Source organism: Magnolia sinica, chromosome 6 (assembly GCF_029962835.1).
Source record: "Magnolia sinica isolate HGM2019 chromosome 6, MsV1, whole genome shotgun sequence".
Lineage (NCBI taxonomy): Eukaryota > Viridiplantae > Streptophyta > Magnoliopsida > Magnoliales > Magnoliaceae > Magnolia > Magnolia sinica.
In genome coordinates, this window is record NC_080578.1 from 73,749,952 (window position 1) to 73,822,040 (window position 72,089).

Here is a 72,089-nt window from a genome sequence, read left to right on the forward strand (position 1 = left end):
GGAGACAAGCACCTCCTCAGCCAGCTCAGGCTAGATTCTATGCGGCTCAGCAGGACCCGCAGACCTCTGAAGGAGTCGTTAAGGGTATACTTCCTGTCTCTTCGTGCATCGCTCGAGTATTATTTGATTCCGGTGCTTCGCACTCATTTATGTCTGAGGATTTTTGTCGATCAACTGGATTGCCGACAAAGTCTGCTCGAGAGGGGTTGACCGTATCGATGCCCTTGGGGAGGACTACAGTGTTGGGTCGTTTCTGTTCATCTTGCCTGGTTCTGGTCGGTGATATCTTGTTGCCCGCCGATTTATTTGTACTACCGATGTCAGATTTCGACGTCATCCTAGGCATGGATTGGCTTGCCGAGTACCATGCAGTGTTGGACTGTTCCGCGAGGACTGTCACATTCTTTATACTGGCTTGCCACAGTTCCAGTTCATTGCTGAGCCTAAAGGAGAGCCGTTATATTGTTTGATGTCCTGTGCAGTCAAGGAGCCCGTTGCCTTGTGTATCGATCAGTTGCCGGTAGTTTATGATTTTTCTGATGTGTTCCAGGAGATTCCGGGATTGCCACCGCGCTGTCATATTGAGTTCCAGATTGATCTTGTGCCTGGTACCGCGCCTATCTCGAAGGCCCCGTACCATATGGCACCAATGGAGTTGCGAGAGCTGCAGTGGTAGTTAGATGACTTGCGTGAGTTGGGATTCATTCGTCCGAGCAGTTCTCCGTGGGGAGCGCTAGTACTCTTTGTCAGGAAGAAGGAGACTCGTTGAGGCTCTGCGTGGACTACCGTGAGCTCAACCGGGTCACGATTAAGAACAAGTACCCGCTCCCAAGGATAGATGATTTGTTTGATCAGCTGCAGGGTGAACAGTTCTTTTTGAAGATTGACCTGCGTTCCGGTTATCATCATATTCGATTTCGAGAGGAGGATACCCCGAAGACGGCTTTCAGGACACGTTATGGTCATTTTGAGTTTCAGGTCATGTCCTTCGGACTGACCAATGCACCTGCAATCTTCATGCAGTTGATGAATGGGGTCTTCAGTCCATAGCTTGATCAGTTTGTTGTGGTCTTCATCGACGACATTCTGATATATTCGAAGACACGTGAGGAGCATATGCAGCATTTGGAGATCGATTTGCAGACCCTCTGTGCCCACCAGCTGTATGCGAAGCTGGAGAAGTGTGCGTTTTGGCAGGAGGAGGTGAAATTTCTCGGTCACGTGGTGACGAGGGAGGGTGTTGCAGTGGACCCCTTGAAGGTTGAGGCAGTGCGTCAGTGGGGTCAGCCCACGACTACGTCCAAGATCCGCAGTTTCCTTAGTTTAGCAGGATACTATCGACGTTTCATTGAGGGCTTCTTCCGTATTGCAGCCCCATTGACCAGGTTGACTCGGAAGGGCATAGATTTTGTTTGGACTGACGCATGTGAGCAGGCATTCGTGGAGCTGAAGGACCGTCTGACGTCTGCTCCTGTCCTCACTCTTCCCTTTGGGAGTGATGAATTTGTTGTATTTACCGATGCCTCATGTATTAGTTTAGGCGTTGTCCTGATGCAGCACGACAGACCTGAGGCTTTGCATCCCGTCAGCTCAAGGTCCATTAGCTGAACTACCGCACACATGATTTAGAGCTGGTAGCAGTCATCTTCGCCAGATCACTATGGGGTCAGGTTTGAGCTCTTCTCTGACCACAAGAGCTTAAGTATCTATTCTCTCAGTCTGAGCTGAACATGAGGCAGAGACGCTGGATGGAGCTTCTGATAGACTGATTTTGACCTCCAGTACCACCCAAGCAAGGCGAATGTGGTGGCGGATGCCCTCAGCCGTCAGCCACGAGGCCTGGTGGCACATATGATGATTTAAGAGTAGAGGATGCTCGAGGATATAGTAGAGTACGACTTCGACTTTGGTTTGCAGTCTTCTATCGTTCAGTTATCAAGCCTGTCGATTCAACCCTCTCTTATCGCAAAGGTGATCGAGGCTCAGCAGGCAGATGAGTTGTTACAAGATTATCGAGCAGAGGTAGCATCTGAGAGTTAGATAGATTGACAGATTGGTTCTAATGGTAGACTTCGCTTTAGAGGCCGATTATGTGTCCCGGATATTCCTGAGTTGCGCAGAGATCTTATGACCGAGGCACATCGATCACGGTTTTCTATCCACCCTGACTCGACGAAGATGTATCGTGATATGAGGAGACAATATTTTTGGGTGGGGATGAAGTGCCAGATCACCAGTTTTGTGGTCGAGTGTGACACGTGCCAGCGTATTAAGGCCGATCATTAAAGACCCCCTGGTCTATTGCAGCCGTTAAGCGTCCCATCGTAGAAGTGGGAGCATGTATCTACCGATTTTATCATGGGTTTACCGAGGACTCAGCGTGATCATGATGTCATTTAGGTTGTCGTGGACTGTCTGACGAAGTCGGTACATTTCCTTGCGATTCATGCGACTTGGCCTTTGGACCAGCTTGCAAGGTTATTCATTGAGGAGATTGTGAGACTGCACAGCGTTCTAGTCTCAATCATTTCTGATCGAAACCCGAGGTTCACATCTCAGTTTTGGAGGAGCTTTCAGAGAGCGATGGGCACTGATTTGCAGTCAGGACCGCGTATCACCTGCAGACCGATGGCCAGACCGAGAGGGTCAATCAGGTCCTTAAGGATATGCTTCGGGCCTGTTTGATTGACTTCGAGGGTAGCTGGGATGAGCATCTGCGATTAGCTGAGTTCGCATACAACAACAGCTATCAGGCGACCATTGGCATGATTCTTTTTGAGGCATTATATGGCAGACCATGCAGATCTCTGAGTTATTGGACCGAGGTTGGAGAGCGGCGTCTTCTAGGTCCCGAGCTTGTGCAGCATACGTCAGAGGTTATCGATATCATCCATTAGAGTTTTGCTGATCGTCGCATCGTCCCTTGGAGTTTGATGTAGGGGATCACGTTTATCTCAAGGTCTCGCCCAAGAAGGGCGTAGTTTGATTTGGAACGAATGGTAAGCTTGCCCCGAAATTCATAGGACCTTTCGAGATCACTGAGCGCATTGGCGCCATGGCCTATCGGCTTGCCTTACCATCTTAGTTGTCTGGCGTCCACAACGTTTTCTACGTCTCTATGTTGAGGAAGTGTGGGTCAGACGTAGTTCCGGTTATCGATTGACAGCCGTTGGAGGTTCGTGAGGACGCTTCTGACATTGAACAACAAGTTCATATCCTTGATCGGAAGGAGCAGATCATCCGCACTAAGGTCATTCCCTTGGTGAAGGTTCAGTGGGGTCACCATTCTATTTATGAGGTATCTTGGGAGCGCGAGGTGGAGATTCGAGAGTGCTATCCCCATCTCTTTGATGATTGATTGTATGATGTATCTTGTATGTTGTATCTGATTTTATATGACGATGCCTTGTCTCCTCTTTTATTATGAGTTATGATTACTTGCTATGATTGTGTAAATTTCGAGGATGAAATTTTTATTTGGAGGGGAGAGTTGTAAGACCCGTATCCTAGTCCGTACCGTTCCATAGGCTTTCATGGTCCTTCCGGTCGAATTATGGCAATCCTCGACCCATATCTGAGGTTTGCGTATGATCCTAAGCCGAGTCCTGCATACCGAAGCCGGCTCGAATCGAAACCTATACCTTGGCGACGACGCGGTCGCCGCGGTTCCAACGCCGTGACTCGCGCACTAATTCGACACCCAGGTCAGAAGATATGGGCTCGCGTGCAATTCAAAGAAAACGCCACGTGTTGCGAATTTTAAGGGAATCTCTACAACATGTCCCATCAATCAATCAATCACTCATGTCAAGTACAAGTCAAGTACAAGCCATACCCAAGTACAAGCAACCCATCTCTCCCATTCCCAAAGTCAACTCTCTCTCTCTCTCACCACCCATCCCTTTCTTACAACACATCACTGCACCCATTCCTTTCTTACAACCCATCACCCATCCTTATCATCTCATGACTTCTCTCTTTCCCTCATTTCTAAAAAAAAAAATCTCCCAAGCATCCCACGTCCAACCTCTCTTCTCTCCCAAACAACAACAACAAGTGTAGCCCACTCTCTCGTCTCTCATCCACACCATCAAAACCCCATTAACCACCATCAAAAGTGTAGGCAAGGAGCTAAGGAGGCTAAGGGACTAAGAAGAAGGCCTAGAGATGGGTGATCGACCGTTAAATTTCTTTTTTTTAGGACCACATGTGATGGGACCCGTTTGAAGCATACACTGTAAGAAATGGAGGGCTCATAGCGGCGGGGTCCCTCCTCTTCATCACGATCTCTCTCGTCTCTTCTTTTCTCTCTCTCTCTCTTTCATTTTGAGTTGATTTGGCCGTGTGGCCCACCGGGATGGACCCCACCATGAAGTATATCTTTATCCATGCCATCCACCTTCATGTGGGACCCGCCTGATGGATGTGCTAGACCTACACCATCCAACCCATGTGGGAGGAAAAAAACACAAAGATCAGGTGGTCTAAACAGGTGGGCCACGTCCATGTGGGACCCACCATAATGCTGTGTTTATCCATGCCGTCCAGCATCCCTGGACGCTGGACGTAGGGGTGGCTAATATGGAGTGCGTGTACTGACATGGGTGTGTATTGACAAGCTAACAAAAAAATAATATAAACATAATATAAAATAATATATTTGAGCTTTTGGGGTGAGCCGCTCATGCCCCACCTTAATGTATGGAGTTGATCCACGCTGTCCATCCCATTCCCCAGCTCATTTTAGGCGTTGAGTCGAAAAATGAAGTCAATCCGATTACCTGGCGGGCCATAATATAGAAAATAGTGGTTCTTACCGTTAAAATGCACTTTGAAGCTTTTATACGCCAAAATACCTTGGATATTGGGCTCATTTAGCCTGTAATGAGCCGCAGGATCCAATGGCTGGAGTGGATCTTCCCGATGCAGGCCCCACCTAGGAAAAACCTTAAAATCCTTTTTTTTTCAAAAAAAATATACAGAGGGCAGCAGCAGGTGCTGCTGCCTCTGACCGACCACAGGACGCGCAATCGGTCCTGCTGCGTTAGGCGTACACGAACTAGGGGCCGTGGGTCCCTGTTGTGGGCCCCACCATGATATGTGTCATCATTAACACTGGTGCATTTGGTGGGCCCCTTTTTAAACGGTGGGCCCCCTTAAATCGGCCATATGTGGTAGCCAAGTGGACCACACTGCAACAGTGATGATTGAACGTGTACCATTGAAACCCTCTCTCCCAGAGGTTTTAGATCAATATAAAATTTATTTATTTATTTTATTGGGTTTGTGTGACCTTATCTACGGTTTGGATGAGAAATAAATGTTAGGGTGGGCCCCACGTGGGACCCACCTCTGATGGGATTGGATTGGCGGGTGTGCCACACACTAGCCATATGGCTGCTGTGATGTGGCAGGTTATGTGGAGCCCACTGTGATGTAATCCAACCGTCCATCCTCTTTGCAGCGATCTGGCCATCCATCTGCTGGACGGTCAATGGCCTCACCTTGATGGGTGTGTTCCATCCAAGCAGTCCATCTATCTGTCGTACTAGTGGGCCCCACTTTGAAGTATGTGTAATATTCCAACCGTCTAGATGGCTGGATGGTGGACTGTTTCAATAATAATAATAAAATAATGAAGCTAAATCAGTTTTGGTGGGCCACGTGTGTGGACCCCACCTTGATGTTTATGATTCATCCAAGCCGTCTATACATTTGGTGAGCTCTTCCTTGAGCTTGAGAGGAAAAATAAGACAAATGTAGTATCGTGTGGACCACACTGTAGAAACAGTGATGTTGATGCCTACCATTGAAACCCCTTTGGGTTACAGGAGTTTTAAATCTATATATTATTTGTGTTTTCTCCTCCCTGTACAGGTCCTTGTGACCTTATAAACAGTTTGGATGGGAAATAAATGCTATGGTGGGCCTTCTAAATTTTTAACTGTGGGAATCATTACCACCACTGTCATTTGTGGTATGGTCCAGATGATCTTTTGAATATGATTCATTTTTTTGTATGCTCTATAATGATCATGGATGAATGGTGCATTGGACTTAGCCCATGCAACTCGGCCCATTCGAATTGGCCCATTTGATCTAGCCCATTTGACTAAGCCCGTTGTTGAGGCCCACTTTGATATATATGAGACCCATGGTATGAGGCCCATTTGACGTATTGGAGGCCCATGGGTTGAGGCCCAATAGGATGAACATAAGGCCCATTATAATGTGTTTTCACCGTGGTTTATGTGATGATCTCGATGGCGGGCTACGCCTTGGGAGCAATGATGGTTTGACGTCCACATTGTATGGATAATGTTGGTTAAATGTCCACATTATCACTCTCCCTAGGGCCCATTGATAAGCCCATACTTGTAATGTGTAGGCCGTCTAGGCCCATCTTCGTTATGAACAGAGCCCAACACCACATAACTTGTTTAGTATAGATCCATGATTCATGATCATACACATCATATGTATGCTTGATCTGAGGAGTGACTGGTCATAGCATTTGCCTTCGGGCAGATTGTTTATGGGCTCCCTAATAGGCGGAGTTGCCCTTTATGAGCGCGCGGTACGCACAGGACTGTTGCATGACTGGTAGTGTGATTCATGCACTTCATATTTATATGACATGATTACTATATGCCCTAGTAACATCAGGGTTATGACCTTCACAGACACATCGTGGATAGCAGGATCGGATACCGAAAATATTGTTACTAAGCATTGGGGCGTCATAAATGTTCCTAGGTAAAAATTCCTAAACCCAATGGTTCCAGAGGATGACTCCAACATCGAGACTGAGTGGATATATGAGCGCACGAGGGCCGAATACCATGAGGCCGCGTCTCCCACTGTATCGTGGTCGGTTGGAAAGGGGTATGGCCTTACTCGCCTGAGAGTAAGGGGCAATACTAGGCTGAGTTTGACCAGCTCACCAATGGGTCTGCTCTCGATGTGCCGGATAGATATTGACAGACTATTGGTTAGGCGGATAGTGAGGTTTCTTACGCTCACTTGGACTGTGGGGCTAGGAGAGCGGTAGTGCCATTTAGAGTGTACTAAATCCTGGTGATTATCCAGAATGAGAATTGTACTGATATATGATGAGGATTGACATGCTTGAACTGCATCTCGCATCGCATGGTCTTGACATGGCCGATAGCATTCATATCTTGCACTGCATAGCTTTGGTATGACTGATTGCATTCATGTACTCATCAGCATAATTTCGCATTTTTCTGACCTTGCATTCTAAGCATGCTTATATTGCGCACACACTTATACTACCCACTAAGCTTTTTATAAGCTTATGCACGATTGATGTGTGCAAGTGACGCCAGGACGCAGCCTTAACCTTGTCACAGTTGGAGTGTGCAGCCAAACTTTTAGAGTTTCTGTTATTATTATTATCTTGTATTTTCCTTCATACGCATTGTATTCAAAGTTTTTGATCATAGTGGATTTTGTGATGGTGTTCTTATAGTAATTGTTCATGGGTTATGCTTATACTGAATCAAAATCATGCTTGAAATCCTCCTCGTAGGATCCCAGGATCGGAACCTGGTGTATAGATGCCGGGAGCCAAGAATGGGGTACTACGGAGGCTGTCGGTGCCGGATTCGGGGATCGAGAATTTTGTGAGCCCGGTTTCCGAGTTTGGGGTGTGACAGGTACCCTGTTGTTGGTAGAGAGAGAGAGAGAGAGAGAGAGAGAGAGAGAGAGAGAGAGAGAGAAGCTCGTGCGTGGCGAGTTGGGTATGTAAGACTCCTATTAGGTGAGCCACACATGATCATCGGTTTAGATGTGACTGTTGGATTATTCATATTGAGGGATTTAATGGGCCCCACTACAGTTGTGATAATTGTAAATAGGTTTGGGACATGACACATGAATAGTGGTCTATATATATGGTTATTAAGTCGGATATAGAAACTTACGATATGAAGACTTTAGAGGGGAGAAGTGTGATAGGTAAGTTTCTAACTCTCTTTCCTATAAATATATGCCCTGGTCTCTTCACCAACATAAAATAGAAAACCCTAGTCTTATTGAGAGGTTTTCTTAAGGGTGTGAGGTGCAGAAGATAAAAATTTTCGTTGGCTACATCGAGACATCGAGAATGTCTTCCCAATCAAGTATGTTTTAAGGTTATAATATTGAATTTCCATTATTAATGTATATATAATCCATCAATTTCGCAATACAAATATAATATGGCAATGAAGGAAAAAGGTAAGAAAGGGAAAAATGGATGGTTTAAGTTTTATATCTCTCTTTTATTTATTTATTTTTAATATAAAATAATATATAATATAATACATATTTGAGTTGAGCCGAGCTCGAGCTTAGCAAGTTCAAGACGAGTCAAGTTAAGCTATATCATGCTCGTGCTTGGCTCGTTTTCAAAACGAGCCGGGTTATGTGAAGCTGGGCTTGTCTCGAGTTGTAGTTCAAGTCAAGCTAAGCCGAGCTGGATCGAGGTACGCCGAGCTAGCTTTTTAAGCTTGCTTGGCTAGTGTACAACCTTGGTCCGCACTCGTCTTCGCACGACGCGTACCCACACCAGCTAGGTTGCTGGTGTGTGGTACACCAGCCAATCCGCTTCCCGGCCCATAGTTGTAAAGGAGCAGGTCCACCCCATCGCAGGTCCACCGTGCAATTTTGTCCAAGGCCTTTGAAAAGCCCTTGTTGTTTTCCCGCTATCGCTTTATCGATGTGAAAGGCAGGACGAGCTGAACCCCAAACACTCACACATGCAATGGAAAGAAACTCTCCTCATCCTCTCTCTCTCTCTCTCTCTCTCTCTCTCTTGCATGAACGATGGCTCTTTTCCTCGTATCTTTCTCTCCCATCTCCGTGTCATCTGTTCACCGTCCTTCTCCTCCTCGGCCTGGAAGCCAGCACCCGTGCTCTCGTCTCACCTCCGTCGCAGCATCTCTCAGCTCCTCCTCTCCTCATAATTCATCCACCTCTTCTTCTTCTACCCAAAGCATTCCCTCCTCTAATCAGAATCCCAGGCCCTTTGTCGGTCCTGCCGCTTCCCCATCTCCCGACACCCCCTTCAACTACGCCTTGGCGAATCCTAGCTCTAACCCTGTTGTAGGGATTGCTCGCGCCACGGAATCCACCATCGAGAGGGTAAAGGGCCTTTTCTCTATGTCCCACACATCCTGCGCCATGCTTAATTATCACAACCCCCAGCTTGCTGGCCCAGTGATCTGGACCATTCATCTGGTGGCATATGGGCTGCAGCGTGAAAATTTGTCTGATTGGGTGATATTGACCCTCTGATCAATGCCCTATAAACAGATTGTAAAATCGTATTTTGTAATTTTTCATTCAACATAACTGATCTTATGGTCTTGATCGTCCAATTCATATGATTTCTGGATCATCCCACCATGCCACATGTCCAATTTTAGTGGGAGATCTCTATAAAGCATATCCCTACTTAAGGTTCTGTTTTGACAGAAAATGTTGGAAATTATACAGATTAATATAATTTCTGTATAACATGGAAACTGAAAAATAAAATTAGCTTGAATAAGGACATGCTGAAGCACATCTTAAATGCTGTCCATAAAGCGTTATTTGCCCCTACTCAAGTGAATTGAGTATGCTGATAGGTTACAGGCAAACCGCTTCTAGGATACGACGAGCCTGATGTGGGTTTGCGTTTAGCAAACACGAAGGCCCACCTGTGGAACTCTGTTACACTCAATCTGGCAGAAATCCAATAAAAGAAAAATCCCAGAAGAAAGAAAGAGAAGAAAAAATGTGATTTAGACCAATGCACTGGTCAAGTCTTCAGCCACTGGTTCAGTCGAACCGTTATAGACCACACCGTTAGTCTGTTCTTCAAGCAAAGGTTCAACCCTTGCAGTCTTGATAGAATTACTGGAGAAGAGTGGAGGACTGTCTCAGTTTGTATGAGTCTGCTGGAGTGGCTTGAGAGATGGTTTGGAAACCCATCCAGTCCCTCCTTTTATAGGCTATAGTGGCTAGGGGTTATGGTCCAGGGAATTAAATCCCATGACCGTTTTCTAGCTGTTAGAGAAAACTAGCCGTTTTATGGCCGTTTTCTGACTATTGTGCATGGGCCATTAAGCTGCCGCATGCTGACTGTTGTGAGACAGCAGCTAGCCGTTTTCTAACTGTTGGGCTAGCCATGCAGCAGTTACTGCTGGACCTTACACTAATGGCACAGCTGTTACAGATCTGTTGCAACAACTCTTTTTTCAGCTCTCTATATATTCAGAGGGACTCTCATTCAGTCCTCTAGATTTCGTCTTTATCCAGCCATCTGCCTTAGCCACTTAGTCGCACCGCGACTTGCACACATCTCGCTCCAGTTTGCTCAAGGTCGCGAATGAGTGATCCTCTGTAACACGATGCAGACGTGCAAAGTGCAAAGTGCGCCACTAGTGCCTCTACAACTACACTGTCTCATATGCCCACGCCCTCGCACCGAGCCCGAGACCGAGACTGAGACCGAGCCCGAGCGCGAGAACGCGCGCGCGGGTGTTTCAGTGCTACGCACTGGAACACGCAAGGTCCATAGTCCTTGGACAAAGTAAGTAAATATTATAATACTCCACTGTTTTCATTTAAACCACAAAAACTTTTCTTCCCTTTCCCATGTGGGACTATTCTTAAAAACCCCCAAAAAGCTTTTTACAAAACTTTTTTATAGAATATATATATATATATATATTATATTTTATTTAAAATATATTTAAAAATCAATATTTTTTGCAATAATTCCCCACTTGATTTTAAAAATATATTTTCTCGGTTAAACATTTCTGCCAGAATAATCAGCTTATATGCATAAAGAAAGATATCTTTCGATTTTAATCTTTCCTTAGTGTAAGTATCTCAAAACTCTGTCGAAATGACTGGTAGCCGTAGCGTTGAACCAGTTATTCCTAGATAACAGAGTCGGAGAAACCACACACATATTCGCTATGTGTTTTGTTAGAGTTCCCACAATCTTGCTCAGCACAATTAATGGCCATGTACTTATCCTAATTCGTGAACGATCCTAAGAGAAAACTCCTAACTCTCATGAGAGACGGCACCATCTCTACGTTCATATAGGTGAAATCCTTCCAGTGTCTCCGTTACTATAAGACACTTGTCCTATAGACTGGATTTCATTAAGAGTTCTAAGACTCAACTCTTTTTCGTAATGCTCAACACTTATCTATTATGGATGAGGTTTTTTATATTTTAGTGCTGAAAAACTTTCCACATATCAGTGACTTGTTTTTACCCATTAATCCCAAAATTAGACTTTCTGACTTTAGGTTGGGTTACCATTACTGGTGGAACTTTGGTTGAAGAGTTTCAACCCCATCCCTCTAGATGTAGCCTTTACTACCTCTCTCGGTAGAGGTTTAGTAAAAGGGTCTGCCAGGTTATTGCTTGATTTCAATAGGAAATAGTAATGATTCCATCTCGAATCAATTGTCTGACATAATCATGTCCAAGACTGATATGTTTAGACTTACCATTATATGTGCCGCTATAGGCTCTAGCTAATGTGGCTTCACTATCACAATGTAGTGACACAGCCGATATAGGCTTTACACAGAAAAGGATTTCTAATAGAAGATCCCTTAGCCACTCAGCCTCTTTGCCTGTTGCAGCCAGGGCTATGAATTCAGACTCCATAGTCGAGTACATTATGCAAGTCTGTTTCTTGGATCCCCAAGATACAGCTGCACCTCCTAGGGTGAATACCCACCCTGTAGTAGACTTATTGTCCCCTGCACTCGATATCCAGCTCACATCGGTATATCCTTCCAATACGGCAGAAAAATCTAAATAAAATAGTCCTAAGTCTTTGGTTGCTTTTAAGTAACCAAGGACTCTACTGATTGCATTCCAGTATTCAGTACTGGGGTTACTAGTAAACCTACTAAGTTTACTCATAGCATATGCGATATCAGGTTTAGTGCATTGCATAACATACATAAGACTTCCTATAGCACTCACATATTCTAATTGTGCAACTGTTCTTCCAGTATTTTCTTTTAGCTTGATAGTTGGATCAAATGGGGTTTTTACTTCCTTAATATTTAGATGGTTAAACTTGTTTAGTATCTTCTCAATATAATGAGATTGACACAAAGCATAACCCCCACAATATTTTTTAACTTTGATACCTAAAACTGTATCAACTTGTCCAAGATCCTTCATTTTGAATACGGAAGATAGAAACCTTTTTGTTTCAGTCACACCTACCATTTTATTACTTATTATTAACATGTCATCAACATACAGATAAATAATAACGATACCACTACCATCTACTTTATAATATACGCATTTGTCAGCTACACTATGCATGAAACCATGAGATAGTATTTTGGAATCAAATTTCTCATGTCACTGTTTTGGTCATTGTTTTAATCCATACAAAGATTTGACTAATCTACATACTTTGTTTTCATTTCCTGGTAGAACAAATCATTCATGTTGTTCCATGTATACTTCCTCATTGAGGTCACCATTCAGGAATGTGGTCTTTACATCCATTTGGTGGATGTGAAGATGATGTATGGAAGCTAGCGCAAATAATATCCTAATGGATGTTATCCTAGCTACAGGAGAGTATGTGTCAAAGTAATTTATCCCTTCTTTTTGTCTAAAACCCTAAACTACTAGTCGAGCTTTAAAGATTTGGATAGTCCCATCAGTGTGATATTTCTTTCTAAATACCCACTTCCAACCTATGGGCCTAGAACCTGAAGGTAAGTTTACTAGTTCCCATGTTTGATTTGACAGTATGGATTCCATTTCATCGTTTATAGCTTTTTTTCAGAAAGCTGAGTCTCTAGAGGATACAGCCTCTTTATATGTTTTAGAATCATCTTCTATAGTCATCACTATGGGTATTTTTCTTTTAACATTTTCTCTATCTCTTTCTATAAGATGGAAAATGATGCGTTGTAAGTCTATGTAGTCATCTCCTAGACTCTTCTCTATTCTTGTCCTTTGAATCCTACGAGTTTCAACAGGAGCTTCCACTATCTGTGGAACTGTGTTATCTGGTTCTCTATTAGGAGTTTGGATTTCATTATCCTTCGGCTCCAAGGATAGTGAGTTCTCAAAAAACTCAACGTCTTTTGATTCTATGATTGTATTAGACTCTATGTCTAGTAGTCTATAAGCTTTACTATTTTGTGCATACCCTATGAAGGCGCACTTAATAGCTCTTGGTCCTAATTTAGTTTTTTTTTTTTTTGGATCAGGGGTTTTGCAATATGCAAGACACCCCCACACTTTTAGATATCCCATGTTACGTTTTCTACCTCTCCATGTTTCATATAGAGATATTTTATCTTTTTTAGACGGAATTCTGTTTAGAATATGACACGCTGCAAGCAGTGCCTCACCCTATAGACTTAGTGGCAACTTTGCTCTTATCAACATTGAGTTGACCATTTCTACTAATGTTTTATTCTTCCTTTCAGCTATTCCATTTTGTTGAGGTGTGTATGGCGCTGTACATTGATGTATTAGTCCATGTTCTTCACAGAAGTTATCAAATTCATTTGAGAAGTATTCTCCTCCTCTATCGCTACGGAGAATTTTTATCTTCTTATTTAGTTGATTCTCTACTTCTGTTTTATATATTTTAAACATGTTCAATGCTTTATCTTTGCTCTTTAACAGATAAACATGCACATATCTAGAGCAATCATCTATAAAGGTTATGAAGTACCGTTTACCTCCACGAGTAAGAATACCGTTTAACTCACAGATATCACTGTGCAAAAGATCCAATACTTGAGACGATCTTTCAACACTTGGAAAATGTTTCTTCGTCATTTTGGATTGTATGCACACTTCACATCTATCGGTTTCATTATCTGTGTATAAGATTAAACCATTCTTAGCCATGAACTTCAAGGTACTATACCTTATATGGGCTAGTCTATCATGCCATAGTCCAACGGATTCAACCATATACGTAGAAGTGCTACTTTTATTTAGAGAAAACTTGACCATTTCGTTACAAGCATATCCCTTTCCAATAAAATTCTTATTCTTAGACAGAAACAGTTTACCTGACTCGTACACCACCCTTATACCTGGTTTACCCAGAAGATTCCCAGAAACTAAGTTTCGCCTCATGTCTGGGACATGCAGTACATTAGTCAGAATCACTTTCTTCTCAGAGGTGAATATCAGTTCGACAGTTCCTTTGCCGATGACCTTTGATCGGACTTCATTACCCATTTGGACTTCTTGACCATCGGTCAATTCCTCATAGGTTTTGAAGGCTGATTTATCGTAGCACGCATGTACTGTAGCGGCAGTATCATACCACCAACCTGGAATTTTGCCTTAGATGGTATTCACCTCAGTGATCATAGCCACAATATCGCCTTTTTCTACTGCACTTGCCTCTTTTTTAGATTTGCGATATCGACATACTCGAGAATAGTGCCCGGCTTTCCCACAGACATGGCATGGGCCTTTGAACTTTCCGTTATTCTTTTGGGTGTTTTTCTTGAATTTCCCTTTATTGGGTTGAAGGGAATCGTCCTTCTCGGGATTCTTGTTAGTAGTATTCTCTATTGCATGTATCTTGGACGAGGCATTCCCGTTATCATTTTTCTGTCGCGGTTACGGGATTCTTCCTCAATTCTGAGGTGTTTCTGGATTTGTTCCAGTGTGTAGTCCTCAGTTTTATGCAACAACTTCTTTCTTTAGTCTTTCCACATCGGTGACAATTTAACGATTATAACCCCGACTTGGAATGATTCAGGAATATCAATTTTGATGGCTTTGATTTTGTTTACTATTAGTTGCAATTCTTGGATTTGGGGCAGCAACGGTTTGTTATCTACCATGTTGAAGTTAAAATACCTAGCGATGAGAAATTTGTTGGTTCCTTCTTCTTTTGCCTTGTATTTGAACTCCAGAGCGGCCCAGATCTCCTTTGCTGATGACGTCTGTTGGTACAGATCGTACAGGCGGTCGGAGAGAGCGTTCAGAATGTGTCCTCGACACAAGAGTTCGTCTTCAGCTCGTTTGGCGCAGGCAACCACCTGTTCAGGTGTGTCTGTGTCGGATGCTTCAGGTAGTGCTTGTAGATTTGGATCTAAAATGTAATAGATCTTCAGCGCCATCAGAAGAAATTTCAGCTTGTCTTGCCATCTCGTAAAATTGATTCCATTGAACCGATCGAGATGTATCAAGTCCTGATTCATCAACTTGATGGATGAAACATTGTCGGCTTCCATCAAATAACGCTTTAAGATTGTTGGAAATTATACAGATTAATATAATTTCTGTATATATGGAAACTGAAAAATAAAATTAGCTTGAATAAGGATAGGCTGAAACACGTCTGAAACGCTGTCCTTAAAGCTTTATTTGCTCCTACTCAAGTGAATTGAGTATGCTGATAGGTTACACGCAAACCGCTTCTAGGATACGACGAGCCTGGTGTGGGTCCGCGTTCAACAAACACGAAGGCCCACCTATTGAAACTCTGTTACACTCAATCTGGCAGAAATACAATAAAAGAAAAATCCCAGAAGAAAGAAAGAGAAGAAAAAATGTGATTTAGACCACTGCATTGGTCAAGTCTTCAGCCACTGGTTCAGTCGAACCGTTGTAGACCACATCGTTGGTCTGTTCTTCAAGCAAAGGTTCAACCCTTGCTGTCTTGCTGGAATTATTGGAGAGGAGTGGAGGACTGTCTCAGTTCGTATGAGTCTGCTGGAGTGGGTTGAGAGATAGTTTGGAAACCCATCCAGGCCCTCCTTTTATAGGCTATAGTAGTTGGGGGTTATGGTCCAGGGAATTAAATCCGATGACCGTTTTCTAGCTGTTGGAGAAAACTAGCCGTTTTATGGCCGTTTTCTGACTGTTGTGCATGGGCCATTAAGCTGCTGCATGCTGACTGTTGTGAGACAGCAGCTAGCCGTTTTCTAGCTGTTGGGCTAGCCATGCAGTAGTTACTGCTGGACCCTGCACTAATGGCACAGCTGTTACAGATTTGCTGCAACAGCTCTTTTTTCAGCTCTCTATATATTCAGAGGGACTCTCATTCACTCCTTTAGATTTCGTCTTTATCTAGCCATCCGCCTTAGCCACTTAGTCGTACCGCGGCTCGCATACGTCTCGCTCCGGTTCGCTCAAGATCGCGAAGGAGCGACCCTCTGCGACATGATGCGGACGTGCGAAGTGCAAAGTGTGCCACTAGCGCCTCTACAGCCACACTGCCTCACATGACCACGCCCTCGCACTGAGCCCGTGCCTGTGCCCGTGCCCGTGACCGTGATCGAGCCCGAGCCCGAGCGCGCGTGCACTGGAACATGCAAGGTCCATAGTCCTTGGACAAGGTAAGTAAATATTATAATACTCCACTGTTTTCATTTAAACTACAAAAACTTCTCTTCCCTTTCCCATGTGGGACTACTTTTAAAAATCCCCAAAAAGCTTTTTCCAAAACTTTTTTTATAATATATATATATATATATATATTATATTTTATTGAAAATATATTTAAAAATCAATATTTTTTGCAACAGAAATACACTCATCAGACCACTTGGATTTTTACACGAACCATCTATCATAAGGTCTATCAGAGGAATAGTCCTGAACACTTGGTGGTGCCGCATTTTTCTTTTTAGAAAAACATTGATATGGTTGTAGAAGGTTTATGCTTATAATACATGCACAATCACTATTTATGCAATGTCTCTATTATATATAAAGCCAATAGCTTTGGACATTTTTTCCCTTGCATTTAGCCATTATATAAGGATACTTGGTGGTGGAATGATGGTGTACAAAAACCTATTCATGAGAAGCATTGTTGTTTCAGAGCCTGTCAAGGGACTAGAAATGATGAAACTTATGAACAATATAAAAATTCCAAAAGATTGCTAAGAAAGTAGTAAGTGAAGTTGAGCGTAAACCTTATGATGATATTTACAATGGATTGGGCATAAGAGATGCAAGAAAGATGTCTTCAAATTTGCAAAAATGAGAGAGAGGAGGGGTAGGGACTTAGATCATGTTAGTTGTGTTAAGAGAGAGAATCAGAGGGTACTGGTAGAAGACAATGATATCAATGAAATGTGGAGAAGCTATCTTCAAAACTTGTTAAACGAAGGCCACTTTGATAGCATAGGGATAGAAGGAACCATAAACTCAAATGACGTTGGATACTATTGATACCTTTATTTGATTAGGATATCTAAAGCGAAAGAAGCCTTCAGAAAGATGAAAATAGGAATAGCACTTGGATATAACAATAGAGATTTGGAAGTGTATGGGAGATACTGGGTTATTTTGGTTATCAAGGTTGTTCAACAAGATTGTAAGATCGAAGAAATTGTGAGACAAATGGAGGAAATATACTGTGACACCTATTTATAAGAACAAAGGATACACGCAGAGCTGCACTAACTATCATGGGATTAAACTTATGAGCCATACTATGAAACTTTGGGAGAGAGTGATTGAGCAAAGATTAAGGCATTAGATGAATGTATTAGAAAATCAATTTGTTTTCATGCCTAGGAGGTCAACAACTGAAGCTATTTTCCTACTTAGACAATTGATGGCAAAATGTACGGAGAGGAAGGATCTCCACATGGTCTTTATTGACTTAGAGAAAGCATACGATAGGGTCCCTGGAGAGTTAATCTGGTGGGTATTGGTAATGAAAGGAGTCTCGAGATGATATATTGAGATTGTTAAAGATATGTATGAGGGAACGGTAACCAATGTGAGGACCACTATTGGAGAGAAAAGTGAGTGTTCCTAATTACTGTAGGCTTACACCAGGGGTCGGCATTGAGCTTACACCTTTATCTCATTGGTTACGGTGAGTTAATGAGGCATTTGTTGGAAGAGATCCCATGGTGTATGTTGTTTGCAGATGACATAGTTTTGATTGACAAGACGAGGGAGGGTGTAAACGTAAAGCTAGGTTTATGGAGGAATGCTTTAGAATCTAAAGGATTTGAAAATTAATAAGACTAAAGCATGGCATAGGGAGTACAGTTTTAATAATAATAATAGTGAAAACAAGGAATTAGTTAAGATTGTTGACCAAGAGGTTTCCCAAAATGACCATTGTGGATACCTTGGGTCAATAATTCATCAGAGTGGAGAGTGAGATTGAACAGGATGCTTCCCATAGAATTCAATCTAGATAGAAGAAATGAAGATTTTCCTTGGAGTTTTATATGATCCTTCTGTATGATTCAAATTGAAAGGGAAGTTTTATAGGATAGCTATAAGTCTAGCCATGCTTTATGGGACAAAATCTTGGGTAGATAAAGAACAATGGGTTCATAGGATGAGTGTAGCTGAAATGTGGATGTTGAGATTAGAGTTGGGCATCGGATTGGATCGAATCGGATTGGGTCCAACTCGATCCGATCCGGGACCAAGTCCGGGTCACCTGACTCGGACCGATCTGAAATGTGCTTTGCCTAATCCGATCCGAGTCCGACTCGGTCAGGAAAACCGAGTCGGATCGGATTGGGAACTGTTCGACTTGAGTTGGATGGTATGTGTTCAATTAGCTCTGTTTCTTGTGGCGTGGTGTAGGTGAGATTTGGATCTACCTCATTCCCTAAATTGAGCTAGCAAAATGGATGGACGGCGTAGATAAAACATATACATCATGGTGTGGGGCCCACAACTTTTCTAGCACCGAGGTTAGAACCAAAGGTGACACGGCCGGGCCGAATCAGATTCCCATGGACCCATACCCATGAAAGTTCAAAAACGAAGAGTTCTAAAAAAGAAAAAGAAAAAGCAGACCTTTTGAGTAGTCAGCGGGAGTGCTTGCACCTGCGGTGGTGGAATGGAAGCTTCTCACATGGTGGGGTCCGCCTTTTGGATGTTCCATGGTTTAAAAATGGTCCATGCCCACGCATTGGATTTGTACTCATTCAATGTCAACCGTTGCGTTTTTCTCCCTTTCTTTTCTTCTTTTGGTACCGGGCTTGAACGTGATGCACCTCACGTGTTCGCACATGTCATGCTTGTCAGATGAGGTACACGTGCGGGTCACCTGATGCATGGTCTAACCTGATCTCTGGTCCATAGCATAGTCGGTAAGGACCACCAAATCAAAACCCATCAAGCAATCTGATGTTTCAAGCCATACCGGATTGAGATTAGGCAGGCAGGGACGGCAGCAGCACAACAACAGCGTCGTTGGGCAGGCAGGGGCGGTAGCAGGCAGCAGGCAGCGTCGGGCAGGAAGCACAGGATTAGGGTTTCAGAGTTGGGATTGAGCGCGGCCGGACGAGTTGGGTAGGCAGGGACGGCAGCAGGCAGCAGCAGTGTCGAGCAGGCAGTAGCAGCGTCGGGCAGGCAACACAACAACAGCGTCGTAGGGCAGACAGCAGCAGCGGGCAGGGCAGAAGGGTAGGGTTCGTTCGGGCGGGAGAGGATAAGAAAAAAAGGGGTAAGGGTAAAAACGATCGGGTAGTTTTTAAGGTAAAAAACTAAAATGTATATATATACTACCCGACTCCGGATCAGGTTGGATCGGATCAGTCCGGATCCATTCGGATCGGATTTCGGATCGGATCGGTCCGGATCCACCCCGACCTGAACTTGATCCGAAATTCATTTGGATCTGAATTACCCAACTTGATCCTGATCGATCCAGGCCGTCGGTTCGGTTCGGATCGGGTCGGATCCACCGGATCGGATCTGTTTTGCCCAACTCTAGTTGAGATGGATGAGTTGCAAGACATAGGATAGAATTAGAAATAAATGCATTGGGAGTGAGTTAGTATACGTTGAAAGGCTCTAAAGGGCTAGGGGAAGGCCCAAAAAGATGTGGATGGAGGTAGTAAGAAAAGACGATGTATGGTCTAATTGAAGGTTTGGCCCTTGATAAAGTGGAATGGTGGAAGTTGGAACAACATTCATGTAACTGACCCTAGTTAATTGGGATAAGGTTTAATGGTGATTATGAATTAGCCTTCACAACATTGTTTAAGAGAGGGAAAATTTGTAATAAAAATTAGCTTCTAAGTAGGGAATGGTTGAGATTTTACGGCGCAAGGGTAGACATAGATTGCACTTGCCTCATTTTGCTTCTTTTTATGCATGTAGCCCACACCAACCATCCTCTTCTTTGTGTATAGCCTGCACAAAACATTCAGTTAGGGAGACTGTGTGACAAAGGCTCTATGGACCGCACTATGACGACCGTCACATCAACTCCGTAAATCAGCCCAAAAAATTGGTGAATTGGGGACTTAATGGGCCACAGTAAGGGAAATAGTGAGGATATGTCACCCACTATTCCCGTCTCTCCTCCTCTATGTGGAAACACACACCCGCATGTAGCCCTACATTTACCCCCCCTCTCCTTTTTTTCTCCCATCGGAATCTCTCATCCTTTTCTCTCTCTTTCCCCTCCTTGCTCCTCGTGCATCACACGTGCCATACCCTAGCACGCTTAATGTAGGACCTGGCACGATTCACATGACAAATTACTTTAAATAGGAAGAGAACTAAACAACCTATAATATTTACCTAATATAGCCCATATGCACAACTAGGGTAGCCGTCATTGGTTTGGATTAGACTCATGTAGCAGCCTGGGCAGTATACAAAATCGTGCTCTTCCTTCTATCAAGGTCCATCTAAGATCACCCGTTCGTAACCAAGATGGGATCCAATTGCAGAGCGGTGGTGGCAATCAACCTTCATGTATGGAGAGGCTTTAAAAGCCGTGTATTTTCCACACCCATTTACACGTGTATGTGCATGCGTGCGTGTCTATATATAGTCATGTGCAGTAGTTTACTGCCTGTAGTCCATAAGTGGACTTTCTCTCCATTTTGGTCAGTTACGTCTACTATAAAGTAGGGATATTGAGAAAAAAAAGGAGGGCAATAGGCTAATAAACATATCAATCTATGTTCCACAACACACTCTTCCACATGTACTTATGCATTCTTTCACACATGCATGGCTGTGTCTCCCCTGTTGGGGTATCTCGATTGTGACCCATCTCTAACTATGTGCCATCCAAGACTTTCTGCTCATTATTAAGGATTGTGGCTATTTAAAACACATTAGACCATCCTTTTAATGGTCCATGACACATCTCCAAGATCTAATGGTCGAGGATGATCCATTTTGTGTTATTTTGGAGTATTACCTGTCAAGAATGGGGCCTACAATGTGGATTGTTTAGATTAAGGTACATGTCAGTGTTTTAAATAGCTACACCATGTAGCGTGTAGCTTACGCTACATAGTGTAGCTTAGACTTAACGCTATGTAGCTCTTGAAAATAGCTTAAATTTCGTGTGGCCTACACTACATGATAATTTCCATATGCTACATGCTACATAGACTACCCTACACACTACATAGCTCATTACAAGTTATTTATCACTACAACATTGAAATAAATTAATGTTTTCAATGATTTGTTACATTTTTCTATTTTCAATAAAAATTAGTTAATCTTTTTAATGCTTTTAGTAAAATAATATAACTAAGTATATTAAATTAATTTTGTTGCTCTTTCTTTACCTTTATACTTAATCATTGCCCTTTCCTATTACTTTAGGTTTCATTTGGTTGCACCAAATATCATGAAATTTTGTTAAATTTCATTATTAAAACGGTTTAATTTGGTGCAAAATATCATCAAATTGGTGCAACCAAGTGTAACCTTGACTAAAAATCTAGAAGTAGCATGTAGCTTACACCTCACGCTTCAGAGGGGTAAATGCTGTGCTACACACTATTCGCTATTTAAAACACTAGTACATGTATGCTAAGGGCTTTGTGCATGCTTATGGATCGTAATATTCTATATCAAATGACTCTCTATTTATTTATTTATTTTGTATGGTGAGCAAGAACTTAACCAAGCAAAGAGGCCAAAGCTTAATTGCAAACAACATAACAACAAGGCTACGAAACTGGAAAACAAAGGCAACAAAGAGCCCCAAACACAGTTAAGTATGGAAAAAAAAAAAAGTGAATGTGCAGTACATGTCAAATTCGACTAAATTGCTTCTTTCAAAGGAAGTATGATTCACCAAATTGAGTAACCTTTCAGTAATTCTTGAGGGTTGAAGATTGGACTGCCTATATGCTTAAGAATTAGAATGAAGTGCAAATGGAATTGCATTTCTTGGCTAATTGCCTTTGTTGCCAACTTGTGCTCCAAGGGTTGATCGTAGCATGGATTGCATTAGCATCAACTTTTTTTTTTTTCCGGATAAGAAAGCAACACAGCTGCATATATTGCAAGCCAAAATGAGGACGCAGAGAAGCCCAGAAATGATAACATCTTTTACCTCATTAGAATATGAAGGCATCATCCAATGATTATTTTGGTCATTATTTTGGTCAATTCTCCTTTTATTTATTTATTTATTTATTTTTTTTAAATTACATTTCTTCATTAAAAAACTAATTTGGCACTGGTGTCAAAAGGGAGTTTAATCTTTTCCTCTTTTCCATGGATTAAGAGTGTTACTTGGCTTGAACAATTTTTTTTTTTATAGATCTATTTATTCTAGAGACTATGAGTAGTTGGTCTATTAAATGTCTAACATCTCCCTTGTAATCACTCTTAAAGCTTTGTTTTGTTGCAGTTACCTTTGTTTCCTTGTCATATAACATGACTGATTTCTTAGTCATTAGAAATTGGAGAATTGAAGGTCATACCTTCTATTGTTCTATATAACCTTAAAGGGCTTGCATGGAATTTATTTATTTATTATTATTTTTTATATAAATAAAATAGATTTCTAGAGAATCTCTTCATCATCTGAGTCTGTTGAGTTGACCCATGCCATGCACTGGTACCTTTGCCAGTTCTTCACTTTCTTTGTCATGTTAGTTGGACGTTGGATGTTTCGACTAATCAACCATGTCTTCTCATTCAAGAGATACTTGGGAGCACCATCTATTTTTCCAAGCATATTCCACTTAATGCAGGGGCATTTTCACATCGGGCTCGAGACCTCCCTCTGTGATACTAAATTGATGCAGGACAATTAGCTACTTGCTCTAAAAGCTCGAACTGATAGAGAGTGGTGAATCAATCCCTCTATCTCATTGCCCAGGCTCCACATTGCATGGGTTAGGACCTCAACTGAACCCCCTCGTGGGCCCCACTTCACATGGGTTCTGCTTCACACGGGCCACCCACCCTAAGTGTGTCCCTGCATCCCACAGGCTACCCTACTCGAGCCCAGTGTGAAAATACTCCTGCATTAATCACCCTCGGTGAGGAGTCTCGAACACGAGACCTCCCACTCTGATACCAATTACTTCGTCTTTTGATGTTGGCATGAAAGTGGGGCAAATCATCATGCTATATAATTTTGATATAGCATATGATTTGCATGCCTCCCCATTCTGTTGCTTCACTGTTTGGGAGAAAAATTGCCAGTTGATGGATGTTCAACGGTATATGATCAATCATAGCTAGCTAGATGGAGAAGGTTCCTAGTATTAGTTTTTGGACAACTGAAGATAGTCAATTTTTTTGGTATTCCTGTACTTACTATCTAGATCTGGTATTTGTAACAAAGGTGCTGATATACGTAAGATGATGTTATCACTAGAGGAGAACTGCATCCACCATACTTCCACAAACCACAAAGCACAGAGAAAGAAGTAACGAGTGTGATGCGCAAAAGGAGCCAAAGAAATGGAAGGGAGAGGTGGTAGAAGGCTTTGTATGAGGACTACAAGAATGCCCAATAGAGTTTTCAGAAGGACATAAACTGACCATTGGACATGTAATAGGTTTTCTACTATAGGGACTTGCAAGCAGTAATGAATGGATTGGATTTGATGGAGTAACCACGTGTAATGCCCGGGTAGAGTGGTAAAAGGCGGCCATCCAACCCTCCATCCATCCATTGATCCATCCATTTAATCATTGATTATGGGATTCCTTTTAGGAAACAACCCTTTGAAAACCACCCTCATCATTGGATTCCATCTATCCATTCATCCATCTAATTTTTCATTGTGGGATTCCTTTTACAAAATAACCCCCACAGTGTGATTGTTTTTAGACTAGTTCATCCATCCATCCTTCTAATTTTTTATTGTGGGTTCTTTATAGAAAACAATCCCCATTGTTCAATCCATCCATCCAATTGTTCAATTTTGGATTCTTTTTACAAACAACCCTCATTATGGGATTCTTTCTATAAAATAGTCCTTCTAGCTGTCTCTTTTTGTCTTCTTTCTTTTGAAACACCACTGTTATGGTTGTTTAGATGTCTTCATGCAGTCTGTTTTTGTCTTCTTTCTTTTGGAAAAAAACGATTCGTATGGCTATTGAGAAGAATGGATCTCGGTTTTCGTTTTTCTTTCTTTCGAAAGACCATTGTAATGGCTTTTTAGAAAATAGCCCTTTTGGCGGTCTATTTTTGTCTTCTTTTGAAATACCACTTTTATGGCTGTTTAAATGCTTTTGTGCAGTTTGTTTTTGTCTTCTTTCTTTCGAAACACCATTTTATGGCTATTTAGATGAATGAGTTGGTGCAATGACTGCATATTTCACGAATGATCATATATACAACCATCACTATTCCCACATTTTGGTAGCTTGGTTGCTGTTGGAAGTTGGAGCAGCTTTGCATCCATTTTTGTCTTTGTAACAAGATCTGTACTTTGATGTGAAGAAACAAATTTAGAGAAAACAGTTCAGGTGCATAGATTTTCATCTCATTCCTTAATTCTTTGCCTTTACAACTTGCTATGCTGGCATCCTTGTTCTTTTTCAATAGAACCTGTATCTAATAATTGGACTTTATGCTCAAGCGGATGGCACCAACATTTCAAAAAGTGACATTTGAAGCATGCTGATCGTTGTATTGGGTTGTGTTGCAGATGGTTTATCCTCGTACTTATTCTGAAAAATTCTTTTGCTCAATGTATTTCAACCATGCTTACTTGTCTTTCTATTGTGCAGGTGATATTTGATTTCCGCTTCTTGGCAATTTTGGCTGTTGGAGGTTCGTTGGCTGGTTCCTTGCTGTGTTTTCTGAATGTAAGTTCGAACATGCCCTTGATGTTCTAAGCGGCTTTCTCAAATATGCATTTATACTTCACGTCTCTTTTCAAATATCCTAAGTCTGTTTTGGATAAATTGGAGGCGCTAAGGCGAAACTTCCTTTGGAGAGGAAAGGGCCTATTGAAGAAAGTCCATCTTCTTAGATGGAAGTGTGCAAGCCACTGTGATGTAGGACACATGATTTAATGCTAGCACGCAATGTGGAGATTATGAAAGAGTCCATAAAGTAATTCAATTAACAAAATATGCTAACCCACCAAGTAATTAATAATAAACAATAGAAAATAAAATCTGATTTAACCTAAATCACATGGCCGCATGCTAAGAAATCACATAAATCAATTAAAATTAGGCCCGATGGAAGGATAAAACTTCTAATTTAACAAAGGCACGTTCCACACTCAAGGGATTGACTTGTAGGTTTTATGATTAGGGTTAGGAATGGGAAAATCTGAAATTTGGAAAATTAGGGTTCATGGGAATTGAGAATTTTGGAATTAGGGTTTTTAGAAATTAGGAAAAATAGGAAATTGGGGATCTAGGGTTTAGGGTAGAGTTATGGATGGGGAATCAAGGGGTTTTGATGGGGGAAGCAAGGGGAAATCAACGGATTAAGCGGTTGTCCGTACGGTCAGCCTAGGGGCTTGCACGTGTGGGTCATTGGCTAGGGTTTTGGGGTCTTCAATGGTTGATTTCGGTTGGGGTTGAAGTTGGATAATGAAAAGTTGAAGAAAAAGATGATTTGGATGGTCTTGGATAGGAAGGGAATAAGAGAGATGAAGTTTTTGGGAAAATACCTCTTTTGAATAGAAAGAAAGCGAGAAGGAAGATGATAGATGAAAGCCTCATACCTCCGTTGAATGGGGAATGGAATCACACCACACCCAAGCTCCAAATCACATGGAGTGTTCTTCAAATCGCACAAAGAAGAGAAAACACAGCTTTTTTTTTTTTTTTTTTCAAAATAATGGCATTAGGGCTTCACATGCCCATTTCTCTTTTATAGTCTCGGAAAAGACCTTTTACAAAAAGATTCTCTCAAATAAGATTTTCAACATAAAGATGCTTAATAAATTAAAAGTTGTTTCTAACTCCCTAATGTCAACACAAATATAAGCTATACCAGAAATAACAAAGCATGTAAATAATCTAAATAACTAAATTATTTTGTGGCTCGTGGGGGTCCACGATCAAGATGTTCGATAATGATGATCCAATGGTCCGATCATCGTGTCCATCAAACTCCTATACGCAGCCCACATGCATATTCCCAATGTGAGATCTTCAAAGATGCATGAACATGCACGTGGGCTCTCGAGTTTGATTTTGGGAAGACTTATGGCTAGAAGATTGTCTACTAAAGGATGCCTTCCCGTCCTTAGCAGAGTTAGCTACAGATAGAAACATCTCGGTGGTCAATTATTTTTCTCCCACCGAGAGAGGAATAGCGTGGACCCCCCCTTGTCAAAGAGGGCTTTGTGATGAGGAGGTAGAGGCTCTCATTAGTCTTCTGGATAGGCTAAAGCTCACGATGCCGGATGTCTCAACGTCAGATTTGTTGTTGTGTAGAGATCTCAAAACTAGGTGCTTCTCGGTCCTGTCTTTCTACACTAAGTTATCGGGATCCCATTCTAGTATCAAGCTCGATTTTGGAAGTACGGAGCTCCCCCAAAAGTAGCTGCATTTGTGTGGTTGGCGGGCAGGAACAAGGTGCTCACTGTTGACAACCTGTGCAAGAGATGAATGGTTTTACCCATGTTTATCATGCATGAGGGATGCGGAATCAGCAGACCATTTTTTCATTCATTGCCCCTTTGTGAGAAAGATTTGGCAGTCCTTTCTTTCAATTGTCAATTTGAATTGGGTTTTGCTGGATTCTGTTCCTTCTCTGTTGGCCTCATGGGATGAGGGTGGGGTAGGTAAACAAGGGGAGGCGACTTGGCACTTGGCTGTGATGGCTACCCTGTGGGCCTTATGGGGTGAGCGAAATAAGAGGTGCTTTGAGAATGTATCCACAACGGTGGATTGTACCTTCCCGCTAGCATTAACTTTGGTTACTGAGTGGGTGTCGGGCTTGAAGGATTTAGATCCTTGTACCATTGTAGCCCTCTTGGGACTTTAATTCCTTTTGGTTTTTGTTGTGGCTGTGTATTTTTTCCCTCTGTTTCAGCGATTTTCTAATAAATCTTCGCTACCTCTCCAAAAAAGAAAAAAACACCCTTGCATTGCCCTACATTAAAAAAAAGGGACAAAAAAACTACGTTATCCGTCTTGTATCCATCATTCCAATAGACTTTGCTGGAATATGAAGTCGCACATGTGATAATAGTAGTGTTGGCTCTTTGAGAGAGGAAAAAACCAATGTGTAGAGATTTCTCCCCTACACCTCTTATTTATAGAAAAACAGAGAAACCCTAATTGAAGTGGATCTATGCAAGAAAAGTGGGCCTGTACAAGGAACCCTAAAGCCATCTCATAAACAAAAAGCCCATATTTGGACACTCCCCTCAATCTTGAGCATAAATGCCACACATTCCTAGCTCGAAAATGATGCCGCAAGGCTGAGGAGACTGTACAACCTATGTAAGAACATTGGCCAATTGATGTTGAGAAGAGATATGAGATAACGATATAAGCCCATTAGCCAACTTTTCATGAACAAAGTGGCAGATAACCTTGATGTGTTTGGTATGTTCATGGAAGGTAGGATTTGAAGCAATGTGGATTGCTGCCTAGTTATCAGTGAAGACAGGAATCAGCCTAGGCACATTGATACCAAGGTCCAAAAGAAGCAGTTGAAGCCAAAGAACCTCATACATGGCATGGCCCATAGAGCGATACTTGGCCTCAACAGAAGAGCGAGCAATAACATATTGTTTCTTGCTCTTCCATGGAACAAGATTTCCACCAACGAACATACAGTAACTAGTCATAGAATGACTATCATTTGGTAACCATGCCCAATCAGCATTATAGTATGCTTGCATGTTAAGATGCCCATGATCAGAAAAAAAGGATGCCCTTGCTCAGAGAGGACTTTAGACAGTGAAGGATACGATAAACTGCTTCAAGGTGATGTTGGTGAGGAGTTTGCTTATATTGACTCACAAGACTGACAACATAAGTAATGTCTGGCAACGTCGTCGTGAGATAAATCAGTTTTGCCACTTGTTGCTGATAGCGTGCTGGGTCAGACAGAGGAGCAGACTTGGCAAAGTGAAGACTTTGATTGGCCTTGATAGGAGTTTCAGCTGGTCAACAGCCCAATATGCTGGTTTCACAGAGGATGCCAATAGTGTATTTGTGCTGAGAGATAAATATTTCCTGCCTAAGACTAGGTAACCTTAATGCCAAGGAAATAGTGTAACTAGCTAAGATCCTTGATTTTGAAGGAAGAGGCCAGAAAGTCCTTAACAGTCTTAATACCATCTGTGCTATCTCCTATAATGATGATGTGATTGAGATATACAGTCAAAATAGTCATCCTGGATAGCTTTTTCTGGATGAAAACCGAGTGATCACAAGAACTTCAAAACCCAATGGTAGAAATAGCACGACTGAAACGGTGAAACCATGCTTTAAGAGACTGTTTGTGTCCATAAAGCGCCTTCTTTAACTTGTAGACTTTTCCCTTTGAGTTATGAGACTAAAAACTAGGAGGTAAACTTATGTTGATTTCTTCATGAAAATCTCCATGAAGGAACATATTCTTGGCATCTAGTTAATGTAGCTGCGAGTCACGGTGAACTACAAGAGACAAAATAACACATGGGATTCAACTTTGCATTGAGAACAAATGTCTCATGATAATCTACACCATATTGTTGAGTATACCCCTTGGCAACCAATCGTGGCTTGAACAGAGTAACCACGCAGTCAAGATTACACTCAAGGGTGTAAACCCATTTGTAACCAACTACACAATGCTCATCAGGTAGCAGAACTAGGTCCCATGTCCCTTGTTTTTCTAGGATGGCATTTCTTCCAAGATTGCTGCTTTCCAATGTGGATCTACCAGAGCATCTACTACACAAGATGAAATAAAGCCAGAAGAAAAGGTGGAGGCAAATGCACAAAATGATGGAGAAAGCTAATTTGATGCAGGACAATTAACCACTTCCTCTAAAAGCTCGAATTGTTAGAGCATGGCGAATTAATCCCTTTATCTCATAGCCTAGGCCCCACATCGCGTGGGTTAGGACCTCGGTTGCATCCCACAGGCTACCCCACTTGAGCCTGGTGTGAAAATGCCCCTGCATTAATCACCCCCGGTGAGGAATCTCGAACCCGAGACCTCCCTCTTTGATACCAATTTGATGCAGGACAATTAACCACTTGCTCTAAAAGCTCGAACTATTAGAGCATGACGAATTAATCCCTTTATCTCATAGCCCAGGCCCCACATTGCATGGGTTAGGACCTCGGTCGAACCCTCCTCGTGGGCCCCAAATCACATGGGTACCGCCTCACACGAGCCACCCGAATCACACGAGTGGGGCCTGCCTCTCACAAGCCACCCACCTCACACGGGCCGCCCACCCCGAGTGTGTCCCGGCATCCCACAGGCTACCCCACTCGAGCCCGGTGTGAAAATGCCCCTGCATTATATAATTAAAAGATACAAAAATTTCAATTTTGAGTAAGCAATATGAGATCTATACTTGGCAGGAATAGATCTATTCCTTTTGGCTTGCAGAGAGCAGTAAGAAGATCCCCTGGAGTGGGGTTTGACTAAGTTGCGGAAAGAAAAGATTCTGCAACCGGTGCAGTGATTGGTGGATGGTTGGATGGCTCATCAGGCAATAACATTTCTTGGACTGAAGAGTCCCTAAAGGTTGGGAGAGCGGGAAGAGGAGGCTCATTAATGTCACCAGTAGTCTTGAAATGATGATGCACAAAGAAGAGAGTATCCTCAAAGAAAGTTACATCTATAAACACAACTTTGTCTAGTTGTAGGACAAACACATTTATAACCTTTCTAAGTGGCTGATTATCCTAAGAAGATCAAGATCCTAATTTATCATGAGAATTACCCTGAAGGTGAACAAAGAAAACACAACAAAAAATTGTAGGTGGAAGATTGGGCTGCAATACCTGTGAAGGGTAATTATTGTCAAGCATGAACGTAGTCATCTATTTATCGTAAAGGATTCATTAAGAACTGGATCAGCCAAATATGCTTAAGGAACACCCATTTTGATCATGGGAGGCCAAGTTACCTTCAACATGTGATGATTTTTCCTTTCAGCAACCCCATTTTTCTATGAAGTATATGGACATGAGGTTTGGAAAGATATCCCTTTAGCAGTCAGATAAGTGCTCAATTCATGACCTGTGAACTACCTAGCATCATATTCTAGTGCTGATTGATTTTCAATTAATTCATAAACATTCAAACAATTGCAGGAGCTTCACTCCTACTCTTCATGATAAAAACCCAAATGTAACAAGAACAATCATCTATAATGGAAATAAAGTAGCAATATCCTAATAAAGATACATGGATGCTGGGGTTGCGATTTGATGCTGGGTGTGGTTAGGCTCATATCATTGCAAATTGGGAGTTGCCACTAGCTCTTGTGAGTAGATACGTGTTGAGAGCTAGAACTGCACGGGAACTGAATGAGCCTGACTCCATTATTACTGATTTAACCCCAAATCTAGGTAAAGGATCCAGATACAATAAGAGAAGGGGTTAGGCAGCTCCTCTTACCCATTTTCATTGTCTCCACACAAAAAAATATAATCAAAGGAGAGAGAATTGAATGACTTTCAATGCATTTAACGGGTTTTGAAAGAAACATATCTTTGGATTCCAGTTGAATAAGTTATAGAATGTAACATAGAGTGGAATAAGTAGGTATTGCACCCATGAGAAGGGACCATGGGCCCGAGAGATGCAATGTACACTCATCCCTTTCAATAAAAAAGAGAATGAGATGCTAGGGTTTTACATCTCCTCTCTCCTCTCATTTCTGCCTCCCTTATCTAGTGCACTCTCTCTCTCCCTCCCTTCTATTGCATTCTTCTTCTTCTTCCTTCACTTCTCTTGCTTTTTACATAATTGAATATGACGAATGAAATAAATAGAAAATGGAAGAAGAATAATAAGAAAATGGTGGCTCTCCGTTGTTTTCTTGGCTTTGATCTCCTTCGTCCATCAGCAATTTGGCTCCAATTGCCGGAGCTTCGCTTGTCGAGAGAGAAAACTCAAGCCGGAGTAATCCTTTTTGAGTTTCCCTCCCTTACACTCAAACTCCAGCTCTTCTTCTTCTCCATGGCTTCTTGCTTTCTTCCTTTCTCACTCTCTTTTCTCTCTTCTTTAGGTTGGTTCTCAGCACATGGGAGTTTGGAGATCCGAAGGCCTCCCTTTGTAGATCCAAAGGCTTTGTTCTCGTAGAATTCTCCTCCTTTTATAGAGTTCTTGAGTTGCATTCCTGCAAAATGAGAGAAGATAAGCGGCATTTAAAAGGGTACAATTCAAAATTGAGAGATTTATTCTCATTCATTGGATGCAAGGACAAGATGGTCCTTGCCTCTTTTTAGATAAGAATAGGTTGTTAGAAAGGAATCTCTCCAAAAGTTGCATAATTGGGCACTTTCGGAATTTCCTTGGTTTAAGCACTTTCTAGAGAGATTCTTTGATTTATTTTGGGATTTAAAGAGGTTAAGAAGGTTTTTTATTCCTCAAAGAGCCATTTATAGAGCTCTCCTATTTTTCTTCTTTTGCTCGAATTATTTCCTCTTCCTCTTCCTCTATTTTGCTCAAATTCTTCCTTTTCTTGTTCTTTTTCTTTTTTGCTCGAATTATTTCCTCTTCTTCTTCGTTTTTGCTCAAATTCCCCCCTCCCCTGCCACTTCTCTTCAAACTGCTACTTGTCCCTTCAAAATAAAGAGCTTTGAAAAGCTTTACCATGACCATGTGTAATGGATGATATGAAGGCAGATTTCTATGTTAGTTTAACACCATACAAAAAATGGTGGTGACTTTTCAACCATATGCATGGCTTAGTTGTGTGACAATCTAGACCATCCAAATAAGCGACCGAACTGTGGATGGACTGTACCCAAAGATTATATTAAACATGTATTATTACCATTTGATTTGTCCATTCAAATTTGGATGACCACAATTTTATTTTTAGCCATCCACTAGAAATTCATTAGTTGGATTGTTGGGATTGTGTCATTAGTGTGATTTTAGAGGCGTGATCCATTCACGATGGGGCTAACAATTTGGATGGAATAGTTGGATATCCATGCCACATGGCGTACAATAACTCAAATTAAACCCAATTAATTGTGGAACTCACGATTACCATGTTATGGTCCCAAAGACAGATTTATTGAACAATCCTAAGCTTTGATTACTTGTTTGTTGAAACAGAATGGTTGGATATTCATTTTCATCTGTCCAGTAAATGTCCAATAATCCGATATTCAAATAATTAAATTAACACAACTTTTCATTCATGATACATCTAAATTGGGGCTCATAATTTGGATGGCTTAATTTAACTAGTGGTATTCCATGTATGCAATTTTTAAGTTCATGCTACCATCCGTCACAGTTTGCTAGAGTATCAAAGTTCTTCTCTAAACCATTGACGCATAGTTATTTTTGGAATGCATTGAGTTCTAAATGTGTAATCATGTCTTTTGATATCTCCTGAAGTTGATAGAAAAATTCCATCATTTTCTCAATGTTTACCCAATGTATCCTTCAAACTCTGATAAATCCCCTAATACATGCAATATTTCCCATGCGAAACCGATATGTTTTCCGTATACCGAAGGTGCGATAAGGGCTTTGAATATAGATACTTAAAACACTGATTAGGGCCCCAAAAGATTTGATTTGGAAGCTCGGTTTTAGGCTTATGGTTATAGTTTTCATTTAGTGGCTGTTTTAAGCTTACAGTTTAGAGCTTTGATTATATTATGGCTGCATTTTTGGAGTTGGTGCTTGGATTAGGGTTTATGGTGTCAAAAGGTGCTTTATGTGGGCCATATTCCGGGGGGGGGGCATTATGGTTTAGGGTATGATTAGTGGTTTTTATTTGCCCTAGTAAGGATTAAAGCTTGAGTTATGAGGTCTGAACTAGGCTTTGAATTGGAATTTGAAGGGAAAATGGTTGATAGGAACATATTTTGATTTTGAATTGGCATTTTAGAACTTGTTAAATGACACCACTCTCAAAGAATATGGATAGAAGGAACCATAAGCTCAAATGACGTCAGAGACCATAAATACTTTTGTAGTATTATGATATTTGAAGTGAAAGAAACATTTAGAAAGATGAAAATGGGAAAGGATCTCGAACCAGATGGTCTACTAATAGAGGTTTGGAAGTTACGGAAGATACTGGGTTATTTTGGTTGACAAAGGTGTTCAACAAGATTGTATGATTGAAGAAAATGCCAGACAAATGAAGGAAAAGTACCGTGATAACCATTTATAAGAATAAAGGAGACGAAGAGCTGCACTATCTATAGTGGGATAAACTCGCGAGCCATACATGAAACTTTGGTAGAGATTGATTGAGCAAAGACTAAGGTATGAGACAAACATATCAAAAACTCAGTTTGGTTTCATGCCAAGGTCTGCCTCTTAAGCTGTTTTTCCTACTTAGACAATTGATGGAGAAATAGGGAGAGAAGAAAGGATCTCCACATAGTCTTTATGACTCGGGAAAGCTTACGACAGCGCCCCTAGAGAGTTAATCTGGTGGTTGTTGGAAAAGGATGGAATTTCGAGATGATATATTGACATTTAAGGATATTTATGAGAGAGCAATAACAAATGTGAGGACCACTAGTGGAGAGACAAGTGAGTTGTCCATTATCGTAGGCTTGCACCAAGGGTCCACATTAATATTATAGCTTTTTGCATTGGTTATGGATGAGTTAATGAGGCATTTGTAGGAAGATATCCCATTATGTATGTTGTTTGCAGATGACATGGTTTTGATTGACAAGACGAGTGAAGGCATAAACATAAAGCTACTTTTGTATGTTGTTTGTGGATGGCATAGTTTTGATTGACAAGACGAGGGAAGGCATAAACGCAAAGCTAGATTTATGGAGGGGTGCTTTAGAATCTAAAGAATTTAAAGTTAGTTGGACTAAAAATAAAGTATATGGAGTGCATTTTTTGTACCAGTAGGAGTGCAAACGAGGAAGAGGAATTAGTTAAGATTGCTGACCAAGAAGTTTCCCAAAATGACCACTTTGGATATCTTGGGTTGAGAATTCATGAGAGTAGGGAGATTGAGATGGATGTTGCCTATGGAATTCAAGTTGGGTGGAAGAGATGCGGATGTGCCTCTGGACTTCATGTTATCGTCGTGTACCATTGAAACTGAAAGGGAAATTATGTAGGATGGCTATGAGACCAGCCCTGATATGTGGAATAGAATGTTGGGCAATTAAAGAACAATGTCTCCATAGGAGAAATGTAGCTGAAAAGAGCATGTTGAGATGGATGAGCGGCAAGGCAAGGAAGGATAGAATTAGAAATGACTGTTTACGAGGGAACTTAGGAGTAGCACCAATATGTAATAAGATGAGGGAAAATACACAGATGGTTTCTTCATGTGCAACAAAGACCAAGAAACGTGGTGGTTAAAAGGAGTGAGTTTGTACAAGTTGAAGGCTCTAAAAGGGCAAGGGTAACATAAAAAAGGCTGTGGGTGGAGGTAGTAAGAAAAGACTTGATGCCTTATGGTCTAACTGAAGTTACGGCCCTTAATAAAGTGGAATAGCAGAATAGGATTCACGTACAATTAATTTGGAGTCAATGATGATAATGAATAAGGTAAAGGTTTTGGATGAAAATTATGGTTAGGATGAGAATTGGGTTAGGGTTACAATTTAAGATGATAAATAGGGTTAGGGTTTAGGATGATGGGTAGGTGTGTTTTTTTTTTCCCCCCTTCTTTTTGTGTCTTAAGTCCAGATCAATTGGGAATTGGTTTAACACCCGTGTATGTGGAAATTGATCCAAAATCCAATAGATCCACACGACCAACTGGAAATTGAGATATTGAATCAGCTTCAAGAACCTTGTAGTAATGGCTACTAGAGAAGATAATTAAGAAGAGTCACTCATGACTTGGAACCAAGAGAAGAAACCTTTTAAGAAAGCTTTATTCAATCAAATTTCATGTCTCTACACCCATACGGCTGGTCATATATTAGATCCTTGCACCAACTTTCGAAATTTAAACAAAATTTTAGTTGTCTTGCTTGCTTAACAAGTTTTAAATAAAAAGGAAACTGACTAAATAAAAGGGAACATGCTTAACCATGTGACCTGACATGGGACAATGAGACCCCTTGTTGCGACTAGAAGATATTGGTTTGTGTTGTGAGCCCCACAGGTCAGTTGAAGCACTAAAAGGGACACTAGATTGGATCTGTGGGTCCCACCTTGGACCTCTTGTCTGTGTGGTGGATTGTTGGCCTGGATACATCATGTCCAGTTGACATACACTAATTTTGTATCCATATTCTCTATGTATGACTCCTTTGATCCATCCCTTTTGAGTTCTCTGTAGTTGCTCTCTAATACCTTCTCATAAGGAATGGGATGTTTTAGATTTATTTAGTCACATACAAACAAGATATAGTTCAAACTTGATTTCCTGATGTGAGGATCTATACTTTAGCAACCTGATCCAAGTAGACATTTTGGGGTCAAAGCTATTGAAAATGCAATTTCGAATTCCTAAGATGTCGCTCATACTACCAATATCTTGATTGAACTATTATTTGAGTTAATATCTTCATATTTTGATAATTGTCTTTTTTGTTGATAGAAGCTTAATTTGACATATATGTGAGTATTACCTTAATTTATAGATTTTCCAATTTAGGCTATTTTCAATCACACTAATCACTAATGATCTTATCTTGAATAGGGCTGTGTTTACATTTTCGATGCATACAAGGTTTATTGGACATGCTGTCTCAAAGGGGTCCACTCAGGACAGATGGTTCTACGATTAGTTGAGGCTATTGGTAAGGACTACACATTCAGTTGCAGCATAGATATGTTACATTTGGTTCATCACAATCATCATCATCATCATAGCCTTGCCCCAACAATTTAGTCAGCTCTTGTTTCACCGATCATTCCTAGCCAAGGTGCTATCCCCCATTAGTGAACAAGCATCATATCCCCCTCACCTCTTCAATCCAAGTCATCTTATGCCTTCCTCGCATTCTCTTTTCAGGCGCCTTAGACCAATCAATGTTTCCCTCTCTGCTGCCAACTCATATCTTCATCGCACATGATTGAACCATCTCAAAATGCTCTTAATCATTTTCTCTCTTACTGGGACTAGTTCCACCTGCCTTTGCATGGCTTAATTCTTAAATCTATCCTACCTAGTCTTCCCACACATTCATCTCAATATCCTCATCTCTACAACATTCATTCAATGCTAAGGTTGCTCTGAATTGCCCAAAGCTGCCCCATATCGCATTGCCTGTCTAATAGTTCATCATCATCATCATCATCTAAGCCTTATCCCAACTAATTGGGGTTGCAACATGAATCATGTTCCGTCATTCCACTCTTTAAAGGGCCATAACTTCAGTTAGACCATAGGTCATCAAGTCTTATCTGTCTTTTCTTACTGTCTCCACCTGCATCCTTATGGACTTTCCCCTTGCATCAGGTTGGCAGCCACATCAAGCTTATGTTATGCCATAAGTTCTATCACGAATCCAAACAATATGATGGTCTGATAGTTGTCTTATAAAAATTTCCCATAAGTCTGCTGCAATCTGGCCATTGCACAACACGACAAAGGCACCTCCATATCACCCAACCACCTCTAATTTTGATTACAAACATTGTCTTCTATCACTCCATTGTTTTGAAAGATAGGCCAAGGTTAAGGAATAAATCATTTTGAGGAGCTCTTGGCCATCAATTTTAACTAAAGTCTCACATCTATGACTACCTACTAAAGTTGCATTCCAGATACTTTCTTCATTATGCTAATTTTTCCTGTAGGTTTGAAAATCTTTCCCCCAAACCTCCCAAGTTATATCTGATTAGATTTTTCTCTGGAAAGTACATGCAAGAAATTCATCCCAACTTCTTAGTAAGCAATTTGAAGTTGCACCTTGCTCAATAGGACTCCACTTTGTTTATGGGGACCAACAATTATTGGGATGCCTCTATGGATTGTCAAAAGGGTAAATTCTAAAGGTTTTTTTTTTTTTTTTTTTTTTTTTTTTAAAGCTTACCATGAAATTTTATCCTTGGAGCTCTGAAGATTCTTCAAAGAAAATGTTACATAGGTTTCAAACATTATATCCTTTATCATATCATCTATCTTTGTGTGACATGTTTAAGTAGTTTTTTTTTTGGACATGTCTATACTCCATCTACAACAGGCTCTATAATTGACATGGTTTGGATTGCATGTTTGCAATGTGGATGGCCCTTGATACACTACAATTTAAAAAGTAGTGGGGAACTATTATCTTAACCTTGTGTGCATGAAAATAAAAGAAAATAATTAAAAAAAAAAAAAAAAACGATACACCATCACTTATATTGTGGTTACTCATGAACCCTATAGGCGTTGTTTAGGCATGAAAATCAAAACCTTGAAGTTATGAGCCCGATTTCGGAGGAAATATTGTTTGAAACTAAAACTGATCCAACAATCTTAACCATCTGAAGCACTTTTTGAAAAGCAAGAGCATAATCGACAGTTGCAAATGTAGCCCCATATATACATGTGAATAAGAAAAACCGAATGATGCTTTGAGAGCATCTAGTTCTTGTTGTAACTCACTTATAGCATAGTATCTTGGGTCTAGCATTGAATTCCTAAAATTAGGAGGAAGTTCTGGAATTTATTATCAAGATAGACTTGTTATGAGTGGCCCCACTTCACTTGCGTTCCGCTTTACACAAGCCACCCACCTCACATGGGCCACTCACCTCGAGCATGCCCCTGCATCCCACAGGGAACCCCACTCGAGCCCGGTGTGCCACCTCACTGGAGCCCATTGTGAAAATGCCCCTGCATTAATCACCCTCGGTGAAGAGTCTCGAACACGAGACCTCCTGCTCTGATACCACTTTGATGCAGGATAACTAACCACTTGCTCTAAAAGCTTGAACTGATAGAGCATGGCGAATTAATCCTTTTATCTCATAGCCCAGGTCCCACATCCCATGGGTTAGGACCTTGGCTGAACCCCCCTCGTGGGCCCCACTTCACATGGGTTGCACTTCACACGAGCCACCCACCTCACATGGGCTGCCCCCCCTGAGTGTACCCCTGTATCCCACAGGCCACCCCACTCAAGCCCAGTGTGAAAATGCCCATGCGTTAGCAATGATCTCCTATTGAGAACTTACACCCATTGCAACTCGAAGTCAGGGTGTAGTCTAGCCAAGAACTAAAAGATCCTACCTCATCTGTTTGCTTCTCTATATTTTTGGTAGTGGAAGCTAGTGGCTGACAATGTTCCAACTCTTCCCACTTTTGTTTTAGCGAAGCACAATATTCTTCTGTTGACATTTTTCCTTCTTACAGATATGTTATTTCATAGTGGAGCTAATAAACACGTGCTAAATCATCATTCTAGAAATATATGCTTTCAACAGTGTGTTATATTTCTTTTACAATCTTTAAAAACAGTCCATGAGTAATGTTAGGATGCATGTAATGACGAAGTTATAGCATCACTGTCAAATTGTCACTTTCCCAATTACCATGGGATCAAATATTTCCAATGGGCTCCTTTTTTTTCTAGATACGTACCCAATTTTAACTTATTAGTTATCACCAATATACATCTTAAGTAATTGGGACTACAAATATTTATTTTCCATTGAGTTGTACTGTAGCAATTTGTAATAGGGGATGATCATGATGACTACTTGCTAGTTGCTATTAATAATAGTGTCTTTTGGTCATTGGTACTATTCACCATTCTTAAGAAATTAATAAAGGTTATAATAGGTCCAATTCACCTCATGTCCAAATCCAAGTCTAAAAAATCAATTTTCTTAGAGACCCATATGTGCCATCATAAGAATCCATAGAGCTCGGTGGGTTGGTATGGTCACACAAATGGGCCACACATGCCAATTAATCATGCCAATGTGTTGATCCCGGAAATCTAGTGAGCTTTGTGGGTTGTTTACAAAAATTGTCTCATTTCGACATGTTTTGATTATTTACTCCACTGTGAACAAACTTTGCATCCAAAAATCCTTTACGAGGGGTTTTATTAATCTTGGTACGAAATACATTCTAGCCCATGATCTTGTAACTGTTCCAAAAAAATAGAGATGGAAATTTTATGGGATGACCACCCTTGATTTTTAAAGAGCCTCACCATGATTTGTATGTGAGATCCACTCCGACCATTAGATGTGTAATTTCAAGTTAGGCCTAGGGCAAAAAAAAATAAAATTAGGCTGACCTATGATTCGAGTGGACCACACCAAGGGAAATAGTTGGGAGAGAGATGTCCAAGATTGATTTTTACAGGGGCCATTGTGATGATTATGTGAAATTCACTCCAACCATTAGATGTCACACCAACATTTAGGCCTGGGGGCCAAAAATCAGGCCCATCCATGATTCAGTTGGGCCATGCCAAGGGAAATAGTTTGAAGACCAAGTAATGCAGGGGCATTTTCACACCGGGCTTGAGTGGGGTGGCTCTTGGGATGCAGGGGCACACTCAGGGTGGGTGGCCCATGTGAGACAGGTGGCTCGTGTGAGGTAGAACCCATGTGATGTGGGGCCCATGAGGGGGGTTTGGCCGAGGACCTAACCCATGGGATGTGGGGCTTGGGCTATGAGATAAAGGGATTGGTTCGCCACACTCTATCAGTTCGAGCTTTTAGAGCAAGTGGTTAGTTGTCCTGCATTCATGAGTGTTGCCCTATATACTTTCCAATTGTTTGGTCAACTTGAATCATGGATGGGGCTAATTTTTGGACCCTGGCCTAACATGGGGTGACTCACATGGTGGTTCGGGGTGGAAATCACATAAACATCGTGGTGGGCCTACTTGAGCCGCCGACCCCTTTGCTCACATCAGCCCACCCAAACTAATCAGAAGGTACTCTAATGATTTATTGAAAACCTTTTTGAAAATGGTACTGGAATGTAAATTCTATATTATGTAGGTTGTTCCTAGGTTGTTTCTTGTAAAATTCCCTTCTTTTCATTTTATGCTATTTTAGTTGTATGTGTCAGATTTCAGCAGTTTTAAGTTTATGTTTTGTCATTAAGGATAGTTGGTCATTCTGTTCTTTCTGTTCAACGTCCACTAGATCTCACTTTTTATTTTTTATTTTTTATTTTTATTTTTATTTTTTTATTTTTTTATTTTTTTTAAATGTCTTGTTCTTGAAACAATCTGATTCTGTTGATACTATATTTGAATGTGTGAATTTCCTTAGAATTATTGGCTTATGGATCTTTACTTCCAATCAGAAGATTCAGAACAAAATCTTCTTGATATTTTTAAATGCACAAACAAGGTTCTAGGAACAATTAATATGTTTTTTTTTTTAAAAAATAAAAATAAAAATGGATAGTCTTCCCTTTTAATATGCAACTTGCAAGCTGGGCATTTTTCTCTATGCATAGAGTATTCAAGTGCATCTACACACCTTTATAGATTATCTAGACTATAATGGAAAATAGTAATATGAATTCCATGCTTTAATGTTTCTAGCATTTTTTTTCCACAAAGAATCACATTGAACATCTTGTTTTCTGCAGATGTTTATCTTGCCGGCACTGTCATGTTAATATTTGGCATGGGTTTATATGGGCTATTTATCAGTAATGCACCTCCCGGTGCACCTTCGGATAAGGATCGTGCTCTCAAGGGTTCTTCCTTGTTTGGGATGTTTGCTCTAAAGGTAGCACTATCCCACTTGGGATGAGGAAAACGTTATTTTTAAAGAAAAGTTTCAGAAATGCTAAATGGTTTCTTTACTTCTGTAATTCATGTATACTAGTGAATATATCTTTTGCATGTTACAAGCAGTTACTAAGACAAGTTACTGCTTTCTTTGTAGCCATGAGTTTGCCCTTGTTCTTCAGGTTTCTTACCAATGATGCATGATAATATTTGCATTTCGCTTGTCCATACTGGTGTTATACTTATTAGCTTCAGAGATTATGCCAAAAAATGAAAAAAGAAAAGAAAAGAATGGAAACTAGATTTTATTAAAACCAGAGAAAGAAAATATAAAGGGAAATGGGAAAAGAGATTATGAGAAATCATCTTGCAAAGACATAACAAAGAGGCAAAGGAACAAACCTGGGCCAAATTCCCCACACAAAATAGCATACCGGATCAACATCCATATCCTACTACTGTGCGAGTGAATGGGCCCTATCGCCCATCCCAGAAATGAATCCAAGATGAAGACATTGAGAAACCAAGCAAAACCAAAAGGCAAAAAAGAAATGATTCCACACCAATCATGACATGGTGCAATGAAGGGAAGAGATGGTTTCATGATTCCTCTTCAAATTTGCACATGATACATCCGTTAGGGGTTTTAAAACTTCACTTCTTGAGATTATCTATGTCAAGAAAGTTGTTGGCCAGCGCTAATCACACAAACGCTTGGACTCTAGTCTCGCTACACTTTCAGAGTGGCAACTGTCAGTTCCCACAGAGTTGGAACCAAAAAGTTGAATTTGGAAGAGAGATCCAATTAACATATCTTTTCCATGTTGCAAGCATTTATCATTTGAAATTATTGTCACCTTTATATCCTCAACTTGGAGTTCTATGTCTCTTGCTAAAGATGCTAGATAATATTTCCATACTTGTCGTTTTATGAGTGTTTAATGCACAATGGGCTTAAAGATTGCAATGAATGCAAACCCTAATCATGTATGTTTGAGACTCTATACTACCATGTTTGAGGGTTGTTATTTGCAATCACAGCATAGGTGCCATACTATGACATGTGGTCATGATAGCTTGTTTCCCCTTATTGCGGCTGAGATATGCCTCTGGGAATGTGATCCACTTGATGGTACTTCTTGTTACTTTGACATAGACCGCATTGTGGTCTATGATCTTGGAAGATTCTCCTTATTACACTTTTGAGTGCCACATGTTTTTAAGTGCAGTGGCCTTCTTCACATGGGAAGCACTGATACCATGTTTTACATTGTTTTGTTCGACACTGTTGTAAAATTTTGCACAGTTAGAAGACACCAGCATGTGTTGTGTTTGCAATTATGATGGGGAACAATAAGTTAGGGTGACATATTGTGTTGGCAGTAGTTATGGAAGCAATGTTTATGGGGAAAGAGGGAACCTTAACAGAGTAGCTTTGATGCTATTATTTTTGGTGGACACAACCGACTCAATGAGATGCATGTTTTAGCATGTTAGGGCGTGTTTGGATACACAGAATCCATGCGGATATGGAAATTGTTTTCACTGAAAAGCAGTTGGGCTGTTTGGATTCACGGATTTCACAAAGTAATCATTACACTTATCCACAGTCAGGATTCTGTTGCACAAGAAACTAGATGATTGTCGTCTAATGAATATGACGATTCCACTTGCTATCCAAGTGGGACCCGAAAATATGGAATCCCTTTTTCAACAATGTTCATGGAAATAATGATTGGATACTTAGATTCCTCATATCCAAACACACCCACCTGTAGGGTTACTACAATACCCTAGGTCCCCAACATTGTGATGAACTCGTCCCAAGTCACATGTCATCATCTCTCACATCACTGGTGCAAGAAAAATCATTGAGATAGAAAGTCATTGTGAATATTAACAGCAACCAAAGACTTTTAAATTAGAGTAATCAGTGATGCTTCCAGAAAGAACTTCTGACGAGAGATTTTCCAGCAATGATTTTGACAGTATGACATTGATCATGTATGTTGTTGTCAACACAGCTTCTGCCTAAACCAGTACATTCATCCCAAACATCATAGTGGTCCCATGGTGTATGTCCACCCGCCCACACACTGTCAACGATTCATACTACCGTCGGGCGAATTGCATGTACGGTAGAGGGGACTGGGAAACTTACTGTTTGCCATTCCCAATTATTTTAAACAAAATCTCCTTAGACCGTTTGCAAATGACATAGTTTTGATTAACAAGATGAGCGAGGGGTTAAATGCAAAGCTGCATGGAGGGATGATTTACAATCTGAAGTTCTTAAATTATTGGAACTAAATGAGTATATGGAATTTAATATTAATAACAATAGGCATGGAAATGAGGGATTAGTTAAGATCGTAGACCAGAATTACCCTAAAATGACCATTTTTGGCATCTTGGGTCGATAATTCATGAGAGTGAAGTGATTGAGAAGCATGTTGCTCATAGAATTAGAGCTGGGTGGATGACGTGGAGATGTGCCTTTGGAGTATTATGTGAACATCACATACCAATCAAACTGAACAAGATGTTTTATAGGATAGCGATAGGACCAACCGTGCCTTTCGGAACAATATGTTGGCTAGTCAAGGAATATCATGTTCATAGGATGAGCATAGCTAAAATGAGGACATTGAGCTAGACAATTGGCATTACATGATAGAATTAGAAATGAATGCATTTGAGGGTACTTGGGAGTAGCACTAATGGGTACAAGATGAGGAAGAGTAGAATTAGATGGTTTGGCCATGTGCAATTGTGACCAAGAACTACACCAGTTAGGAGTGAGTAGGTTCAAGTTGAAGGCTCTAAAAGTTCGAGGGGAAGGACCAAAAGGATGTGGCTGGAGGTACCAAAAAAAAGACGTGATGACCTATGGTTAAAGTGAAGATACGGTCCTTGACAGAGTGGAATGGCAGAATAGGATTCATGTTTGTTGATGCCAGTTATTAGGATAGGGCTTAGATGATGATCGTGATATTATATACATTGAGTGTGGGTGTCTGCGTGTGTTTGTGTACTTGTGTGATCTAAGCCCTGTCATAGCTATTGGGGTCGACTTTATGAATCCTATTTTGCCAATCAATCCTGTATAAAGGTCTTACCCTCGATACATGAACAAGCCTTCATATCCCCTCTCACTACTTCAATCCAAGTTCTTTTAGGTTTTCCTCTCATCCTCTTTCCATCCCTTCAACCACAATCAATCTTCCTCCATTGGAACCACCTCTGGTCATCTTTAGGTATGACCGAACCAACTCCATCAAATCTTAATAGGACTACTCTTTGGCTATTTCGGATGATGTCATTATTAATTCTATCCTTCCTAGTCTTCTCCACACATCCACCTTGACACTTAAATCTTTTCTCATGCTGCTTTCTAACTGACCAAAACTTCGCACCATATCAAATAGCCAGTTGAATAGCCGTCTTATAAATATTTCATAGGCATGTGGCAATCACATTACACTAGTGATTCCAAGTAACTGGTCTTGGTTCAGCTATTTTTTGAGCCTCTAAACTAAAAGCCTTTCTCCAAACCTTCAATTCGTTCTGCCTCTCTACTCTTTAGTCTCATTGATCTCATCCCGGACATTCTCATCAAGCTTCATCCCGCAGGCTGTTCTTACTGTAGCTTCCTCCCAGCCCCATGATCATGACATTCCTGCAGTGTCATTTTTTGCATGAATCTGTAAGCTTAAACTTTTTAATTATTTGTTCAATGCAATGCTTAAATTTTTATTCTTTTTGGGATGTTTGCAGGAGAGGCCTAAATGGATGAAAATTACTTCACTTGATGAACTAAAGACAAAGGTGGGGCATGTCATTGTCATGATCCTTTTGGTAAAGATGTTTGAGAGGAGCAAGATGGTGACTATAGCTACTGGTTTGGATCTTTTAAGTTACTCTGTATGTATTTTCCTGTCATCTGCGTCCCTGTACATTCTTCACAATCTTCACAAGTCGGAATGAAGATGTTCAAAAATTAATTACTTTTGTTACAATACAAATTTGTAAAAATAGAAGTTCTCATGTTGTTTCCTTTCAGTGGCAATGAATTCTACACTTTGAATTGTGATGCATTCCAAATGTAATTGCCAGACAACTCAAGGTTTTGAGTAGGCTATAAGTGGGTCATGTTCGGGTCAGGTCAGGTCCAAGAGTTCTTAGACATGGGCTGGTCGGGTTTGGGTCTTGCCATGTTCTAGCCTCTTTTTTTGTAGGACCTGGACCAGGATCTGATCGGGTTCAGAATTCATTGGGTCTGTGAACCTTCATTGGGTCGGTTCCTGTTTGGGTCCACATCAAATAACACATGCACATGATCAGTTCCACCTAGATCGTTGGATTAGGTCAGACACGTGTGCCGCTTTGATGTGTGTGTGGTGTAAACGGGCTCTCTTAAATGTGTGTGGCCTAGCAAATCTCATTCTGTTGCTACAATACTGACATATATTTTCTCTATTTGAGAAATATAGATGATATCACTGTTAAATTTAATTGGACCCAACCCAAATAGGTCCAAGCTGGTGAACTTGACTAGACCTGTTTTTTAATTGGGTCCAAAATAGTGGACTTGAGACCGACCGGTTGCTAAGCTGATCTGGGGAATTGGACCTGGACCCATTAAAGTTCTAAGAATTCTATTGGCCCCACCTAATTTGTATGAAATACAGGATGCTCATGAAATGATACGAAATTAATATTCACATCTAGGTAAATCAGGGGCATTTTCACACCGGGCTTGAGTGGGGTGGCCTGTGAGATGTAAGGTTACACTCGGGGTGATGTGGGGCCCACGAGGGGGGTGGGTCATGTGAGGCTGAAGGCATGTGATGGGGCCCACGAGGGGGGTGGGTCATGTGAGGCTGAACGCATGTGATGGGGCCCACGAGGGGGGTTCGGCAGAAGACCTAACTCATGGGATGTGAGGCCTGGGCTATGAAATAAAGGGATTAATTCACCACTCTATTAGTTCGAGCTTTTAGAATAAGTGGTTAGTAGTCTCGCATAATGCAGGGCATTTTCACACACAATCTATCAGTTCGAGCTTTTAGGGCAAGTTGTTAGTTGTCCTGCATCACTAGGACTCCAGACATTTGTTAAAGTCTCTAGATAAAGCTCTTATACATGTCACGTGTGCCAGCATGACACATAAGTGTGAGATCCAATCCATCCATGAGGTTGGTCCGGTCTTGTGCATGTTTGAAATCTAGTGCACTCAGCACACGAGACTCAATGTTGGAAACACTTTGATGGTTGGGAACTAGGGCCAAGTTTTTCAGAAGCATAGATTTTTTTTGAAAACTGTGGTCCACCTGATTAGTGGATCAACCTGATTCTTTGAATATTCAAGCAATCAATTCACCTTCACATTTGGAATTTTGCTGGGCTCTATATATCATAGGAAGGGGTGCAAGAGAGATGGGCAACTACCTTTGGGGCCTACCAGCCACGTCTAACTCCCCAAACAGTGAATTTGGAATAGTAATAACTAGGAGCGTATTGGGTGCGGTCTCAGCCTCACCCAACATGGTGTGTATTGACCATGGGGCCCACTTTGATGTACCGTCCATCCATTTTTCCAGCTCATTTTAGGGCATGAGCCAAAAAAAAATGAAGCTGATCCAAATCTCGGGTAGACTACACCATAGGAAATAGTGGTGATTGACCATTAAAAACTTCTTGTGGGCCACAATAGTTTGGGATCAAACTGATAAAAACATTTCCCCCCTTCATCCGGTTTGTGTAAGCTTACCAATAGGTTGGATGGCAAATAAACATTACGGTGGGCCCTAGGAAGTTTTTAATGGTGGGCGTTCAATCACCACTTGGTCCACCTGAGATATTTTGGTCCTGCCCTAAAATGAGCTGGAAAAAAACAGATGAATGGCATGGATATACAATACATATATTAAGGTGGGCCCCACATTTAAGTCCACATCTAATCCACTCCAACTCTCTGGGGGCTGTTTGGCCGGTCAGATTTGAAGGGATTGGATGGTATCGGAAAGGATTGGAAGTTAAATTCTGGGATTGGCCGGGCGTGCCAAACAGAGACGGTGATCTGATCCCAATCCCATGGATCTTAAGACAATCCACTGACAACACCATCGTTACCTTTAAATCCCATCCAATCCACCCTAATCCGTTCAAATTTGCCTGGGACGTGTTTGGTTAGAGGGATTGAAGGGATGGGAAGGTTTAATCCCGGGATTAGCCGGGCGTGCCAAACAGACTGGATATAGCAATCCAGGGATATAGCCATCCCATGGATCTCATGACAATCCACTGACAACACCATCATTACCTAGAAATCCATGCCATCCACCCTAATACCATTCAATCCCTTCCAATCCACCCGGCCAAACAGGCCCTGGGGTAATCTTAGTTTCCCTCTCTTCTTCTTCCATCTCTGCATTCGTGATTGTGAGCCGCTCCTTGATAAAATGAACAAGCAACTAAGTGGATGGAAAACAACATTTTAGTCCTTAATTGGTGGATTAGAATTAATCCAATCGACTCTTTCATCCTATCATATCTTTTGGTCATATGCACTTTTGTTGCCAAAGACTTACTATAATCTTCTAGAAAAGTACATTAGAAGTTTTCTTTAAGATAGCTCTAAGATCTACTAAGTCAGTTGGGACCAAATTTATAGGCCAAAAAGCCAAGGCAGCCTTGGCATTCTCTCCTTGGAAACATCTGCCAAAGCCTGCCTAATCAAGTAATTCTGGAAAGTCTTACAAAGTGAGGACAGCCTAATCAAGTAATTCTGGAAAGTCTTACAAAGTGAGGACAGCCTGTGGTGCAAATGGGTTCAAAATAAATACCCGAGAGAGATCCATCTGGGAGGTTTTAGATCTTTTGCAGAATGCTAATAGGACCTGCTGTGCATTGGATATGGAGATCAGAAGAGGGAGACAGCTTACCTATCTGCGTCGCCATTACTGTGAAATCGGAATGCCGATGTATTCCTTTAGAGAAGTTACAATAGGACTGAGCTTCTGTCAGTGGTGTAGGATTGGGGACCCAGCTCTATTTTATACTAGTGAGGGCAGAAGAGTTTGAAACCCATCAAAACTGCTCCCTGAAAGGCTCCGCACAAAATTGGCAATCCCAGTCCCTTTACAACACTGTGTGTGTATCATAATAGTAGCATACCACCCCTTACATGAATTCTGGATGTATTACAACTTAGTGGGGCCTGCTGGTACACCCGATCACATTATCCAACCTTTAGGCAAATCTAGACCGTTGATCAATAAGGCCCACCTTATAGGATTCTTACATGAGGTTCACATTCCAGCCTCACCTTAGCTTCTTGGGCATGGCGCAACATTCTAAGTGTTTGTTTCGTTGTCAAGCACTTCACTAAATATCTTATTGGAAATGATAGATTGATCAGTTTTTAGTTTGATCCGTGGTCGGGCGACTCTAGTCTCCTTGACCAGTTCGGTCAAAGGCCCATTTATGTTCTTGGCATGAGATTGGATATACGAGTTTGCGCTTTCATCTCCAACAATGAATGTTCTACCCCTATCCCAGCCTCCCTCAACTGATCTTGCAGAAATATTTGCTTTAGGTAAAAGAAATTCTGCTTACTCCCATTCAGGATGAGATTATTTGGGCCATTTATCCCAAAGGTGCATCTCTATGGCCTCTACCATTGAAGTTGTTAGGCCAAGGTTTTCTACTATTCTGCTTTTGGAAGCTTTTCTCACTGCGCTTGCTTGGTCGAATACGTCTTCATGGTCCATGAGCTTATATGAGCGCTCAGGAGCCTACTGCTTCGATCATTTTGTTGGGCGTGCTTGTATCATTCCAAGACAGCGCCAGTCTCTCGTTGTCAGGATGGTTGGCATTGTGTCTAGCCGGACTCGCATTGTCTTGTCTCTCTTATGCGAAGCTCATCCAATGCTTTTGCTTAGCCTTGTGGGCTCCTCCTATCTCTTGCCTTCTTACTTGTGCCTCCTGCCTTTTTCTCGTCTAAGTGGTGAGGTCTCTCTTTCATCTTTGATTCAACTTGGGGTGTGGACTTTCTCTGCGTCTTGGTCTATATGCTTGAGCTTTTACCCTTTGAGATTAATAAAAAATTTCTTATCTTCTAAAAAAAAAAAACCTTTACAAAGTTATTCCAGAATATGAATTCAACCTCTGGAGGGCTTGACATCAGGCTCCACAACCAATCGCCCCAATTCCATCTCCCACTGAGGGCCCCACCATGATTGAAATAATTCATCCTCCGAGCCTACCATAGATGGCCCACGGTGCAAAAATACCACTTTAGATAAATGGTGAACCCCTCTACTGGCATGCTAAAAGTGAATTAAAACTATTTAGGTAATGATAATTTATATATATATATATATATATATATATATATATATATAGAGAGAGAGAGAGAGAGAGAGAGAGAGAGAGAGAGAGAGAGAGAGAGAGAGAGCGCGCGCGCGCGCACGCGCAATGAATACGTTTTTTAAACATTAAGATTTTAGTTTTTTTTTTTTAAATAAATATTTTGTCTATTGTCTGTTCGTTTTCGGTAATCTTAGTCTTGTTAGGAAGATAATTAGATAAGCTTCCTAACAAGACTACAAGACTAGAATCACTTAGATTGGATCTCGTTTGACCTGTCGAAAGTACGTAATCAATTGATTGTAATTTGACTGATTTATTATTTTTGATGATGTTGGGCTCATTTGGAATGTCGTCTAATAAGCTTTTCAATGGGAATAAAATCACTCCAATCAGACTCCGCTTGACTAGTAAAAAATGTGGCCATAATTTTTATAGTTCTGGCCACTTGACAATGCATAGTTTTAGTAAATGAGTCGAATTTTCCTCATTATAATTCGGATTGGAGGAAACTTAAGTTCGTTAGAAAAATCATTTGACCACATTTCCAATGTACCATTAATCAACTTAATCAGTCAAATTTTGCTTTCTATAATATCATGGTCACTTTGTGTATAAGAATGACCGTACTTTCCTCAATCTCGAAGATATAATTTTTTACACATTAACACAACATTATTCAGAGAGGTTAGGTAATAAAAAGAGTAATCATAGGGTAGAGAGTTCATTTTATCCAATTTTTTTTTTTGCACTTCAGTTGCTACGTACGAAAAGTTTCCAAGGTTTTAGTGTTTAGGTGCACGACCGAGACTGGATCATTACTAGATTTGGCATTAGCCAGTCGGGTTATTAGTTGTCTTTGGGATGTGCCGGGGATGCTCTATTTTTGACCCGTTTGGATTTTTAATGATTTTTAAGTTAATAGGAGACGATTTTATTAAAATCAAGCTAAAACTCCAAAAATGACTAATCCTTTTAGGTGGGATATCTACAATTATATATAATATATAAAAAAAGGATCCACTTATATAACAACTAAAAAGAAAACGCTCAACTTAAAATTTTAAACTTGAACTCAACTCGAAAGTTCGAGCTCGAACCTGACTCAAGCTAACCCGAGCAACTGACTCAATCGAGCAGAGCTGGCCCATTAGGCTCAAGGACCGAGCCAAGCCAAAGTCTAGTTGGGATAGGTTGCTAGTCGAACTGAGCCAAGTTGTGCCAAGCTCGACTTGATTCGACTGGTGTACGACTCTAATTATAATGGGTCCTAGGAAGTTGTTAATGGTGGGCGTTCAATCACCACTATTTCCTATGGTGCAGTCCACTTGAGATTAGGATTTATTTTATTTTTTGGATCATATTCTAAAATGAGTTAGCAAGATAGATGGACAACATGCATATATAAGTCATACATTAAGGTGGACCCTACAGTCATGGCCGTACCATGTTAGGTGAGGCCGGACTCACTAACAATAGTGGATTAGGTGCGACCTGGCTATGGGACCTACTTTGATACATGTATTGTATATTCATGCCTTTCATCTATTTTGTTATTTCATTTTAGAGCACGAGTCCAAGAAATGAAGCAAATTCAAATCTTAGGTGGACTACACAATAAACTGTGGTAATTGATTATCAAAAACTCCCGGGGCTATGAAAGTTTTGAATCAAACTTATATCTGTTTTTTTTTTTTTTTTTCTTTTACCTGTGTGGCAAATAAATATTACTCTAGGCCTTGGAAATTTTTTGATGGTGGGCATTCAGTCACCATTGTTTCCTGTGGTATGGTTTACTTAGATTTGGATTTTTTAATTATTATTTATTATTATTTTTTTCACGCCCTAAGATGAGCGGGTAAAATGAATGGCCGGCATGGATATACAAGAGTGGAATTGGAAATCGGATTGCCTACTGAGTTACTCGGTACGCTCTTATCATACTGAGTAAACTCTGTTGGGCCCACCTTGAGTACATGACATTTATCCACACCGTTCATACGTTTTTACAGATCATATTAGTCGTTGATCCCAAAATTGAAGCATATCCAAATCTCAAGTGGACAATACCACTTGGAAGTATGGATTTCCTCTGTTGATACCTTTCTAAGGCCTCCAGTGATGTTTATTTGTCATCCAAGATATTCATAAGATCACACAGACATGGATGAAGGGAAATCACAAATATCGGCTTGATCTAAAACTTTTGTGGCCCCTAAGAACTTTTCAACGGTAAAATTTCAATTCACACTATTTCTGGTGATGTGTTCCATTTGCGCTTTGGATATGCTTCATTTTTGAGATAACTCCCTAAAATTATTTGGTAAAAAGGATGGACAGAGTGGATAAAATGTATGTATGACAGTGGGACCCAAAGAGTTTACTCGAGTTACTCAGTAGCAATCCGCTTCCGTGGAATTGGCACAGGACCAGGAAATCGGATTGCGTACTGAGTTACTCAGTACGCTCCTATTGTACTGAGTAAACTCTGATGGGCCCACCGTGAATTTATCTTGTCTATCCACGCCGTTCATACGTTTTTACATCTTATTTTAGGAGTTGAGACCAAAATTTAAGCATAACCAAAGATCAAATGGACTATACCATTGGAAACTGTTGGAATAATGACTTCCACCGTTGAAACCTTTCTAGGGCCCATAGTGATGTTTATTTCTCATCCTACCTGTTCATAAGATCACACGGACATGAATGAAGGAAAAAAAAAAATACAAGATTGACCAAAACTTCTGTTGCCCCAAGAAATTTTCAACGGTAGATGTTCAAATCATACTCTTTCCTATGGTGTGGTCCACTTGAGGATTTTATACATTTAATTTTTATGCTCAAGCCATAAAATTATCTTTTAAAATGGATGGACGGAGTGGATAAAATGCATAAATCACGGTGGACCCCACAGAGTTTACTCAGTACGCAATCCGCTTCCCAGATGCAATTCCATCCCACCTAATCCTTTCCAATGCAACTGGCCAAACAGGACCACAGGGAGCTCGGATTCGGCAGTGAACCCTTCCCTGGTAGCTGCTCCATGGGCCTACTATAAACATCTAAGTGGACCACACTCCAAGAAACAGTGAGAGTGAACGCCCAACACCCACCATTAAAAGCTTGTTGGCGCCCACAAAAGTTTTGGATTAAGATATATTCATGCTTTCCGTTTGTCCAGGTCTGTGTGACCTACTTAACAGGTTAGATGGCAAATAAACATTACAGCAGGCCTTAGAAAGTTTATGGTAGGTGCTAAATCACCACTGTTTCCAGTGGTGTGGTCCACCTGAGATTTGGATCTACCTATTTTTTAGGCAGATGCCCTAAAATTATCTGGAAATGTGGATGGACGGCGTGGATAAAACATATACATCATGGTCCGGCCTAAGAGCTTTTACAGCACCGTCCAGCGCAAAGCTGGTACAGGAGGAAGCGGCTTGCGTGGTGTGGCAACTACCTCGTTGGTGTGTCGACGTTACCAAGTTGTAGGGGAAACGGATTCGCTACTCCCCCTGCCACCTGCCGATGGCTAGTGTTCGGTGTTATGTGGGCCCCGCCATGATCTATGTGTTTCATCCTGGCCATTCATTTAGTTTTATAGATCATTTTATGGTACGATACTGTACACATCCCACCTAAAATAAGGACACGCCACTTTTTGAGCTTCAACTTAACTTCAATAAATTGTCTCTTATTGGCTTGAAAATTATTGAAGAACCAAACGGATCAAACTGGGAGCATACTCGGCACGTGTCGGAAACAACCAACGGACTCGATCGGCTAGCACCAAATCCAATAGTAATTGGGTCACGGCTGAGCATCCAACTCCAAAACCCCTGAAACTCTCTGTATGTCGCAACCGATATGCAGAAAGAGATAAAATGAATCCTCTCTACCCATGGATCACCTTTTGTATTAATTAGTCTTTTCAAATAACATTGTGTTGAGGCGTGAGAGGTCATGTATTCAAAATTGAGAAAAGTACAGTCATCCTTGTATACGAAATGACCATGGTATTATTGAAGGCAAATCCTAATTGATCAGTATAATTTATGATTAATTAGAAATGTGGTGAAAGATCTTCTTAACAAACATAAGTTTCATCCAATCCAAGTTATGATGAGGAAGATTCGGCTCGTTTATCAAAACCATACATTGTGAGTGACTAAAATTGAAAAAACTTTTCTCACGCTTTAAACTAGTCAAACGGGATCCAATTGAAATAATTTCAGTTGTAATGAAAAGTTTATCAGGCGATGTTCCTAATGATCATAAGATCATCAAAAGTATACCATTGGTCAAATTACAAACAACCGATTTCATATATTGGACGGAAGTATTTTTTGCACATCAAACGAGGTCCGATTGAAGTAATTCTAGTCTTGTTAGAAAGCTTATCTGATTATTTTTTAAAGAAGATAAAAATTATAAAGAACGGACAAATAACAAAGAAGATATAGGCATTTGAACATTGAGAAGAAAAAAATAAAAAGTAATAATTGCGTTTATAATTACTTTTATATATAAATATAAATATATTTATATATATAAAAATAACTTAATCATTACCTTTTATTATTATTATATATATAAATATATAATATATTATGATTTTTTTATACGTACTGAAGGCAGGTGCCCACGACAATGCCCGATGCAGTGAGTCGTTGACAACGGATGCTAACGTCTACATAAGGCATCCGGATCACAGAAAGATACAGGAACATATACTAAAACAGAGAGATGGAGAGACAGTGAAAGGAAATGAGAAAGAAACTGTAAGGCCAGTATCCTAGGCCGTACCGTTCCGTAGGCTTCCGCGGTATTCTCGGTCGAATTCTGGCAACCCGCGATATGTAATCGGCGTTTGCGCGCGACCCTGAGTTGCATCCTGTAGATTTGAGTCGGCTTGACCCGAGATTTGTATCATTGCGATCGCGCCGTCGCCGCAGTTCTAACGCTGCTTCTCGCGCGCCGAGGCGACACCCAGGCCAGGAGATATGGGCCCTCATTTATTACGAGGAAAATGCCGGGCGTTGCGAATACTGAGGGAATCTCTACAACACATCACATCAATCTATTAATCAATGCCAAGTACACAACCTTACCTAGCCCATCCCTCTCCCATTCCCAAAGTCAACTCTCTCTCTCTCTCCACCCATCCCTTTCTTACAACTCCATCACTCCACCCATACCTCTCATCCCATCACTCCATCCATCACCACTCCTCTCTCTCTCTCTCTCTCTCTCTCTCTCTCATTTCTCACTCCATTCCAAGCACTAAGGGAGGAAACGTCCAAGGGGGAGAAGCTAGGTGTGGCCCACTTCTTACCCCTCTCATCTCTCATCTCCACCCTCCAACTTCATCATCCACCATCAAAGGGCAAGCTAAGGAGCCTAGGATTCCAATGAGCCAAGGAGGAGCGAAATTGGTGGGTGATCTATCGTTGATTTTTAATCTAATGGCCCACTTATGATGAGACCCACTTTGATGTATGTGTTGTGATCTAAGAGGGGCCCATAGTGGCAGGGTCCCTCTATCTTACTGTCTCTCTCTCTCTCTCTCTCTATATATATATATATATATATTTTGATGATGTGTGGCCCACCTGATGTGCACGGCACATCCAGACCGTCCAGGGCCAGCATTCCCACCATGATGCATTTTATCCAAGCTGTCTGTCTAGCTGGTGGAGCCCACCTTGCTGTCCATTTTGGGATAGGCATAGATAGAGGGAGAACATTAATATTAACCTTAATCCTAAACGGGTGGGCCACACTGACGTGGACCCCACCTGATATATGTGTTTCAACCATGCTGTCCATCGTCCAGTATGGGATGGTGGAGCCCACTTGGTATGTGTTGCATATTCATCGCCAGCAGCAGGCGCTGCTGGAGGGAAATCGGAAATATCAGCTTAATCCATAAATTTTGGTGGCCTACTCACGTGGACCTTACCTTGATGTATGTATCCGATCCACACTGTCCACCCTACTTCCCAGCTCATTTTAGGCGTTGAGCCGAAAAATGAAGCTGAACTGAATCACTGGCGGGCCATATTGTAGAAAATAGTGGTTTTGGGTGATTTAATCTATTAGGGCCCACTGTGATGTTTCTGTGAGTCAAAACATGCTGAATATTGGGCTTGTTAGATGTATCCCGGGCCATAAAACCCAGCAAACGGAGTGGATCCTCCTGATGTGGGCCCCACCTATATAAATCCTCAATAAAACCAAAAAAAGGAAGAAGGCCAGACGCTACTGCTGCCAGCGTCCAGCTGCTTAAAAAGGTTGGGGTCCGTGGGACCCAACAGTAGGCCCCACCATGATGTATGTCAACATTTACACCGTGTATTTGATGGGTCCCCTTTTGGTATGGGACGTCCCCAAAAATCAGCCATTCGAGGCATTCAGGTGGTCCACACCAACAAATAGCAGGGGATTGAACGTCTACCATTGAAACCCTTTTTGGGTCCTCGAAGTTTTGGATAAATATGAAATTTGTTTTTCTTCTTAATTCAGGTCTTTGTGACCTTATGAACAGATTGAATGGAAAATAAACGTTATGGTGGGCCCCATGTGGGACTCGCCTCTGTGGAAACGGACTGGCTAGTGTACCTTACACTAGCTATATAGCTGTTGTACTAACGTAGCAAGTTCCGTGGGTTTGACCTAGGCCGTCCCTCCTTGTTTGGGACGTGTGGACCCCACACATGATATATGTGTCTTATATACACCGTCCATCCATTTGGACGTGTGGGGCCCGCTGATGTATGTGTTTCAGCTCCACCGTTCAGATGGAACGGTGGGCCCACCATGATATGCATTTTATCCTCACCATCCACCTGGAGGTGGGACCCTGTCACGCCCCAAACTCGGAAACCGGGCTCACAAAATTTTCGATCGCCGAATCCGGTGTCAACAGCCTCCATAGTACCCCATTCTCGGCTCCCAGCATTCATACGTAAGATTCCGATCCTGGGATCCTACAAGGAGGATTTTCCAATGTAATTTAACTCATAATAAGCATAACCACAAGTTTACCCAAGTCACAAAGGCAACATCATCATCACATATCCACTAATATAAATAGTTGAATACAGTGCTGAAAGGGAAATACATATGTCAAAAATCAAAGCTCCATAAGTCTGCTGCATGCTCCAAGCTCAATGCTGTTGCAACCTGACGCCACCTGCACGCATCTATCGTGTATAAGCTTATAGAAAGCTTAGTGAGTGGTGAAAGTGTGTGCATAAGGTAAGTGCCAAGTAAGTAATACCAGAGTAAGCGGAAGTACTGACAAGTCCATGAGTCATACAATATCAGGGTACACAATGAAAATCAGTTATGCAAATGATGAGTCAAAGCGAGCTAAATATTAGATGCCGAGGATACAATGCCATAAATCATACAATATCGAAATAAGTGAAAATATACTGATAAGTCTATGAGTGCCATCAGTCGTACCAAGGCTATGCGATGCAAGGCATGAGTACTAATGGCCATATCAATGCAGAAATATGGCAACCCAAAATGCTAAGTATTGTAGATGCAATATAATATGCAGTGCGAATGAAATGACCACGCCGGAGTGAAGTCGGGATGATAGTACGTAGTATCGCAGGCTATGAGGTCCATCACAAGAGACTTCCATCCAAACCAGTCCCATACCTAAATTTGGATAGTCAGACTCAATGTGGTGAACTCCTGATCTCAGGTTAGTCGCGCGCCCAACCGAAATCTTGGCCATGTGAAGGTACACAACAATTAGTTGCGTACCACCAGCCCGAGTAGATAGTGAATGAAACGAATGCATGAGTATGCAAATCCTACTCAATAAGTCCACATATCAGTACGGTTCCTTTCTAGGATCATCACTGGGGTCTAGTACACTCCACGCCACCTGTCGCCCCATCAAGCGCACAACTGGGTAAGTGGAAGAGACCTCACTATCCACCTAGTCAGTAGTCTGCCAATACCTACCCGGCTCGTTGATAGCGGACCCATTCCTAGAGTTGGTCAAACTCAGCCTAGCTATGCCTACTCCCTCGGGTGGGTAAGGCCACACCCCCTCCCAACCGACCACGACACAGTGGGAGACGCGGCCTCCTGGTATTTAGCACTCGGGCACTTATGTACATCCACTCGGTCTCGACGTTGGGGCGTCCTTTGGTACCAAGAGGGTTTTAGGGATTTCACCCAGGGCCATTTATGGTAGCCCGATGCTCAACCAAACATTTTCGGTGTCCCATCTAGCCATCTACGATATGCCTGTGGAGGCTACGGCCCTGATGTCGCTAGGGCGTACAATAATCACAACATACAATACAAGATGCATGAGTCATACAATCCAGTCATGCACCAATCCTGCGCATATCGTGCGCTCATGTGAGATAACCTCCTCCTATCAGGGAGTCTCATAACAACCTGCCCAATGGCATATGCAATGGTCAACCACATCTCATAACAAACATGCAGATGATGCATATGGGCATGTATCATGATGCTATGCGGTCACATACTCATAATCGGTATCAATAACTGGCATCAACAATCAACCTCGACAATGTGGACATTTAACTAACATTGCCCCCAAGGCATGGCCCATATAGAGCCTAACATACAGTGGACTCATGGCCTCACACTAGAGCCAAATATATAACACCATGGGCTTCACTCAAGAACTTAATACACATCACGATGGGCCTCACTCATGGGCGACATATACATCAAGTGGTTCGCATCTCACGGGTCTAATATACATCGTAATGGGCCGCTCTCACGGGCCTAATATACATCAAGTCGGGCCTCACCATATGAGCCGAAAATATATCACAATGGGCTACGTCCCATGGGCCTTGAATACATCACAATGGGCCTCGATAATCGGAATTGGCCTCAACAATTGGAATCGACACTCGGAATCGACCTCGACAATCAAAATCGGTAAATTGGTTACGACAATCGGAATCGATCGATAATCGGAATCGACAAATCAGTCACGTCAATCGAAAATCATCAATTGGTCATGATAATCGGCCTCGATCGCTAATAGGCAATCGGCCATGACAATCAAAATCGATCGATAATCGGAATCAGCAAATCGGCCACGTCAGTTGGAAATCGGGAATCGGTCACGATAATCGGCCTCGATCGCTAATAAGCAATTGGCTACGACAATCGGAATCGGTCAATAATCGAAATCGGCAAATCGGTCACGTCAATCGGAATCGACAATCGGTAATGATAAATGGCCTCGATCGCTAATCGGCAATCGGTCAAGTCAATCAGAATCGGCCATGACAATCGAAATCGACAAATCAGTCACGACAATCGGCACCGATAATCAGCATCGATAATATGCACCAGTAATCAAGGTCAATAATCGACACCGATAATCAGGGTCGATAATCGGTGTCGGCCTCGATAATCAGCACCGATAATCAGCAGATAAACAAAGTAGGGTCCATAGATGATCAGCCGATCAACCATAGTATAAAGATCGACACTCAGCCGTGGTTATATCAAATCCGATAGCACAGAGTCATCTGTTTACGGTGAATGGGGTCCACTTATTTGGGTTAACCCACGAAGAGAATGGGCCTAACAAGGCATAAGGGAAGGTCACAATGAGGACGTCTAACCATCATTGCCCCTCAATGTGGACATCTAACCAACATTGCTCCCAAGGAGTGGCCCACATAAGGGATTTATACGCAATGCGGTGGCTACACATGCATCACATTGGGCCTCACATACATCGCATTAGGCTTCATACGAGGGCCTCAAGTGTATCACAATGGGCCACGCCCATGGGCCTTGAATACATCACAATGGGCCACACTCTTATGTATGTAAATAAAAAATATATATTATATATATTACGGATATAGCTACTGCTATGCAGCTTTTATGTATTTACATATAAAATATATATTATATATTATATAAATATCACAACTACATATATAGGATTATATATATATTATATTACATCTACAATATCATAGCAGGTGGGTCCCCACGTGGGAACCCACCAGATATAGTATTATATATATATATAATCTTATATATGTTATATTATATAATAAATCAACGTCCAGGCCATCCACGGTCTGGACAGTCATGTGTATCAAGGAGGGCCCCACACGTGCACCACACGTACGTGATGGTGTGGCCCACTCCAAATGGATGGACGGCGTGGATGGGTCCCATGGACCCCACCGTCAGTCCACACTCCACTGTAGCCACCTGCACTAGGGAATTGTGCCAAGACCTCAGCTTTGAAACAAGGTATCTTTCACTCAGCCTACCACGTGAGCCATGGATCTGGGTCCCACCATCCAAGGATGGTGGATGCACCACATGCGTGTGGTGTGGCCCACCAAAATGGATGGATGACGTGGGTGGGTCCCATGGACCCCATCGTCTGCACACACTTCATTGCTACCACTCCCCACGTCAGTGCGCCCACTGACAGTTAACACTTCACTGTTAGCTGCACCCTCCACTGGTGCGTCCGCCTGGACGGATGGTGTGGATGTACACCTCATTAAGGTGGGTCCCACATGGCCCACCTGTTTTGGATTAGCCTGATATTTATGTTTTGCCCATGGCACGTACCACCCATGAAAACAGTGGGGTCCACATCAATGGATGGCGTGGATAAGGTCATGCATCAAGTAGGCCACATGCCATCATACACAAAAAAAACAATGGAGAGAGAGAGAGAGAGAGAGAGAGAGAGAGAGAGGATGGAGGGGCCCCGCCACTATGGGCCTCTCTTTGATACAAAGCCTACATCAAGGTGGGTCCCACCATAAGTGGGCCCTTACATCACAAAAATTAAAGAGATGAAGATCCGAGATCACCCACCGTCTTCTTCTTGCTCCCTTGGCTTCCTTTGCTCCTTAACTTCGATCCTAACAGAGGAGATGGAGTTTGGATGGTTGAGATGGGAGATGAGAGGGTGGGAAGTGGGCCACATTAAAGCTCCTCCATGAGAGCTTGGGAAGCTTGGACGTGTGGTGTTTTTGGTTGCTTGGAATGAGGCTTGAGAAATGAGAGAGAGAGGGTTGTAAGGAGAGAGAGAGAGAGAGAGAGAGAGAGAGAGAGAGAGGGATTGGTGATGGAGTGATGGATGTGGTGAGTGATGGGTGTGTAAGAGATTGTTGACTTTAGGGGTAGGTTGTGTAAGAAAGGTATGGGGGTGTAAGAACTTTTTGACTTATGGGGTTGCTTGGGGATGAGTGTGAGGTGATGGTGTACTTGACCCTTGATGGGATTGATTGATTGATTGAGGTGACATGTCGTAGAGATTCTTTTGGGTTTTGCAATGCGCGTCGTTTTTCTCGAACTGAACGTGGGCCCACATCCCTGGGCAGGGTATCGGATCGGTATGCAAGACGCGGCGTTAGAATGGCGGTGATGGTGCGGTCGTAATGGTACAAGTTTTAGATTAAGCCGACTCAAATCTATGGGATACGACTTAAGGTCGTGCGCAAACGTTGATTATAGGTCGCAGGTTGCCGGAATTCGACCGGAAGATAACGAGAATTAACGGAACAATACGGACTAGGATACGGACCTTACAGACTCCACCGTGATATATGTGTTTCATCAATGCCATCCATATGATTTATATCCACCCCATCCTTTGTAATCCACAACGTGCATCTGTTTTATATCCACGCCATCCATATGTTTTATATCCATGCCGTCCATCTTACATGAGGCCCATGTGATGCGGCCCACTTGATTTATATGAGGCCCATTTGATGATGCCCAGGTGATGTATTTGTGATTTATTTGGTGAGGCCCAATATAATGCATTTGGGGCCTTTGAGTGAGGCCTGATGTGATGTATTTATGACACATATGCTGAGGCCCATTGTGATGTATATGCGGCCCATGAGTGAGGCCCAATGTGATGTACTTATGGCCTATGTGCCGAGGCCCATTGTGACGTATATGCGGCCCATGAGTGAGGCCTGATGTGATGTACTTATGGCCCATGTGTCGAGGCCCATTGTGATGTATATGAGGCCCCATGAGTGAGGCCCGATGTGATGTACTTATGGCCCATGTGCTGAGGCCCATTGTGATGTATATGCGGGCCATGAGTGAGGCCTGATGTGATGTACTTATGGCCCATGTGCTGAGGCCCATTGTGATGTATATGCGGCCCATTAGTGAGGCCCGATGTGATGTACTTATGGCCCATGTGCCGAGGCCCATTGTGATGTATATGCGGCCCATGAGTGAGGCCCGATGTGATGTACTTATGGCCTATGTGGTGAGGCCCATTGTGATGTATATGTGGCCCATGAGTGAGGCCCAATGTGATGTATTTATGACACATGTGCCGAGGCCCATAGTGATGTGTATTAGGCCCTTGCGTGAAGCCATGGGCCCACTATACGCTTGGCTCTATATGGGCCACTCCTTGGGAGCAATGTTGGTTAAATGTCCATATTGATGGGCAATAATAGTTAAATGTCCACATTGTGACATTCCCTTAGGCCCTTTGTGAGGCCGATTATCGATACCGATTGTGAGTACGTGATAGTATAGCATCATGACACATGCCTATATGCATCATCTGCATACTTAATATGAGGTGTGGTTGACTATTACATTTGCCATTGAGCAAGTTGTTATGGGGCTCCCTGATAGGTGGAGTTGACCCACATAAGCGCACGGTACGCGCAGGATTGCTGCATGACTGGATGGTATGACTCATGTATCTCGTATTTTGTGATGTAACCACCATACACCCTAGTGACATCAGGGCCGTGGCCTCTACAGGCATATCGTTGTTAGCCAGATGGGATACCGGAAATATTTGGTTCTAGCATACGGGCGCCATAAATGTCCCTGGGTGAAAATCCCTAAACCTCCATGGCCAGGAGACGCCCCAACATCTAGACCGAGTGGATATATATGAGCGCATGAGGGCCGTATACCTGTAGACCACATCTCCCATTGGTCGGTTGGGAGGGGGTGTGACCTCACCCGCCTGAGTGAGGGGACAATATCTAGGTTGAGTTTGACCAGCTTGAGGAATGGGTTCACTATCGACGAGCCAGGCCCGATATTGACAGGCGGATAGTGAGGTCTCTTCCACTTGCCCCGTTGTATGCTCGGATAGGGGCGAAAAACTGGCGTAGAGTGTAATAGACCCCGGTGATGATCCCAAAGATGTTCAGTACTGATATGTGGACTTATTAAGCAGGAGTTGTATATTCATTCATTTACTATCCACTCGGGCTAGTGGTGCACAACTATTTGTTATGTGTACCTTCATAATGGACATGATTTTGGTTGAGGCGCGCAACTAACCTGAGATCAGGAGTTTACCACATTGAGTTTGACTATCCAAATTTAGGTATGGGACTGATTTGGATAGAAGTCCCTTGTGGTGGACCCCCATAGCCTACGATACTATGTACTATTATCTCGACTTCACACTCCAGCTTGGTCATTTCATTTGCATCACATATTGCATTGCATCTGCAGCACATAGCATTTGGTTTATTGTGCTTCTGTATTGCATAACCTGATTAATGTTGATGGTATTTGTGGACTCGGTATCTGATATTTGGCTTACTATGTCTCCGCATTGTATAGCTGATTTACATTGCTTCCTCAGTATATGATATTGGCTTATTATGTTTTTGTATTGTATAGCCTGGATAAGGCCGATGGTATTTATGGACTTACCAGCATGATTCCGCATTACTTTGATATTGTAAATTTATGGATTGCCAGTATTTCTGCTTATTCTGATATCTATATGCTTAGCACGTGCATCGCACACACTTACACCACCCTTTAAGCTTTCTATAAGCTTATGCATGATAGATGCGTGCAAGTGGAGTCAGGTTGTAACAGCGTTGAGCTTGGAGTGTGCAATGGTCTTCTGGAGTTTTGATATATGTATTTCTCTTTCAGTATTGTATTCAACTGTTTATATTAGTGGGTATGTGATGATGATGTTGCCTTTGTGATTTGGGTAAACTTTTAGTTATGCTTCTTACGAGATAAATGTACGTTGGAAAATCCTTCTTGTAGGATCGCAGGATAAAAATTTAGCATATGCACACTAGGAGCCGAGAATGGGGTACTACGGAGGCTGTTGGCATCGGTTTCGGTGATTAGAAATTTTATGAGCCCGGTTTTCGAGTCTGGGGCATGACAGAAACAGAGAGTGAGAGTGAGAAAAAATAGAGAGTAGAAAGAGAAAAATACAGAGAGGGTCTGAGGGTTAAAGTTTGTCTGGAGGTGCTACCCAAAGTGCCTTAAAGATTTCCAATGTGCGGACATGCTACCTAATACAGGATACAAAAATGGTCATCAAAGGAATAAAAAAGCTAAGAATTCATCTATCTCTATTTAATTTGTATTCCACTCACATTTCAATTGCATTAACTACATCCACATTTTATTCTACATTATTCTCCATATTCTATTTTTTAACTTTATTTGCCTGCCCAGGATCTTAAATCCTGTGAAGCAAGGCTAGTTAACATTTTTATTTTATTTACTGCATTTTACTTTATTTGCCTACTTGGGGCCACTTGGCTCTATGATGTAAAACTAGATAACTTTTTTCTTATTTCTGCCTGCCTGGCCCTCATTGGTTATGCGAAGCATGACCAAATATAAAATGCCAAAATTCTATTAAATTCCCAAAACTGTAAATCTTGTGAAGTAGAGACTACACATTGTGCGGGCAAAAAAGGGTGCTTATCACTTCCTTTTTCGTCATCGAGGCCCTTACTTGGAATCTACAGCTGCAGACCAACTGCGAGAGTTACTTAAGTTAGGAAATCGTGAGATTCCCTGACTCCTAAGTGATTCTACGGTTCCTAGCCAGCCATAAATTTTATGCTTCATTTGGCTAGTGGCAACTCTGAATCAAATGTATTTTTATACCCGAGTCAATACACACTTCGCCCACATTAACAAAATCAATACGAAAGCCAACAAAGTGAGGGCACCACCACGCTCGTGTGAGCGTGTGGGGGGAGGCTTTCACAGAGTGACGACTCCACTAGGGATGTGCTATTTACTAGCCTAGGCCCAACTTAAAACATGAGATTTTTCATTTTTTGGGGATTCTATAAATTCGGCAGATTTACTTTCTTGCGCTCTAGTGAATACTGGTCTTATTTACTTCTTGTATTGTGCTCTCTAATATTCCAATAAATACTAGTCTCCTACTAACACACTAACTCGCTAACAGTCCAGTGTATACTGGTCCACTTTACTTTCCATCTGCATCATGCATTCCAGTGCAAACTGGTCTCTTTTACTTTCTGGCAAGCATCTACATTCTCGTCTGTACTAGTCCACTTTATTTCCCTGTCTACATCCTGCATTCCAGTGCAAACTAGTTCATTTATTTTCCCGCGATCTAGTTCACACTGGTCCATTTACCTTTTTGTTAATCCAATGTGCACCAGTCCTCCTCTATTTTACTGACAATTACGTTCTATTGTACGTTTGCCTTTTATTTAAATTTAAATTTTAAAAAAAACATAAAAAATCATAAAAGAAACAAAAAAGACAAAAAAGGATAAAAGAATACAAAAAAGGATTGGAAAGTAAACCCATTGTGAGAAAGTAGCAGGCCATTTTGAAACCCTTGCGCTCAGAAATTGGTTGTGGGTTTGCAGTGCTGCACAATAATCACATACCTACTAAAGCATCATCTGAACCCGTGCAAAAGCAACAATGTCAACTCAAGGAGACAATCCTCCAACTCCTCCAGAATCACCAAGACCACAAGCCTTTCAATCGGCCGCATCCACTACCTCGACAACCGATCTCGCCCGTGGCTTGAACAGGTTAGAGAATATTGTGAATCACATTCACATGGAAATTGCACCAATCATTCATAACATGTGTCCACCAAGCATCCATGCAGGTCTATCTGACCCAACTATCAATCAATTTCAACCCATTCCCCTTAATGGAAATCGGGTTCACTTTCAAAACCCACCCGTCATAACGATTCTGTAGACACTGAAAATTAGCGCCCACGCTGGGACTAAATGTTTTATAGTTTTGGTGATGGGGGTGATTAGGTTGATTTACAGTTGTTGGAGTTGCCACTAGCCAATAAAATTCAGAATCTCATAGTCGGCTAGAACCCATACAATATATAAGGTTGGAGAAATCCAAAGACTCTCCTACCTTAGGTTGACTCCTGATTTGCGATTCGGGATTCTGGGTAAGGGACCTCAGTTACAAAGAGGGAAGGTGTTAGACACCCTCTCTGCCCATACAAATGTACGGTCTCTACTTTGTGTGGTAGAACAATCTCAAGGGAATGATGGATGCTGTGGTTGTGATGGGATTAGGCACACATGGATTTCTGATGCGGCGAGATCCGAGATTTCGATAAGCCACGGAGCATACGTCTAATAATGTGTCTAGAAGGTGGATGTGATGATGCTTATGTTAAAAGGTAAGTAAAATGGACTAGATCACTAGGAATTTCTAATGTGACAGGATCCGATGTACGGCAAGCCACAGAGCATATGTTCACAAGAGATCTAGAGAAGCAGGGGGGTTGAGAGGGGAATAGATATCATGATGAATGCTTGTAGGATGATGGATCATTGGCTTGATTTTTGAATAGGCTAAGACATAGACTGAACCATGACTAATCTGGGTTGAGCTTTATGGGTTGGAAAGGTTGAGAAGAAGGCTAGGGGGTGGCTGAAAAAATTAGGATTTTGAAAGCTTAGGAGCTCCTTCCATTTCCCTCACTCTCTTCCTCTCCCACTCTCCTCCTCTCTCATTCTCTTTCTCTTGGTTGTTGTTGTTGAAATGAGAAGTGGAGAGGGCTATTTATAGCCTTCTCCAATGGTATTGCTGTAATTATTAGGTTTGAGGGAGTTAAAAGCTGAGGTGGCAAGTGGTGGTTGGTGGAGGGGAGAGAGACGCCATGTGGCATACTCCCATTGGCTCTTGAGGCCGGTAAAACTGTAAATAGTGGAGATGGGAGGGGTAAATCTAGGGGAAAGTTGACTTTTGGATGTTGGGACAGCTGTCCACATGCAGGCCGCGAGCGGTGGCATTCAGAGTACCGTAGGTGGTAGTCAGACTACCGCCTGCGGTAGTCAAATTACCTCCTGGGCCGTGTTCCGGCCGGGCCTGAGCATGTGGGTTTTGTGTGACATGCTGGTTCGTCCGATGGCCTCCTTTTTGGGTTTCTGTGGCCCAGATAGGTGGATTTAGGTTTGGTAAAGGGTTTTAGCTAGGGTGTAGGGTAAAGGTGGGGTCGTATGCGGATTGAATGGTTTGGATTATGGTTTCTGGCCGCGGATTGGAAGTTTGGGGATTTTAGACCAGGGTCTTAGGTTTATGATGGGGTTTGGGTTTAGTTATGATCGTGGTTCCTAGATTGTCTTAGCCTTCTCGAGATGTTAGCATGGGTGGGGTGTCTTATTGCTTGATGGCCTTCCCCTTGGTGCTGAGGCCACTGAGTCATTGTACCGCTGCATGCTCTCTCAGCTTTGAGGGTGGGAGATTAGTTGGGAGGCCACCTGGCTCTGTCGCTCATCGTTGATTTGTAGTGTGGCTCGCACTCCCTTGCTATTGCTGGGTCTTCGGGGGTACTGCTCTTACCATCCTGTGCGATTCCTTCATCAGTTTGACTTTTGACAGGATATTCCAGAGTTCGCCTTTTCTGGATTTGGACATGCTTCTCTTCCTTCCAATTTGATTGCCTTGTATAGACGAGTCTGAATTTCCTGGCAAGGCTCCTTAGATGCGACAGCTTTGAATCTTGAGTCTTGGGCTCCTCCCCTGGCGACAGTACCGTATCAACGATGGGTTGCGGAGCAATCACTTTATCGACAAGTCCCTGGCTGGTATTTGGCTGATGAGGTTGCTGATCGGGATATGGTGGGTGACACTGCTTCATCCTCTTCATGTGTCACTGATTCATTTGAGGCCTTTGAGGAGCACCCTTTCATTGATCCGTCCTTTTTGCTAGCCACACATGGTCACCTGATCACCGAGATCACTGTCCTTCGCCACACATGTGAGGATATGGCTTGCAAACTAGCAGTGGGACGACGGTATGATGAGAGCATGCTTGCGGCACATCGCCCAGATAGGGATGAGGCCTTTTACCTGCGCATGGAGGTAGAGAGGCTCAGGTAGAGATTGTCGTTATACAAGAGATAGGAGCTTACCTGTAATTCCCGATGTTGACCATCTGCTTATGAGAAAATTTTATTTTTGCTTTTATGAAGAAAGAAAGTAAAGTATTTGTAAAAAAGATTTTCACAGAAAATAAAATTTTGTTCGTGCCAAATTTGCCAGTGTTTGCTTGTGTTTGGATTTGTGTTTTGGATTATTGGGATCAGAATCTTGGGCTTAGCCCACATTGTGCGCAGAAGTATAGATTGTGTTCTTAGGGTTTTGGTTTCCTGAGAGAGTGTCTGGGATCGCATTCTTTGGATTTGAGTAAGGTCTGATAGAGTACTGATCCGAAGTTAATTTTTTCTTGTATCTCATTGCGGTGCTTGTTGCCTCAGCTTCTTCTATACCTGTACTTTTTTTGTTTGTTTTTTTTTATATTTCTTTCTTGCCATTTTTGCCCGTAGCGCCCTTTCAGGTTTTCACCACGTCCGACTTTCTCGTCATTTTTGCTCGTGGCATCCTTTCGAATTTTCACCATGTCCCGAGTTTTTTTTATCTAGCTAGACCCTTAGTAGCTGTGCTGTTTTTATCCTTGGCACCCTTTTGGGTTTTCACTAAGTCCGCTACATGCCCGCTGTTTTTACTCGAGCCGCCCTTTCAGGTTTTCAACTTGCCCATTCTGCCTAGGCATGCCTTTTTTCTTTTTTCTTTTTGTTTGTATTTTTTATTTTTTATTTTTTTATTTTTTTGAAGTGCTGGGAGTGACGGATGGACTTCTTTCATAGCCGGCCGACTGGTTTCCTTCTTGTCCTTGTCTTTGATACAATCGTAAGCTGCTTTTGGTTGGATTGTTTAGGAATGCGGTATGGACTTCCCCTTTCTGGGTCTTCTTTTTGGAATTTTCTTCTCTTTTTTTTTTTCTGTTTTTTCCCTCTTTTTTGTGTTTTCTTTTTTTTTTTTGAAATTTTTTTCTTTTTTTTTGCGATTTTGTTCTTTTTTTTTTTTACGATTTTGGGAGAGACGACGTGTGTTTCTGATAGGAGAGGTGGCGAATATATATATATTTATTTTCGGTGGGAATGAAGGGGTAACTTTGCGATTGTAATCATTAACAGAGTCCGATATGGTTACTCGTGATAGATTTTCACATTATCGGCGATGATGGGCTCGAGAAGATTTTTCCCTTTCAAGTTGGTGAGTCGAAGAGCGCCTCCTTGGAGTACTTCACGGATGATCAGCGGTCCTTCGCATGAGGGTTTGAATTTTCCTCGGGGATCTGGTAAGTGTGGTGGCAAGATACGCTTCATGACCATGTCATCGACTTTGAAGCTTCTTTTTCAGACCCTCTTGTTGTAGGCTCGAGTGATCCTTCTTTGATAACATTGGGAGTGGCTTAGCGCTTGCATGCACTTTTCATTTGCTAGATGTAGTTGATCATACCTTGCTTGTTGCCATTCGCTTTCCTCGACCTCACTTTCTAGCAGTATCCGTAGTGATGGAATTTTGATTTCGACTGGAAGCATTGCTTCCATTCCATATACGAGCTCATATGGAGTTGCGCTTGTAACAGACCATACAGACATTCGATAGGCCCAGAGTGCGTAGGGAAGCATTTCTGACCAATCACGATATGTTTTCACCATCTTCTCCAGTATGCGGATGATAGTTTTGTTTGCAGCTTCGACCCCGCCATTCATTTGAGGATCGTAGGGGCTGGATCAGTGGCGTTGAATCTTGAACTTGTCAAGGAAATCGCCCATCCTTTTATTGACGAACAGAGTTTCATTGTCTGTGATGATGGCATGAGGGATCTCATATCGGCTAATGATGTTGTTCTTTATAAACTTGACCACGTGAGAGGCTGTGATGGTGGTGGATGATGTTGCCTCTATCCATTTGGTGAAGTAATCTATTGCCCCCAGGATGTATTCATGCCCGTTTGATGCTTTGGGGCTGACCTTGCCGATGATGTCTAATCCCCATACAGAGAAGGGCCATGGTGATGTCAGGTTATAGAGTTCGGAAGTGGGCGCATGGATCTGGTTTGCATGTTCCTGACACTTGAAGCATTTCCTGACATGTTTGCAGTAATCTGTCTCCATTGTAAGCCAATAATAGCGGAGTCGTAGGATCTTTTTTGCCATCATATGTCCTTTCATGTGTGGACCGCATAGTCCTTCATGGATTTCTGACATGATTTGTACCGCTTTTGTCTCATCCACATAGCGGAGTAGGACTTGGTTGAAGGATCGCTTGTAAAGGATGCCTCCAGTGATCATGAACTGTGCCGCTAGCCGTTGGATGGTGCGTCGATCAACTGGTGTTGCTCCTTCCGGGTACTTCTGATGTTCGAGGTATTTCTTGATGTTTGTGCACCATAGCCGATCATTTGACGAGGTTCAGCTTCGTTAATCTTTAGGCAGAATGCAGGTTCTTCCTAGAGCTCGACGATGAGTTCCCATTCAGCCACTCCTTTTGGGATCTCCAACATTGAGGCGAGGGTAGCTACAGCATCCGCAAATTGGTTCTTGACTTGGGGCATGTAAGAGAATGTGATCTCACTGAATTCTTCGATTAAATTCTCCAGATACACGTGATAAGGGATCAACTTTTCATCCTTGGTCTTCCAATCGCCCTTTATTTGATTGATGATGAGTTGTGAGTCATCGAAGACTTGTAACTTCTTCACGTTGAGGATGATGGCTTCTCTTAGACCGGCAATGCATGCCTCATACTCTGCTACGTTGTTGTGCATTGGAATGCCAGCCTTCTGGATATGGGAATTGGGACATCCTTGGGAGAGTAGAGTATAGCACCTACTCCACTCCTTTTCGAGTTTGCCGCTCCGTCGAAGAAGAGTGTCTACACTCCTGCCTTCATTTATTCTTCTTCTTTAATCAGGAGAATGTCCTCGTCAGGGAAGAAGGTCTTCAATGGTTGGTAATCGAGCAGGGAGTGTGTTGCTAATTGATCAGCCAGTGCTTGCCCCTTTATTACCTTCTGGGTGACATATGTGATGTCAAATTCTGAAAGCAGTAGCTGCCATTTTGCTATCCTGCCCGTTAGTGTTGGTTTTTCGAACAAGTACTTCAACGGGTCCATGCGAGCGAGTAGAAGGATCAGGTGAGTGATCATATACTATCGTAGCCGCTATGTTACCCATACCAGGGCAAGGCATGTCTTTTTCAAACTGGAATATTTGGCTTCATAGTTTGTGAATTGTCGGCTTAGATAGTAGATCGCTTGCTCTTTTCTTCCAGTATCGTCGTATTGGCTAAGAACGCACCCGATTGCTTTTGCTACGACGGAGATATACAGCAGTAATGGCCTACCTGGAGTAGGTGGCATGAGCACTGGGGGATTCAGCAGGTATTTCTTAATCCTGTCGAAGGCCGCTTGACAGTCGTCATTCCATTCCTTTGGAGAGTTCTTCCATAGTAGCTTGAATATGGGCTCATAGACCGGAGTGAGTTGTGCGATGAATTGACAGATATACTGGATTCGCCCGAGGAAGCCCCGAATTTCTTTTTCAGTCTTGGGTGTTGGCATTTTAATGATTGCCTTAGTCTTGGTCTCAGCCACCCGGATACCATCTTCGTTGACAATGAAGCCTAACAGTTTGCCTCCAGTTGCCCCGAATACACATTTTTATGGATTGAGACGGAGCTTGAACTTTTCTAGCCTGTCGAAGAGCTTCTTGAGGTCTTCGAAGTGTCCTTTGATCGTGCGAGACTTGACGATCATGTCGTCCACGTAGACTTCCATTTCTTTGTTTATCATGTCGTGGAACAAGGCAGTCATGGCTCGCTGATATGTGGCTCCCGTGTTTTTCAATCCGAAGGGCATAACCTGATAGCAGAAAGTTTCCCATGGAGTGATGAAAGAAGTCTTCTCTCGATCTTCAATGGCCATCTTGATCTGGTTGTAGCCTGAGAAGCTGTCCATGAAGGAGAAGATCTTGTGTCCAGCAGTATTATCTACCAGTGTATCGATATGAGGCAGAGGGAAGTGATCTTTGGGGCTTGCTTTGTTGAGATCTCTGAAGTCGATGCACATCCTGACTTTTCCATCCTTCTTTGGAACTGGTACGATATTTGTGAGCCATTCTAGGTAGTTGAAGACTACCAAGAATCCCGCGTTGTATTGCTTGATGACTTCATCACGGATCTTCAGGGCTTCATTCTCCGTAACTTTTGCTTAACAGGCATCATGTCAGGCTTTGTTGGAAGATAGTGTACCACCAAGTCTACATCAAGCCCTAACATGTCCTCATATGAAAAAGCAAAGTTGGACAACCTTGGTTTCAGAAACTCCAACATCCTCTTCTTGTACTCCGGGGGCAGCGATCTTCCGATGCGCACCTCTCTGGGGAGTTCCGCTGACCCTAAGTTTATAATTTCAAAATCATCTGCTGCAACATTGGCCTTTGTTTCAAACTTTTCGAGAGAATCCTCGAATTCGAGAGTTTCCCTCATCCAGGGCTTCATCCAAACCCATGAGTTCGAAGTCCAACTCTAGATCGAAATCATACGAGTCAA

At 41.9% G+C, this 72,089-nt stretch overlaps 1 protein-coding gene across 1 annotated transcript; it reads left to right on the forward strand.

Moving 5' to 3' along the window:
- The first annotated feature begins 8,729 nt into the window (after positions 1-8,729).
- Positions 8,730-45,069, forward strand: LOC131248879 (uncharacterized). The gene is made up of 5 exons (XM_058249376.1): positions 8,730-9,147; positions 24,985-25,062; positions 36,009-36,108; positions 40,866-41,008; positions 44,788-45,069. The coding sequence occupies exons 1-5, from the start codon at positions 8,830-8,832 to the stop codon at positions 44,995-44,997; spliced, it is 849 nt and encodes a 282-aa protein (XP_058105359.1). The 5' UTR covers positions 8,730-8,829; the 3' UTR covers positions 44,998-45,069.
- Positions 45,070-72,089: the final 27,020 nt, after the last annotated feature.

Bases quoted from the DNA above. Each gene is read 5' to 3' on its own strand.
- LOC131248879 (XM_058249376.1), top strand. From the start codon at position 8,830: ATGGCTCTTTTCCTCGTATCTTTCTCTCCCATCTCCGTGTCATCTGTT. The intron at 36,109-40,865 runs GTAAGGACTACA...TGTTTTCTGCAG, and splicing joins ACGATTAGTTGAGGCTATTG to ATGTTTATCTTGCCGGCACT. The intron at 41,009-44,787 runs GTAGCACTATCC...GGATGTTTGCAG, and splicing joins TTGGGATGTTTGCTCTAAAG to GAGAGGCCTAAATGGATGAA.